Source organism: Myotis myotis, unplaced genomic scaffold, assembly GCF_014108235.1.
Source record: "Myotis myotis isolate mMyoMyo1 unplaced genomic scaffold, mMyoMyo1.p scaffold_m19_p_2, whole genome shotgun sequence".
Classification (NCBI taxonomy): domain Eukaryota; kingdom Metazoa; phylum Chordata; class Mammalia; order Chiroptera; family Vespertilionidae; genus Myotis; species Myotis myotis.
Genome location: NW_023416324.1, coordinates 198334379 through 198406467, shown reverse-complemented (window position 1 = coordinate 198406467; position 72089 = coordinate 198334379). Strand labels below are relative to the sequence as shown.

Sequence of the window (72089 nt, the reverse complement as noted above, 5' to 3'; positions counted from 1 at the left end):
GGTTAGCAGTAAGGAAGGACTAGAAATGGGAAAAGGGCGTAGTAGGCAGATGGTATCTTAGCTTAAGTGGTTGAATTCTTGTGACTATTGGAGGGATAATTTGCTTGATCCAATTGTGATTAATGACCTATCAAGGGATGACAGCATGTTTTAGACACTTATTTCATATATATATATATATATATATATATATATATATATATATATATATGGCGTCATTTCCTACCACTGAATCAGTTATCACATGAAGGATAGAGGAAATAGCTGTCTCCAGGTCTCTCTTCTTCTTCTCTGTAGTTAATCTTTCCTTTCTCCCATTTTGTCAAATCAGGTATAAAAAAATGTTCAGACTCCAATGCAGTTAAATCGTAGGCACTTGCACTGTCAGTCACCAGCCAGTCTCCCAAATGAAGAACAGCTGTTCAGAGCCTCTTGGGTAGGACATGATGAGCCATATTTCCAACTTCTTGTGGAGCTCAGTTTGAACTATTTTTAATTCTCTAGACCTTCAAGTAATCATCCACTCTTTATTAGGAGACAAACACTTAATATTACTTTCTTGAGTAATTTGGATGACCCTTTATTTATTACTTTCATCCTGGGAATAACTGGTTTATTCTGACTCTAAATATAGCATTCTTTCAATTATATGAACAAGTTTACTTAGTGCAGCTGTATTGTTAGAAATAGCACAAAAGTTGTTTCTTTCCTGGTAAAGTAAAGCCAAATAATTGTGTGATCTCTTTTTTAATTAAGAGTTTAGTAATCCCACTTTCAGTAGAAAGCTGTTTTCTAATGCATCTGGGGTGTGTGCAATGCAACATGTAAATGCATTTTATAACTAGGTGTCTTGTTCTCTGTCCTATCTTTTTTGATTTACCTATAGACAAATTCTCAAGATAAAATAATGTCTCTGGAGTTCAAGGGTTCCATTGTAGAAAATAAGACTTCTTTTACTCCTTTTTTAAAAAGCACAAAAAATAATTGTTTTTCAAGGTAAAGAATTTGGACTTAGAATGAAATATATATATATATATATATATATATATATATATATATATATGAAACAAGATACTACAGTTAAAAAGTTGGCATCTGCCCAGCCTGTGTGGGTCAGTGGTTGAGCATCAGCTTATGAACCAGGAGGTCATGGTTCGATTCCTGGTCAGGGCACATGCCTGGGTTGTGGGCTCAACCCCCAGTGAGGGGCAGAGCAAGGAGGCTGCCTATCAATGATTCTCTCTCATCATTGGTGTTTCTCTCTCCCTCTCCCTTCCTCTCTGAAATCAATAAAAATATATTAAAAAACAAAAACAAAACTTGGCATCTCTTTTAAATTAAGAAGTTTGAAATGTGACTAATTTCTGATGATTCATTTTGACTATACTGCCTGAATTCTTCACTTCTCATTGAGAAATAAATGTCAACACTTGAAATTTAGTGTCACTCAAAATCAGGTTCCATTTTATGAATATTAATGAATGACTTTCAAACTAAATTTAATTTTAGAATGTTACGTTTTAGGAGTCTGGAGAGCAACTAAGTATGTCACAGTTCAATGCCAGTTGAACTGTTTAAGATGCTTTTATTTCTCTTAATAAAATATACATCTGAGAAAGTAATAGAAACCCAGAAAATCTGGAATTCCAGTGAAATGGCATATTCTGCATCCAATTTATAATTATAAGCCATAATAATGCATAATTAAATGTCATATATTAATATATAGTATAATATAAATAACATATTAAAATCCTATATAATAAAAGCCTAATATGCTAAGTGTCTGGTTGTCCATTCAACCAATCAAAGCGTAATATGCTAATGATATGCGAAGGCCCCTCAACTGCTTGCTGATGAGCACTGACCACCAGGGGGCAGATGCTCTGGCTGGTAGGTTAGCTTGCTGCTGGAGTCCGGCTGATAGGGACTGAGTGAGATGGGCTGGACATGACCTGGAGCCCTCCTGCGGTCTCTCCCCGACTGGCCAACCTCCCATGTTCCTCCCTGTCCACAATCATGCACTGGTGGGGTCCCTTGGCCAGGGCTGCACCCTCTCACAATCCGGGACCCCTCAGGGGATGTCAGAGAGCTGGTTTTGGCCCAATTCCGCAGGCCAGGCTGAGGAACCCCACTGGTGCACGAATTCGAGCACCAGACCTTTAGTTAAATTATAAAGCCTTACAAATAAGAATAAGTCATTTAGTTTATACTGTTCAAATTTAGGTGGTGATTTACATAAAGACAATAAGCTTCAATGAAATATTACAGTTTTTTTATGGACAGATAAAATTTTGATCATTACTAACAACACAATTTAAGCCAGTAGAGCTATAGTGGTTCTCATTAATAATTTACATAAACTCTGAAAGAGTCTAATCTTTTATGGCCTGAGCATTACAAAACTCATTATATCTCCATGGAAAAATGTTTCCTTTTTGATAGAGTACTAAAAAAATAATTTTGCATTCTATTAGAGGGTATAGTTTAAAAGATTTTGATTGTTCCAATATGTATAGTCTAGCTACGTGAATGTTTGTAATTGAATTAAATCACTCATCAGTATAGGTATATCAGGGTGGGGCAAAAGTAGTTCATAGTTGTTCATATGGAAAATGATACAAGAGTAAATAATACAAGAATAAACTCTGTTTCTCAAACTCACAACTATAAACCTACTTTCGCCACACCCTGTATTTTTTAAAGGAGTTGCATAAGTGTGTGTTCATTCCTCCTGACATATATAATCCTCAGTTTTGTATTGGTTAAAAAGTTATTTTATATGTCATTTAAATTCTGGGTGACTCTCTGAGCTGCCCTTTCTAATATCTAGCTGGTCTTCTATGAGATTTCTCATTTACAGACACCTTTAACTGTCGATTGCAATGATCAATTTCAGCGGTTTATTTAGCAGGTAGTATGTGCCAGATACTTTACATACAACCTCATATAAGCCTCAGAATAATCCTACATGTGGATAACATGTTTTCTTTTACAAACCCAGGGAAGTTAAGTAATTTATGGGGTGTCCACCTGAAAAGACACTGAACTGGTTTCCTGTGGCTGCTCTCTGTCTTCAAAGACTGTATTCTTACTCTGAGGTGCCTTCTATGTTACTGCTGAAAAGCCAAGTAATTTTAAATATTTGTCTACAAAGAATACAACTGTAATTCAAGTTATTACTGTTGCAGAAAAAATAAGTTATATTACATTCTAATACCAAATGGTATGTTGTGATTATGATACTTTTGATTTTCGCTTTTTATTCTGCTAATTAGGGTATTTAATCTTTTTTTTTTTTTTTTTTTGCTTTTCATTACGTGAACATTTTAATAATTGTTTAAAAAATTCTAATCTAATGTTTGTACAATTCCCCCCCCCCCCTTATTTGCAGTTTTGTTTTCCATGGTTTGTTACCCACACTCAACCTTGGTCTGAAAAATTCCAGAAATAAAAAAATTCATAAGATTTAAATTGCATGCAGTTCTGAGTAGTGTGATGAAATCTCATGCTGTCCTGCCCTGCCTGTTCCACCCAAGATGTGAATCTTCTCTTTGCCCAGCATATCCACACGGTATACATTCCCCACTTGTTAGTCACTCAGTAGCTGCCTTGATTATTAGATTGACTGTATTTCAGTGCTCAAGTTCAAGTAACCCTTATTTTACTTAATAATGGCCAGACGGGCAAGAATAGTGATGCCGGGAATTTGGATATGCCATGGAGAAGCCATAAAGTGCTTCCTTGAAGTGAAGAGGTGAGTACCATATAAGACATTTTGAGATAGAAACCACATTCACATAACTTTAATGCAGTATCCTATATAATAAAGAGCTAATATGCGAATTTGTCGGGATGCTGTCACAGTAATGACCCATCAGCAGGAGGCTGTGTGTGCAGCAGGCATGCGCGGGTGGGCAGGGCTGCACATGGCAAGGGGCAGGGCTGCGTGTGTGGCTGGTCACCAAGAGATGCATGGAGCATCTCTAGGCCCCCACCCCCACCCCCACCCTGCTCCTTGAAGTGACACGCTCCCTCCTGGCTCCCGTGGAAGTGGAGCGGCTTGCTCCTGCCTCTCACGGAAGTGACACAGCTCCCTTTTGCTGGCTCCCTCCCGCCGGCTCCCATGGAAGCAGCACGGCTCCTGCAGGCTCCTGTGGAATTGGCAGGTGGCCTACTGTGCACGATATCACACTCTGGGCCGCTAGTATTGTTATAATTGTTCTATTTTATTATTATTTGTTGTTAATCCCATACTGTGCCTGATTCTAAATTAAACTTCATCATAGGGATGTCTTATAAGAAAAAACAGTATATATGGGATCCTGTACTAGCCAGGGTTTCAGGTGTCCATGGGGGAGGTTGGAGGGGGGGGGTCTTGGATAAGAGGGGATGGCTTAATTCATTAGAGGCAACCAAGTGCTGTCTTTGAATCTCTGCCCTGGATATAGTCACTGACACATCTTCATAATATTATTGTCTAGTTTTTTTATTGTAAGAGTAATAAATGCTCAGCATAAAAATAATTCAAACATTAATTTATAAAGTAAATAGATTTTTTTAAAGTCTAATTTCTCAAATGAAATTGTGATGTTACAATTAACCTTTTCATAGTAGTTTGCTCCACAGTTTTCTCCTCAAAACTTTCTATGGATAAAGTGCTTTGTTTTGTTTACTTATAAAACCCAATGTGAGCACAGAGTGACATGGAGAAGGAACAAGAACGATGATGTCTGGTGAAGCTGCTTCTATTTTCTGGTTGATTCCTCCATTCTGTTCACCTCCATTTAAAACCCAAACTTGTCATATAGTACCGCAATGAATGAGGCCTTTTGTAAAGCCCTGCCACCATTTTTTAGTATAGCTGAAAGAATGATGAATCAATGAGCTTCCTTATAAATTCATTTATAAATAGTGTATTTAACAGTAATTCTAACATAGATTTTGAAGCAAAAAAAAAAAAAAGTCTCTTCTGTCCAGGAAGGCCTTTCTCTAATTTTTTTCCCCAAGAAGCTTTTTCACACACTCAAGTGATCATGGTTCAAAGTGTGGCTGGAATATTTCCCCAGAAGATATGTCTGCTTTGCAACAATCTCCTAGGCTCATGTGGCTGTGAAGGAGAGAAAGGGGAACGCCATCTATTAAACATTTTTCAGCAAATTACATTTGTTTCCTCACCCTCTGACACACTGATCCCATATGCTTTTATTCTTGATTCCTCCATTAGCTTGCTAGCCGGTCGGTTGGTGTCACCATCCTCACTGAGGGAAAATCACGTTTGTCCCAGGCTCACTTAGGCAAGATGCCCCTATTCTGGCTCTTTGTTTAAAGTTGCTTCGCTGCTTACTGACTTTCTTTTGCATTTATTAGTAGGACTTTCCATTCCTTCACAACATTTCCCCCATATGATTAATGGAGTCACCATTAGTTTGCAACAATTATTTCAGTGCAACGGAAGTGTCCAGTTGTAAATACTGCAAGCATACACTTTTTCTTAAATTGGACTTTTGGGTTCCTAACTCTCATTAACAGAAGTGCTAATTTAGCTGAAGTCAAAAGACAAAAGTCTTGTTTGTTTTTTTTTAATTAAATATCTTTGGTATTTAATAAAGGTTTTAAATGTGACTGAGACTTTTTATTTTATTGAAGGAAGCTTTTCATTTATTCTTCTGTTGATTCAAACTGTAAAGTGCAGTGCTTTAATTAGAGCCAGTTATGTTTTAGGTTTAAAGAGAAAGAGGAAATAACTTATAAAATATTAATCCTAAGAATTCAACCCATTCAAGCATTTCACATTTTAAAATAATTGGCGTCAACGTCAGGTAATTTTGAAAGATTGTGGTGCATAAAGATTGTGGTGTGAAAGAATGTTCAACATAACCTGAAATAAGACAATGAGATGCATAGTGCAGTCCTGAATACTGGGAAGTGAAATTAAACATATTTTCTTAGTCTTCGCATGAGAAAACTGTTTTTAATAGCTTTACATTCAAGTCTGAAAAATATAGGCATACCTAACAGGAATTGTGGGGTCTTGTTTTTGAAATTGAATATACACAAGAAAATCTTACTTTAAAAATGATCTAAAATATGATTCCCCACTGAAGACTTGCAATACATCAATGTATCATGCAGAATTACTTACCAATAGTATTCACATTATGAAAGTTTGGGGAATGGTAACTTTCTTTTCTTTACAAACAGAGCATATTCAAGGTTAGCCATTCTTGGTCTCATTCCCCTTGCATTTTGAAGGAGTCTCTTGAGAATGAAAAAAAAAGAAAAAAGAATGGAATTGGAGTGAGCATGCCGGGGACTGTGCACGGAGCCCGTCTGCAGTGTGAGCGCCACCACTCGTGAGAGATTCTGCAGGGTCACAGTAAAAGTGGCTTTTTAGACTTGAGATGCCCTATTGTGCAGGAAACAAAGGGACGTGGAATAAGCTTTACACGGGGAAAATAAATGCTTACCTTTTCCTTTTGATCCATTTTAGTTACCAAAAATAGGCCTGAACCATCTCCATTTGGCTTCAGATAAATAGAAATGAACCTTGAATAAAACAAAAGGCTCCAATTTTTATGTACTGCTTAGGTGAAAATCAGCAAAATCCCAGCAGGCTGAAAACGATTTCTCCATGTGCTTCAGCATCTTGCTAAGGGTAACAGGCAATATTAGCTTTAGCTCTGAATTCTTTCCTCTCAAATACATTTTAGAATTTGAATATTTGGAGAGAATTGGATTGCAGAAATACAAAAGTAAAAGTTATCTTGAGAAAAACAAAACAAAACCACGCACACAAAGAAATGGGGCTTTTTCTTGGTGTGGCCGCAAGTACCGCATCTGAATAAGATTTCTGGAGAATGAAATGTGTGGGAAGGAGTTATAACAGTATAGTGCCAGTACTTGTTGCTTTCTTTTGTGAGGAATGAAATGTAATTCCAGACTAATTTAGGGAATTGGGAGCATCTTCTTGAGGTGTTTTACTGCTGCCGTCTTTATTAGGTTCTCCTCCTATTGTCTCTCAAATGCTCAGATAGAGTAAGCGCCCAGGGGCCCAGCTCGCCCCTCTGCCTCCACAGGGAGTGCCTCAGCAGATATTTATCTGATCTGAGGACACAAACCAACCCTAACAACCGATAGGAGGGCTTCAGAAAAGCAGCACACATTACTTAATTACAGAAGATGATTTATTCAAAGGCATTAGGAATATGAAATAAATTCAATTTATGAAGATTGGTTTCTTTCTCTGCGCTGTTATATGCAATAAGATATAAGGTTAAGTGGCTTATCCCCAGTGACTTGACCTTTCTCTTTATGTTCATTATATTAACGATCTGATTTCATTAAAGAAACATTAAACAAGGCGTTTTATGGTGAATGGCTCAGGCCTGGCACCTTTGAATTCATCTCTTTGACTGTTAGTTGCAAACAGATTCAACTATATACATCAATAATTCCTACAGCATTTAAAATTTTCATGCAAAGATTCTTAAAGCTTTGCTTCATGTCAAAGTCACTTGTGCTTTACAAATTATGGAGTTTTATCAATAATTTGTTTTTATAGTGGCAGAGGATAATGTGTTTAGGAAAAGCTGATTTATTATCTATATCTTATATTAATCACTACAAGCAAGAAAATGCAAAACAGATGATCCCTGTCCTTTAATGCTACAGCACAAATGATCTATTAGGAGAGCAGGTGGTACTGTACAGTCTGTTTTTATTGTGAAATGATTTCCTACCAAATTGCTTGTTTGAGCATAGCTCCTAAACAAATTTGCTTAATCCCAGATGAACCCTATCCTAAAGTCTGCAATACCTACTTTGATTCATTGTTTTCCAAATATTTCCACATTTTTGTTATTTTAAACATTAAAATAATACATCTTGTTGGAATATAGTACTAAAATATAGAGCCCTTAACATTCTATTGGTTACTTGTTCTACTATATTCAACATCTGCATTGATAGAGACATAACTTCGGTGACCAATCCATCTGCAAATTGGCAGATGATAGAGCAAGAAAAATAGTTGATTTAGGGCTTATAAAGCAGGGATGTGAAATTAAAAAAACCCCACAGTATTTATAAAACTAACCTAAATTTTCCCAATGAATTACTGTCCTTGGTATTACCATTTATGTATTACTTCTTCAAGTTTTATTAATTTTGAAGTCATTGCTTTTTAAATTCGCATTTAAAAAATCATTTAACTCCAAACTTTTTGTTTTGGTTTTTGGCTCTTGGCCATTTCTTCACTGACAATTTGCAAATGAACTCTCTTTTTTTAAAAACATCATATTCTCTATGTGATGTAGAGAAATAACTGTAGAGGATTCATGTATCCATACCATACTATTTTTCATTATTATAGGTAAGCTATGACTTGGATTCTGTTATATTTGATTTGGAAAGACCTCTTTTCACATGGATCTAGGTACCAAGAATTATGTTTTCTAAAAATGTTAATTTATTGGACTGACTTATAATTATGACAGAGTTCATATATTTAGATATCAATAATGTATGCCAGCTCCACAGAGAAGTAGTGAGAAATAAGTGATGTAATGGGTAGAATTTTGCCCCCTAAATTCATATGTTGAAGTCTAAAGACACAGTAACCTCAGAATGTTACTGTATTTGGAGATGAGATCTTTATAAAGGCAATAAAGTTAAAATGAGGCCATGAGGGAGGGCCTTCATGTAATTCGACTGAGGTCCTTATGAGTAAAGGACATTAGGACACAGACCGTCACAGAGGGAAGACCTTGTGAAGACACCGAGAGAAGATGGCCATCTGCAAGCCCAGGAGAGAGGCCTCAGGAGAAAGCAACACTTCCTTGATCTCAGACGGCCAGCTTCCAGAACTGTGAGAAAATTAATCTCTGCTGTTTAAGCCACCGGTAGGTGGTACTTTGTTATGGTAGTCTTACCACACTGATACAGGCATGTTTAGGACCACAAAACAAATGAGTCAAAGCTAGAATTGGAATTTTAAAGTTTCAATAACAATTTCTTGTTTGTTGGCTTCTACCTACATAACCATCCAATGTGAGAGAAAAAGAATTTGAAACTCAGATTTATGTAAGAAGCATTGAGGAGGAATGCGAATTTACTGACAATTCATAGTGTAACCCCGTCAAAACACAGGCATACACTGAAAGCCGAGGCTAATGTAATAATAGTAAAATCATCACTAACACATATAGTCTTTCTTGGGTGCCAGGCACTGCTTTTAATATTTTACATTTCTCAACTATTTTAACTTTCACAAGTCTCTGAGGAATAGGTATTATAATCTTTATTTTACAGAAGAGGAAACAGAAGCCAAAAAGGTTAAATGACTTGTTAAGGCCATACAAATATAAAGGGCAGGAAGGATTTGAACCCTAATCATCTAGTTCTAGGTTCTATGCTCTTAACCAGTATGAAATATTGCAACAATCTTGACTCACCTTCAGTGTCATCAGTTGCTGCCAGCTTATCTGGTAGTATTTTCTGGGAGCTGCAATAATGCTATGACACAGACAAGGGCCCTAACTTCAAAGGAGGGCATCTAAACTGTGGGCGTCAGAGACTTAGCAAGCCTGTGTCTCCAAGGAATGGTGTGAGGGAGGGGTGGAGCAAGTAACAGCACCCTATGGTACTGAGGAACTTGGGAAAGATTTCATTTAGAGATAACATAGTCGTATTTACTTCTCAGTGTAGTAGATGAGGTAGAAAGTTGTTAAAGTGGTCTGAACTAGTGACAGTCACCAAAATTAGAAGCAATGGCAGTGAGCGCTGTGGAAGATGGCTTTCAAGAAGACCACTGATTTAATCCTTTCTAGTTCCACCACAGAATGCTTAAAACCAGGAGTGAACCCCAATGTAAACTATGGACTTTCAATGATAATGATGGGTCAATGTAGGTTTATTGGTTGTGGGAAATGTACCACTTTGGGCCAGATGTTGATTGTGGGCGGGGGGGAGGGTGGCGCGGAGCGGGGAGGTCTGTGCATACGTTGGGGCAGGGGGTGTATGGGAAATCTCTGTACCTTCTTCAGTTTTGCTGTGAACTTAAAGCTGCTTTAAAAATATAAAAGTGTGTGTATATATATTTTGTTTGTTTGTTGTTTCCTTATTGATTCAGTCAATAGTTCCACAAACATTCAGGTACTGTTTTAAAGCTTTGGGATACAGCAATGAATAAAAGTCATTAAATTCCTGCTTTCATGGAGATTACGGGGAAGAGAGACAACCACATTTACATATAAAATCTCAGGTAGTGGTAAGTACTATGAAGAAAAATTAAGCATTCTAAAGGGATCGAGAATGATGTGGGTGGCAAGGAGTCATTTAGATAGGTTTTCAGACTTCTTTTTTGTTTGTTTGTTAATCCTCATCCAAGGATATTTTTTTCATTGATTTTAGAGAGAGAGGAAGGGAGGGGGAGAGACAGAGAGAGAAACATCGATGTGAGAGAGACATATCGATTGGTTGCCTCCCAGGACCCTTCAGTGGGCAGGCCAATGCTCTATCCACTGAGCCAAACCAGCTCAGCCAGATTGCTGTTCTTTTAGACATCTTTAGATAGGTTTTCAGGGACGGCTTCTCTGAAGAGGTGACTTCGACGGACACTGAAGAGAAGTATGAGAAGTTGAGCCATGCAGAGGTGTAGGGTTAGAGAAATTCAGGCAGAAGGAACAGCAAGGGAAAAGGCCCTGAGATCAGACTTGATACCCGAGAGGAACAGCAGAGCATTTGTAAGCTTGGGCTCAGTGAGTCTTGGGAAAGAAGTCCATGAGTCACCCAGGAACCAGAAACCAGATCCCCTGGAGCCTGGTTAGCCGGAGTGAAGACTGGTTTTACTTTGATTGTGATGGAAAGCCAATTTAGAGTTAGGTTTAGACCAAGAGTAAAAGCAGAATAGCAGTTGGATCCTGATGGCTTGGAATACATTGTGGTTGATGGGGAGTGAGCTATCCCAAAATAGCCTTTTAAGGTATAGTCAAAGGGCTTTGCTGATGAATCGAATGTGGGTTGAGATTGAGAAGCAAGGATGATACTGAGGTTTGGTTCAGAAAGTTAGGTGAATTGGGAGATGGGGAACCCTTAGGGAAGATCAAAATTAAGGGTGAAAAAAATTAAGATTTGCTTTTGGTTAGGGTCAAGATACTTATTATTCAAGTGGAGATGCTGGGGAGGCAGCTGGATTATGGCAGTGGTTCTCAACCTTCCTAATGCCGCGACCCTTTAATACAGTTCCTCATGTTGTGGTGACCCCCAATTTCATTGTTACAAATTGAACATAATTAAAGCATAGTGATTAATCACAAAAACAATATGTAATTATATATGTGTTTTCCAACGGTCTTAGGCGACCCCTGTGAAAGGGTCGTTCGACCCCCAAAGGGGTCGCAACCCACAGATTGAGAACTGCTGGGTTATGGAGTTCAAGAAAGAGGTCAGGCCTGGAGAGAGATAGTTGAGAGTCATATTTGTGTAGTTCACCCAGACAGTGTATGTGTAGAGCTGAGAACTCTGTGTTTCTCCAACAGTTAGAGGAGAAAGGTCCAACACAATAGACTGAAATGGAGGTCTGGGTTAGTGATTGAGTTACCAAAATTAGGTAGGTGGGAACCATATAGATCTCTGTGATACGACAAGTCGCCTACTAAAAACAGTTCAAGTTACAAACGTAACAGCAGAACCACTGACATTATTAAAACAAGAGACTGGGATATTTTAGGTCTTGGTATATCCATGAATTAATTTATACCTAAAAAGATGCCCCCAAATCTCCCTTTCTCCTCTGCTCCATTCCAGGGCATAATTAAGCTGCCATTTTGTTTCATCCATCAGCAGACTAGCAAAATGTGAACTGTTTAGACGTTTAACCGTGGATGAGAAATAGAACACAAAACACTCATGAATATGTAAATATGCCAAGTTATAAATAAGTGAATGTATAAAAGTGAAAAATTTTTAAACTTAATGTGAGAGGCTTATTGTTCTTTCCCTCCTCTCCCTCAACCTCCGCCCCCCCTCAATACTAAAACTATTGTTAATTGTCACGCATCCGCATAACCTAGGGAGCTTCAGCAAAATACCAATGACTGGGCTCTATCCCAGACCAATTAAATCAGAATTTCTGAGGCATCAACATTTTTTACATTTCTAACAATACTCCCCAGGGAGTTTCTAATATGCAAGCAGGATTGAGAATTGCTTGTCTTCATTTATGTATCACTGTACGTAGCTGTAATTATTATAGCAAGTGCAATGATTTTTATCCTTTTCACTTAATATTATATCAGAAATATTTCTTTTTTGCATAATCTTTATAATTTAAGACTTTCCTAATACAATGTTGCTATACTATCATACACTTATCCATTGTCCTATAGTTAAGATTTAGGTTGCATTGAACAGTTCGAAGCCATATATAACACTGCAATTAACAATTATTCCCCTGTCACACTGTATTCTGAGGCAGAATTTCAGGACATTATATGTGGTTCATAATACTCATTGCTTTCCAAACCTTTAAATGATTTGCAATCCCCTGGTGTATTTTGGAAATCAGATTCATGGCAATCTCACTCAGGTTGAGTGTAAGGATTTTTTTCTTTAAATTGATAGAGTAATGGGTTATATTAATAATGGTGCTTTCCCTTGCAAGCAGTAGAGAACTCAAAGCCTCTTAAAACAAAAAACACACAAACAAAAAAAGAGAGCGAATTCTTTTCTTGTATGACTAAAAAGTTCAGAGGGTATTTGAATTTGGGCTGTGATGGATCGGGCCTCATATAATGGTACCGGATTCAATTTCTCTCTCTCCTGTGGTCAGCATGGCATTCTTCTTGATGGGCTTTACTCTTGGGCAGGGTGATATATATATCCTGTTACTTTACATGCTTTCATAACTCTAGTCTATGACTGGGTTTCATTCTGATTGGCTTAATCTGAATGAATCACTGTGGCTATTCCTATTAGGACTTAGAATTCTCTCGTGCCTCTCCTGGATCCAGGTGTGCGGTTTACCTTACAGAAGGACATGGGTTCATAACTGAAGGGGAGCAGTGCTCTAGAGAAATGCTGGGCATGCAAAACACACGTCTGCCACATACATGTAATATGATGATTAACTTTTAACATGCATTCATTTTTTAAATGATTTTTTTAAAATTTTAAGTATTTATTGATGTTAGAGTGAGAGAAACATTGCTTTGTTGTTTAACTTATTTATGTGTTCATTGGTTGATTCTTGTATGTGCCCTGACTGGGAACCGAACCTGCAGCCTTGGCACATCTGGACGACGCTGCAACCAACTGAGTCACCTGGCCAAGGCAACATGCATTCATCTTAATGTTCTCACATTGTTTTAATACAATGTTTAGGATGTTGATATAGCAACACACATCACATTATTTTAAAATTACATCTATGTAAACAGAGTCCTATGAATATTTATGAAGAGAAAAATAAGAGACTTTAAGAATAAAAACTTGGCTTTTTAAAATATCGATAGGTTAGGGTTTGGCTCACATGCTTATTTGTGAAATTAGAAATGGAGAATATCCTATTGCACATATGGTGTTCTAGGTGATAGTCATTCTGAACATACTGAACTCCCATGAGTCATGTTGTGGGGGGGATATTCATCAACTCCCAGGAATGTCCTTTTTTAATCTATTGGTGGTTTATTACAAAGATAAAACATAATTTTAACCACTATAATTTTAAAGTCTGCAAACCAAACCAGCAGTTATATGTAACTATAGTTATTTTTAATATGTTGAATAAAATATCAATAATCTATTCAAGATGATGGAACACAAAACTCAGGCTTTAAATATTTTCATCTGAAGGGAGGGTGAGAAAGTAATATAATAATTTCTCCCCAGAACCAGCTAATCATTTCTATGGTACAAGAGCAAAAGGATAGTGTGCATATTCACTTCTGAAAACAGCACTGATGTATTAGAATCTAGATGTGATCGGATGAATATTACATCAAATTTACCTATGATAATCCTGAAACATTTCATTACATGCAAAAAAATATTGTATACTAAATGCTATATTGCTTCCTTCTTTTTGTTTTCATGTATTAAAATCAATGTGATCTCCAATAGCAACATGTCACATTCCTATATAAGGTGCATTTTAATGTGCTATATTAACAAGAAAACTGCCTAGAAGAGTTTGTTTGTTTTTAATGCTGACAAATTGAGGTTATGTGGCAGGAAAAACAGTGGAAACATAGCAAAGTAGAAAATACTTATAATTATGACAATCTACACTAATAAAAGAGAAACATGGTAATTGGCATACGACTGCTACCCTTCCCATTGGCTAATCAGGGCAATATGCAAATTAACTGTCAGCCAAGATGGTGGCCGGCAGCCAGGCAGCTTGAAACTAACATGAGGCTTGCTTGCTTCAGTGATGGAGGACTCCAACGTTCCCCTCAGGCCGCTGTAGGCCTCTGAGCCTGCAGTTTAAGAAACATTGTAACAAATATAGAAGCTAAACAAAACCCCAGAAATCAGCTTTCAGCCGGCTGGGATCTCAGAGCTGGAGTTGATACAGAGTTTCGATTATAGAACCGAAACAAACCAGACACCTGCTTTCAGGAGCGGAGGCCTAAGAGCTGGAGCCTCAGAGCTAAAGCTGGCTCAGAATAAAAAAGAAAAAAGAAAAAAAGGAGCAGTTGGGAGCTTCAGTCCCAGCCTGAAAACAGCCTTCAGCCCCTCACCCAGACTGGCCAGGCAACCCAGTGGGGACCCCCACCCTGAAGGGTGTGTGACCAGCTGCAAACAGCCATCATCCCCTCATCCAGGCTGGCCAGGCACCCCAGTGGGGACCCCCACCCTGATCCAGGACACCCTTCAGGGCAAACCAGCCAGCCCCTACCCATGCACCAGGCCTCTATTCTATATAGTAAAAGGGTAATATGCCTCCCAGCACCGGGACCAGCAGAACCGCGAGGCCTCCAGGCACCAGGATCAGCGTGACAGGGGGCAGCACCCAAACCCCTTGATTGCCCTGCGGTTCTGTGTGTGACAGGGGGCGGGGCCACAACCTCCCTATCCGCCCTGCTCTGTTCGTGACAGGGGAAGGTGCCCCAACCCCCTGATGGGCCCTGCTCTGTAGGTGATAGAGGGCGGCGCCCCAACCACCCTCCCCCCTCCCCGCCACCCGCACGGGCCCTGCTCTGTGTGTGACGGGGTAGAGCCATAACCTCCCCATTGGCCCTGCCCTGAGTGTGACAGTGGCGGCGCCCCAACCCCCTGATCGGCCCTGCTCTGTGGGTGATAGAGGGTGGCGCCCTAACCCCCTGATCCGCCTTGCTCTGTGCGTGATAGGGGGTGGTGTGCCAACTCCCCTATAGGCCCTACTCTGTGAGTGATGGGGGAGCTCCTCAACCCCCTGATGGGCCCTGCTCTGTGCATGACAGGGGGGAGCTCCCCAACTCCTGATGGGCCCTGCTCTGTGAGTGACAGGGGGGAGCTCCCCAACCCGCTGATGGGCCCTGCTCTGTGCGTGACGGGGGGAGCTCCTCAACACCCTCATGGGCCCTGCTCTGTGCGTGACAGGGGGTGGCGCCACAACCTCCCCATCGACTCTGCCTTGAGTATGACAGGGGTCGGTGCCCCAACCCCCCAATCTGCCCTAACCTGAGCTTGACTGAGGGTGGCATCGCAGCCTCCCAATCCGCCCTGCTCTGTGCATGACAGGGGGCAGCGCCCCAACTCCCCAATTGGCCCTGCTCTGAGCCCAACCAGGGGCTGCACCTAGGGATTGGGCCTGCCCTCTGCCACCCGGGAGCAGGCCTAAGCCAACAGGTCGTTATCTCCCAAGGGGTCCCAGACTGCGAGAGGGCACAGGCCGGGCTGAGGGACCCCCCCCCCCGCCGAGTGCACAAATTTTTGTGCACTGGGCATCTAGTATATAATATTTTGAGATGATTAATCTGTATTAATTTTTATATAGGCTGAAAATAACTGACAAAATGTACCTGCTACAGATAAATATCCAAAATAATAAAATGCTAGATTGATGTCCTTAAAAAATGACACTCATAGTGATTTGCCATTTAACTTTGTTTTAATTCATGAAGTTTATTTGTAATCCTATCTAATAAAAGAGAAACATGCAAATTGACCATAACCCCAACACCCTTCCCATTGGCTAATCAGCAGGATATGCAAATTAACTGCCAACCAAGATGGCGGCCGGCAGCCATGTAGCTGAAGCGAACAGGAGACTTGCTTGCTCCAGTGATGGAGGAAGCCAACGTTCTGGGCCTGCCGCTGCCAACCTCTGAGCTGGACTCTAAGCAACTATGTTGCAATTATAGAAGCTAAACAAGTGCCAGAGACCTGCTTTCAGCCAGCTTCGGCCTCAGAGCTTAGAGCTGCTGTGATGGTAACAGAGTTTCAATTATAGAAGCCAAACAGACCCAGAAACCTGCTTTCAGCCCTCAGAGCTGGAGCCAACTCTCAGCTCCAGTGACAGCTATAGAAGGTAAATAAATCCCAGAATAAAAAAAAAAAGAAAAAAAGGAGAGGCTGGGAGCTTAAGTTGCTCTCCAGACTGAAAACGGCTTTCAGGCCCTCACCCAGACTGGCCAGGCACCTCAGTGGGGACCCCCACCCTGAAGGGGGTGTGACCAGCTGCAAACAGCCTTCAGCCCATCATCCAGGCTGGCCAGGCACCCACTCGGGACCCCCACCCTGATCTGGGACACTTTCAGATCAGCCGGCCCCCGCCAGTGCACCAGGCCTCTATCCTATACTACAGGCAGGGCGGGACAGCGCGAGCTGCCATCTGGGCCCCATGTGCAGCCCTGGGCAGCGAGGCATAAGTCCCGCCCCCAGCCGGGACCCCTGTGTGCCACCTGAGCCCCCAGCCGGGCCCCCTGTGCCACCTAAGCCCCGCACTGCTAAGCCCCGCCCCCAGCCAGGACCCTATGACTATTGGAGAGCAGAAAAGTGTCGCTGGGCCCTGGGTCGCTGTGGTGATCCGGCCATCGGTAAGTAGAAAAGTGCAGTCTGTAGGCAGCCCCTAGCTGCACCTGATCCGGGAGCAGGAAAGCAAGTCTGGCCTGTGGGCAGCCCCCAGCTGGGCCTGATCTGGGAGCAGGAAAGCAAGTCTGGCCTGCGGACAGCCCCAAGCTGGGCCTGATATGGGAGCAGGAAAGCCTGGCCTGTGGGCAGCCGCCAGCTAGGCCTGTTCCCTGGTCGCCATGGGGATCTGGGAGCAGGAGAGCAAGCCCAGCCTGTGGGCAGCTCCAAGCTGGACCTGCTCCCGGGTCGCCATGGCGATCCGGGAGCAGGAAAGCCCCGCTTTCAAGCAGCACCCCCATCCTGGCCATAGCTCAAGAGAGAGTACAACATGCAGTGGAGGCCAGGAGCCTGAGAGATCAACCCAGAGGGGCTCCTGCTCCAAGCCTCCATGGTGTGGCTGGGAGCAGGCCCCCAGCAGACACACACACACACACACACACACACACACACACACACAGAGTGCCTGCTCTGAGCCTCCAATGTGGCTTGGGGCAGACCCCTAGTGGGGACAAACACACATGGCAACTGCTTCAAGCCTATGTGGCGCGGCTGGGGGTAGGCCATAGCAGACAGACAGACGCGTGCGCGCGCGCGCGCACACACACACACACACACACACACGATGCCTGCTCCGAGCCTCTGCTGCCAGACTGTGGCCATCAGTAGGACATCCACTGAGGGCTCCCGGACTGTGAGAGGGGCAGGCTTGGCTGAGGGAACCCCACCCCCCAGTGCACGAATTTCGTGCACCGGGCCTCTAGTCCATCTATAATAATAAAAGTATAATATGCTAATTTGACTGGACGTCCTTCTGGGATGAAGTTAGGGCTGCAGCCACCATGGCTGCAAGTGAGGGATCCAGGCAGCTGCTGCTGTGAAGGCCTACTCTTGCATGAATTTCATGCATCAGGCCTCTAGTTATATATAAAAGTGTTCCAGAGACTAAAACGTATAAAATAATGTTGGTATTCATTTACCTAAGACTGAAAACATTCTTCACAGTTAGAATTTTTAAAATGCTTTTGTAACTATTAACTGGATATAGGTAAACTTCTCATTATATGTTCATCTCTAGATCTTCTGTTCTGTCAAATCATTAGCCGCTATCACACATTTTGTCCTTGTAAATGTCTCAATAATGAACATCATATTCATAGATGACCTCTACACTTCTATGATCTTAATCTGTGTTCATTCTTTTTTTAAAAAAATTAAATCTTTATTGTTCAGATTATTACATTTGTTCCTCTTTTTTCCCCCCATAACTCCCCTCCTCCCAGTTCCCACCCCACCCTCCGCCCTCACTCCCCACCCACTGTCCTCATCCATAGGTGCACAATTTTTGTCCAGTCTCTTCCCGCATCCCCCACTCCCCTTCCCCCCCCAAGAATAGTCAGTCCATTCCCTTTCTAAGTCCCTGATTCTATTATAATCACCAGTTCGTTCTGTTCATCAGATTATTTATTCACTTGATTTTTAGATTCACTTGTTGGTAGATGTGTATTTGTTGTTCATAATTTGTATCTTTACCTTTTTCTTCTTCTTCCTCTTCTTAAAAGGATACCTTTCAGCATTTCATATGATACTGGTTTGGTGGTGATGAACTCCTTTAGCTTTTACTTATCTGTGAAGCTCTTTATCTGACCTTCAATTCTGAATGATAGCTTTACTGGATAAAGTAATCTTGGTTGTAGGTTCTTGGTATTCATCACTTTGAATATTTCTTGCCACTCACTTCTGGCCTGCAAAGTTTCTGTTGAGAAATCAGCTGACAGTCATATGGGTATTCCCTTGTAGGTAACTGAGTTTCTTTCTCTTGCTGCTTTTAAGATTCTCTCTTTGTCTTTTGCTCTTGGCATTTTAATTATGATGTGTCTTGGTGTGGTCCTCTTTGGATTCCTTTTGTTTGGGGTTCTCTGTGCTTCCTGGACTTGTAAGTCTATTTCTTTGACCAGGTAGGGGAAGTTTTCTGTCATGATTTCTTCAAAGAGGTTTTCAATATCTTGCTCTCTCTCTTCTTCTGGCACCCCTATAATTCGGATGTTGGTATGCTTGAAGCTGTCCCAGAGGCTCCTTACACTATCTTCGTATTTTTGGATTCTTTTTCCATTTTGCTTTTCCAGTCAGGTGTTTTTTGCTTCTTCACATTTCAAATCTTTGACTTGATTCTTGTGATCCTTTGGTCTGCTGTAGGGAGTCTGTATAATATTCTTTATTTCAGTCAGTGTATGCTTAATTTCCAGTTGGTCCTTTATCACAACATTGAGGGTCTCACTAGATTTCTTGAGGATCTCACTACATTTATCAGCAGTTTCTAGAAAGTTCTTGAAAAACCTTAAAAGTGTGGTTTTGAACTCTATATCCAGTAGTTTGCTTTCCTCCATTTCTGTCATTTGTGTCCTGTTTCTTTGTCTCGGCATTTTTTATGCTTCACTGTGTCAATAGAGTGGCTTTCTGTGCTAAGTGTCCTATAGGGCCCGGTGGCTCAGTCTCCCCAATTACCTGAGGTGGACACTCTTGGCGCACCCCCTTGTGGGCTTTGTGCACAGTCTTGTTGTAGCTAAGCCTTGATTGTTGTAGGTAACTGGGAGGATTTGACCTCCAGGCCAATTGGCTGTGAGAATCAGCTGTGTCTGCAGTGGGATAACTTCTGTGCTGGAGACACCCCTCCGGGGCAAGACTTGATTCAGTGGGGCTTTGGTGCTCACTGAGTCTGCCCTGAGTGTGTCCCTTATGGATCTGCAGAGTTATAATTGGATGGTTCCACTCTGACCACTGGGTACACTGGCTCTTGGATCTAAGGAGGTGCTAATCTTGCCTCTACCTGAGGCTACCCTACAGAAGCCAGCTGTAAAGCAATGCAAGTTGCCCTGGGGCCTTGGGCAGCTTCAGTTTGTTAAGTAATTTTCAGATTACAAAGGGCCGGGCCTTTCATATGCAAAAGCCTCCATGCAGGGCTTGGGCGGGGTGGAGCCCCAGGGGATCAACTGGGCAGGCAGAGCGAGTAGTATGGCTGCTCTCAGTCCTGTCCTCAGAGGCCCTGGTAATCGCTGTGTGTGCCTCCGAGAGAAAGCTGCCCTTGAATTCCGAACGATGCCAGACAGTCCCATTTCTCCCGTATGAGTCTGGGTCCCCAGAGACTCACCCGGAACTGGAGCTCAGAGCCTGAGACTCTCTCCTGATTGAAAAAGACAATCATGTCCTCAGCCGCCAGCCCTCTCTGCATGCACCTCCGCACCTTTGTATTTTACTTCCGCACCGCACCTCCTGTGAGTCTCGGTATGCTTTTCTCTTTCCTTCTAGTTGTACAATTTCCACTCAGCCAGCCTTCCTGTGGTTCTGGATGATGTCCGTTCCGTCTTTTAGTTGTATTTTTGAAGTGGTTGTGTGAGGCAGCAATCTCTGGTGTTTACCTATGCCACCATCTTGGTCAATCTGTGTTCATTCTTGCAAGTTAAGTTTTCCTTATTTTATTTTTAAACTAAGAGCTAATAATTATTGATTGTTTCTATATACCACTATTCTTGTAAACACCGGGATGTTGGTACTATTTTACAAATGAGGAAACGGAGTCAAGAAAAGTTACGCATCTGCCTACACACACGGCTAGTAAATGAAGGCATTCTGGTTTGGGTGTGTAACACCGCATGACCTCTTATGAAGCCAGAGGACAGACCTTCTCTTCTTTGAAAGAGCTAAAGTGTCACCTACAGTGAGAACACTGAGGGCCTGAAGAGTGATAGAGGGAGCTGAAGCTTATTTCCTGGGACACCAATCAATGAACTTTGGAGAATATGCTAGGACCAGTTAAATTTTGGCTAAATGTTCCCATACAACATGACATACCTTAGAAATTTGTTGACGACAAGAAGTTAATATTAAAATTTAATTTTAGTGATTTTTTTAAAATTACCTCAATGGAACCTAGTCATAGAATTTTATAAAAGGCTTCAAAAATTTTCTCTAGCATGGTTCTTAATTGTGCTGAAGAATCATGCAGATGATTGAGTTTCTCTCTCTCTCTTTCTTCCTTCATTTGGAAAATTCTAATGACCATAATAGTCAAATATCCCTTGGAACTTTTTTTATTATAGCAGGTCATTTTCAGAATTAAGGCTAAAAAGCCCATCTAACTACCAATACTAATTGCCACTATGCTGTATACTAATATAAAATAATATTGCATGTCAACTGTAATTAACAAATTTAAAAAAGTTTTAAAAGTAAAAAAGATAAATGATACATATTTTACAGTTATTGTGAGGACTCAATTATATTCAGCTTATAAATTACAATGCTTAATGCCTGGCAGGAAGTTGATACTTAATAAAAAACCATTCTCCTTTCTTCAGTTTATCCTAAAAACAAAATAAAACCCCAACAACTAATAAACAAATACAACAGTTATGAATATGTACCTTAGTTCAGATTAATTTCACTTTGCCTTGGCCTGGTTTTGATTCAGGGTTAGTTTCCTTTTGAGGTTTTACTATATATTTTGGTATTGGCTTTCAGGGATTTGAAGTTAGGGTCCAGGTAATAATGATCCATGTTGTTCTTCTGATAGGGAAAAACCAGATGGAGTGTTCTAGAAAGAGGAAATGAGATCAAAAGGTTAAGAAGCTCCATAACTATTCAGGACTTAACATAGCATTTGACATATAGCCAGCTCTTAGAAAGGACCAGTTGAGCATTGAATGTATTTTGTCTCTGCTGTTCATTGCACGAGCATCTCTGGGCATGCTCACAAGCAGGTAGAAGCCTCTTTGCAGAATCTGGATGAGTAGTAGGTATTTGTAAAATTAACATATTTTCTCTGATTGCCGAAATTATAAATATTGTATAGGAAACTCAAGTGAAAGCAAACAAGAATTTCAAAATAATCCACAGTCATAGTTCTCAGCATTTTAACAAAAACATATTTTTTACAAAAACAAAACCTAAAAGTTAATGTCATATTCCTACCTGACTACTGTTAGGTTAGGTGGCTCAGGAGGCGGCGCAAGAAATAGAGTCCAGTGAATCAGAAAAGAAAGGAAAGGAAAAGGTTTATTCTGCGTCCCCGGGAGACCCACGTACCCCAAGGACAGGGCACGTGGATTCACGCCAACAGGGAGGGGGGCGCTTTTTTTTATACTGCGGTTGGGTGAGGGGCGGGGACATGAGCTGAGGAATTCTCTGCTGCAGGGAATGGGCAGAATATTCAGGACGAAGTTCTTATCTGTGTGGGGGTATGTGAATTCAGGGAGAAGAAGCTGGTATCTGTGTCTGGCACCTTGATCTGTGAGAAATTCCAGGGGAAGTCCATTATCTTGTCATGTCTGCATGTATCCGATCCTGGGCTCTCACCGACCTAACATCCCGGCCTTTTGGTGATAGGGGACGGCGACTTGTTCTGGCTGCTTCCAGCTGACCACGGGCGGCGAAGGGGGGGGGGGGGCAGTTAAAGGCCAGGGTTTGGCAGAGGCAGGTCGGAGGGGAGCCGAGTGTAGGGATGGAGCAGGAGCTGATTCACATTGGTACATGGGTCTCCCGGGGACGCAGAATAAACCTTTTCCTTTCCTTTCTTTTCTGATTCACTGGACTCTATTTCTTGCACCGCCTCCTGAGCCACCTAACCTAACAATTACTTTTAGGATAAATATTTAAAAGCTGGATACATTAAATCCATACTTTGAAAATCAGGTTTCAGCATTAAATGAGGCAAAATGAAGTTTAATAGAAAATTCAGAATAAATTTTGGACAATTTGAAGGCATGTATAGTTCCTCAGAATTCTAAGTTTTTAAAGCATTGAATACTTACTTATAAATAGTAATTTGTAGTAATATCTTATTTACAATTTCTTCAAATCAATACTAACACTAATTGCTGGCCTGTTTTTGAATGAATTACTAAGTTGTCTTGAGACTTGATCCCATTTATGTAGAGAACTGGATTCATTTTTTAATCATTTCTAAGCTTATATTTAATTTCCTACTTCATAGAAAGGAAACAGAAGGTAATGGAAGGGGACAGCAAGTCTTCACTTGTTTGACTCTCAGCTTTTAGCACAAAACTGCAGTCTAAGCAAGTAGTGTCAACCCCGCCTTCCACCTGCTTGAAAATGTGAAGACAGGCAGGGCCATGATGGTGCATCTGGTTACTGATTTCAGGTATCTCACTTCAAAGGTGATGGAGATCTGCCAATTGTTCCAGGGATGTGTGAAAACTTTGGCCGATCATAGGCTGACTTTGAGAAGATTGCTTTGAACGTTTATGAAGAATTTCCAGGGCAATAAGAGTATGAGCTGTGAACCTAGTCCCCTCAACTAGCATGTGTAACCCTTCCTTAAATTCTACTGTCAAATTTTAATTATCACATACAGTTTTCTTAACAACAGTAAATTATGGGGCGGAAAAATCTTGCTTTTGATGTCTAAACAACAATTAAATATTCACCTCTAAAATTCTACATTTGTATCTACAGTGGTTTTGGTCTGCTTGGCTGAATCAGCCAAAAAACATGCGCTTCTCCATATACTGACTTCCAGAACAGCTTGAGTGCTTTCTGGTATTAAAATAAACACAAAAGACTCGAGGAGAGGTAAAAGCCTAATTAGCCATTATTGCACCAATTGTGCAATTTAAAATGTGCTTGGAGGGTATCTAAAAGTTTTCATGCAACTAGTAGCTCAGCCCATTTAAAGAACAACAGGTCATAACTCAGTGCACTAGGCTTAACATGAAATTTTCATTGCTTTCTGATGCCAAGACTTAGCTTTATAATTAAATCCAGTTTTCACTTTCCCAAACCAGGCAATCAAACTAATCAACTTTACCCTTCTCTTTCCTTCCCTTTGAAAGAGTATGTGGTGACTCCTCAGTTGACTCATCCATTTCCAAATGCCACAATCCACTCCTCAACCTGCCCCTATTTCATGAGAATGTGTACAAAAATGAGCGATGGCAAAAAGAACTGAGGCTTATAATCACAGAGTATTAACCCTTGTCACAGCTATTTTTTATCTTACTTTCATTTTTTATTTTTTGGTGCTGTATTTTTTAAATGATTGTTCATTAGTTTTCTTTTACAATTAAAGATTAAGATATAGAATGAAGATTTTGGCCTTGTTTTCCAGCTCATCTACACACACACACACACACACACACACACACACACACACACACGAAGAGTAGCTCTGCAGGCATCCTGTTTGTAAAAACAACCTCCCAGAGGAACCCCAGACCATTATTGTTCTCCCCTGTTCCTGTCAGTAATTGGTTCAGGAAGCTTTCTTGAAGAATGGGGTTTTCTACTCTATTATCTCTACTGTTGAATGTTACACATGGATTGTCAAAAATTTGAATTCAATAAAATGAATAACAATACATCTATAATGGGTATGATTTAGTTCCTCAGGATGCAGAATGTGCCGTTGTGCAGGCCTCCATTATAAAGAGCAGTGATAATGATTTTGCAGCTATCAAAATACAGGAAATGGCCTGAAGCAGCCTCCATCCTGTAGTACCCTGGAAGTTGTTTGATAAAAGGAACCCGTTCTATCACTCATTTACTTGCCTCTTTTTCATATAGGCAAAGGCAGTGAGGGAGTAGGGGATGGGAGACAATGAGAGAAGGGTCGATGGGTATGGGGGAGACATAGTTCTTTATCTTCTGAAGTCTCACCGTATATAAGAAATAGTGACCCTAGCCAGCTTCCAGACGGATTCACCATAAATGTAACCAGAAGCAGGACACTGAGCCAGTCCTATGGTCTCAGTGATGGGACAATGCCAACTTGTCCTCTTCTTTCCTAGAGGGAAAGTCAAACAATAAGTGGAAGACTCTCAAGCTTAAGCTTAGTCACAGGTCAAGCCTTGATGGTCACATTGATCTCTCTCTTCACTTCCTTCCACCCACAGGGAGTCCTCGGGTCCCTTGGAGCTCTGTGCCCCTAGATTGTGAAAAGATAGACACACTTGCAGGGCTATCTTGCGGGGGCCTCATCATCCTGAACCGCCCCCCACACCCCAGCTTCCTCTCAGGTCTGCTGATTCTCCTCTTAGGAATGGGGTTGGCAGGGAGTCAGGGTGGCAAGGTTTTCCTCATCTGCATCCCCACAGGGAGAGAGAGTCCACTCAGCCTCTGGGTTAATTCCTCCCTGTTCTATTCAAATGTAATTAGAGTTTCTCCTCTATGTTCCCAGCATTGCCCCTTCTTTGAGCAGGTAAATCAGGTCATTCTCAGGAGCCCACAGCTCCCTGCAGAGCCCAGTCCCCCTGAAGGCTGCATTTCCTGTTGAATGCCCACGGAAAGGTGTTGCTCACAGCCAGTCCCCTCAATAAATCGCTCCTCCAGCTGAGACCATTTGTCTGAGGGATATTTCCATCAGTTACAACTGGATCCCGAAATATTTTTACCGTAGCATGCCGCCATCTCCTTGAGCACTAGAATTCTTTTCCTTTTCTTTTTCTTTTTTTTTTTTTTAAGCTCTGTAGTTTCACCAATAGGAGGAGGCCTCCCTGTGAATGAGCAGGACCTTGAGCTTTCCTAGCTGGTGTCTTATTGCTGCTTCTTGCCCAGCCTCCCTTCTGATTCTTCACCTGGCCTTCTGTTTTATGTCCACTTATTTCATTACTTGAGAAAAAACAGCAGGCCCTGGGAGCTCTAGTCATGTGCCTGGACACTGGGCCTGCCTGCGGTCTCTTTTGATCTAAATTTCAAATGTGGCAGCTGAGAAGCCTGGGGAATCTGAACTAAACCAAGGGATTGTATGAAGACGGGTTTGTGAGCCTGCGAAGCCAGATCTGCCTCCCCTATCACCGTCTGATCTCAGGCTGGCCACCGTTCAGATGTACAGCCTCCCTCCCCACACGGAGGTTTTATGGCCACACAGAAGTGTGAGTTCCTACATTTCATTACAACATATGCTGAGTTACAACATGCTCCGGAGCTGATTTAACACTTGTGAAGCAATCGCAAGGTCGTCCATTCTTAGAGATGGAATTGCCTGGCGGCCAGAGAAGAGGTCTGGTACAAGCTGGCGTCACAGCGAAAGGCCACTGCCCACATGCTCTGTTCAGGTTGGCCTGCTTCTCTCTGGCAGAGGCGTGAACTCCAGCCTGCCTTTGTAATCCCATGTGTGAGAGACTGCTCTTTCATCTGGATTGTTTTTTGTTTTCTCAGGTGGCTTTAAATATATATATATATTTTTTTAATTTGGGGTTTAAATTAGAAATTTGCCACACACTACCCAGACCAGGAGGGCATATATGGCATTCCATTACACACACGTACTATTTTATATGTTTCATATACATATTTTTTATTTGAATTTTTATGAGTGGCTAACATTTTCTTATATCTTTTTAATTAATAAATTTAATAAAAATAAAAAATTTCATTTAGTAAAAACGTTGGCACCTATCATATGCCAGACCCTAAGGGTTTTTATTTTTTTAAATATATTTGTATTGATTTCAGAGAGGAAAGGAGAGGGAGAGAGAGAAACATCAATGATGAGAGAGAATCATTGATCAGCTACTTCCAGCACGCCCCTTACTGGGGATCAAGCCTGCAACCTGAGCATGTGCCCTGACTGGGAATCCAATCATGGCACTGAGCCATGCTATCTGGGTGACACTAAGGGTTTTAAATTTCATATTTTGTCACTGTTTTTTCATATTGGGCATTTAAAATCGTATTTTGAGTTTGTGTTTATATAATATTTTCAAGCTGACCCACTTTAACTTCTTGAAGAACTTCAAGATATAACTTTCATCTTCATTTAGACTGTTCAGTGGAATCATAATGATTTTCAACCCACTTACAATACTAGGTTTTTAAGATAATTAATTTATTTTGCAGACTAATTTTATATGTTAATCAAAATGTCACTTTATACATACTTCAGAGCATTTTATTGCTATGGATTTATTCCTCACATCTACTTGGAAAAAAAATCAAGCTTAGAGTATTTATAGTCTGGATGAGACTCAATGCCTTTTCAGTTCTGATTCTGTTTCCTACTAAAAATCAGGAGATGTGTTTTAGAAGGGCATGATTGACCTTCATGATGTCAAGTTCAAAAATCTATCAAGCTAAATACCATTTCCTATGAGAGGAACAGGAGCTTCTTGAGATGGCTGGTTCCTGGGCAGGTACATGAGGAGCCTGAGATTTTCTTTTTTTTTTTTTAGGCCAGAAATAGTGAAGTGCTCAAAACATAATGAGAACATGTCAAAAATACACAGAAGCCAGTTTAAATGAGTTCTCACAGACCAAATCTAGGATGATTTGACCATGGGAAAGAGTGAGAAAAACAAAGAGAAACATACATTAATGGAATATAATTGAAACAAGAATTCATAAGTCCAAACTGACAATCTATCTATATATATATAAAAGGCTAAGTGGCCATCTGACCAGTAGCTATGATGTGCACTGACCACCAGGGGGCAGACGCTCAATGAGGAGCTGCCATGACATGCACTGGCCATTTAAAAATAAATGACACTGTGGACCAGGCACTGACAAACCAATACTCGCCTTCCCCCAAGTGGGACATAGGACCTGCCACCATTCTGGAGTGACACCCCACCAAATCACAGCCAACACTGCCAAGACCCCATGGCACAAAATGCGGCCCACAGCTCAGCCCAGCCTGGAAAAGGATCACTGAGGGTGCCGGGTAATGACGTCACATAGCAACACAAGGCTTCCTCTCCCTAGCGACTAGCCTCCTTGAAGTTTCTTCAGCCCAGGAACATGACTTGCTTTATAGCCAGGTGCATACATTTTTAAATTTAACCAAATAACTGTGAAGCATTTTCCCATGCCTCATCTCATTTGATCCTCAAAGAAGTCCTGGAGTAGGTAGATAGGAGACTCAGTAGAATCCTATTTTCTTTTCATTAGCTGGAAAATGGAGATTCAGAAAGTTTAGAAACTTGAACTGACTGAAAAGAAGTAAGAAATGGTGGACCTTGAAAATGACTTCAGGTTTACTCACTGTGCAGAATGTAGTCAAACAGTGCTACAGTTTACCCTTTGTTCTCCTTGTGTGATCTACAATAATAATCTGCTTCGTGTTGATATTTATTGCTGTATTGCTGACAATTACCTGAAAGAGAAGTTGGGGTGCTTCACTGGGCTGGAAAAAGTTTAGCTAAATGAGAAAGCAGGTCAAATTAAGCAAGTTTATCTATATATATAAAGCTTTCGCTGGTGCCAATCGCACGCGTGTGTTTCAATCTGTCATCGTCAATTGTGAATTTGGTTGACACTTCTATTATAGAGAAAGGCAAATCGTGATATTAAAATATTTCTTCTAATTCATTTCCTTTCAATGTGCACAAATCCATGCACCAGGACACTAGTAAATAAATAAGAAAGAAAGGAAAGCTGTTCCTTACTGCCTGTGGATAGAGAAGACTAATAGATAGGTAAAATGGAGTTAAAAAATTACTATTCTGAAACCATCCCAGTAAAATTGATTCAAGTTAGAATGATCAATAGACTAAATCTAGGGGAGGGAGTTTTGATGAGGAACAAGATATTTACATAGCCTCAAAAAATCTCTCCATAAATTACTTAATAATTATAAAAGGGGAAATAGTGCAGAGTGGAGAAATGGGATAACATCTTAACCCAGTGGATTAACATTCACATCACCAGTAAGAGGCAGAGTTATGTCTAGTGCTTCCAAATGTGAAACCATGAAAAAGACACATCACTCATGTAGCAATCCAACCAAAAATGGGTAATCTGAAGTTAATCACAAGGAAACCACAGAGAAACCCGAATTTTAATCAGTTTATTCAATGAAATAACTGGCCTGTGTTAATCATAAATGCCAGTGGCATGAGAGACAAAGGAAGGTTGAGGAAGTTCCAGATTAAATGAGAACAGAGATATGACAACTAAGCATGCTGTCATCCTAGACAATACCCTGAATAAAAAAAATCTATAAAGAATATTATTGGGGCAATTGATGGAATTGAAATGTGGACTTTAACGTGTGGTATTAATGTACGTGTCCTTAATTTGATAATTGTACTGTGATTATGTAAAGAAAAACCTTGTTCTTAGGAAATATAAACTCAAATATTAAGGAATAAAGGGGCATAATGTGTGCAATCTACTCTCATATGGGTCAGAAAGAATATGTGTATTTTTAAAATGTGTAATATGTAATATCGCTACAAGATGATGATAGATATAAATAGGTAAAGCAGAGAGATAAAGAAAATGTAAAATTAGGTAAATTTGGTAAAGAGTAATCAGGTGTTCTTTGTACTGTTTTTTTCAACTTTTCTATAAGTTTGCAATGTCTTTAAACACAAATTTAAAAGGAAAACAATAAGCCAACTCATTTTTTAAATAGAATGCTTACTATAGCCCCATTACTCTGAAAAGCAAAGAGGAACTAAGAGACAGTTAACTCCCCATTAGAATTTTTAAAATCTACTCGATAAGACTGTATTAGCATATAAAACAATTAAATGAGTGAATTGTATCTGATGAAAGAGTTACAACTGTATATAAGATATATAATTAACCTTTACAAGTTAGGACTGCACATTTATTTATAGCAATGGACATTCCCTAATCATATTAAACTAGAGAGTTCTAATATTTTTCCTGGAATCATGTAGATTCAATTTATTATCTGGACTTATCTATATATATAAAACCCTAATATGCAAATAGACCGAATGGCAGAACAACCAAACAACCGGTCACTATGACATATGCTGACCACCAGGGGGCGTGTGCGGAACATGGCGGGTGTCGGCAGCAGGTGGCAGAGCATGGAACATGGCAGGCATCAGCTGCAGAGGGATGGTAGAGCAGGTGAGCAGGGGCACCAGACCAAGGCAGGGAGCTGGCGCTGTCATCAGGGCGAGCCTCTGATGGTTACTGAAAATTCTTTGCTCTGGCACACTGAAGTCCCTCCCGGCACTCACACCTGCTGCTGGTGCCGGCTCTGCTCACACTCGCTGCCTGCGCTCGGTGCCAGCTCCGATCGCTCGGCGCCATCAGTGGGTGCGAGAGGCAGCTACTGGCACCTATCACCTCTCAGGGCTTCTCCACCTCCTCCTGCTCCTGAGGGGCGATCGGGGCTGGCAGCTGCCTCTCACACCCACTGACAGCTCCGGCCCTGCTCGCAGCCACAGCTGGTGCTGGAGCCGCCATCAAATCCACTGCTGGCTCCTGGCACCGGTCCTGATTACTTGGCAACATCAATGGGTGCAAGCGGCGGCTGCTGGCCCTGATTGCCCCTGAGGGCTTCTCCACCTCCCCCTTCTCCTGAGGGGTGATTGGGGCAGCAGCCGCTTCTCGCACCCGCTGTTGGCGCAGGCCCCATTCGCTCTGCACCTTCAGTGGGTGCGAGCAGGGCCAGCGCCTTCAGCATGTGGGAGTGATGGTGGTGGGAGCGGGGCTGCAGGCAGACAAGTAAAGTTTGCAAGTTTGCAATGTCTTTAAGTTTGCAATGTCTTTAAACACAAACTTATTAAATTTTAAACTTATTTACATTATAATAGTAAAAAATATTTTTATATTTTTTAAATATAAAAATGGAGTTAAAAATGGGGCCGTGATGGGAAGGGCTGGGCAGGATGGGCCAAGACCTGCCCTTGTGCTTACTGCAGCCTCACAGCCCACAGTTTCTTTCAAGGTGCACAAATTTGGGCCCTATAACTAGGGGCTCAGTGCACGAATTCATGCACGGGTGGGGTCCCTTGGCCTGGCTGGCGATCGGGGTCTATCAGGGCTGGTCGGCTGGCCAGCCAGAGGAGGGACTATGGGAGGTTGGCTGGCCATGGGACGTTGGCTGAGGGAACGCGCATCATAGCGACCAGTCGACCGGTCATTTGGTCGAACAGTCATAGTGGTCGCTTAGGCTTTTATATATATATAGATTATAGTAATTAGTATCATTACTATAATATAGCAATATATTATTATTAATAGGCTATTTATCTGTGTCACAGGAAAACATTGCCCTAGGATTTAAGACACTTAGTTTTTGGACCAATTCTGTCATTTAAGAGCTGTTTGACTTTATCAAGTCAGATAACTTTGTGTGGCCTAGTTACCTCGCCTATGAAATGATGAAGGTGAAGTCAAGGATTATGAAAGCCCTTTCCATTTTAAAAGGCTTGTGATTCCACAGGGGATGGAAACCAAGAGAACTGCATAGAGCAGAAAGCTGATAAAAGTTACTGGATATATTAAGTATGCTTTGTGGTTTACAGTTAGGATGGACAAGAAAATCGTCAAATTTCTACAGAAGCTTCATGCTTTGAAGATAAAAACACGTATTTCCCTAAGAATGCTTTTAACTTTTTTCAACATTTATGGCAAAGCTGCTGTTACATAAGGTACACATCATCCATCCAATTTTTAAGGAAACAAACAGGCTCTGAGAGATGGCTTTTATATCTGTAATTAGTATGAATACATTTTCTTGATCTATCAACTTCAGAAATTTGGATTCACAATCACATAGGATGAGAGAACTAATGCCACATATACCGTCCTCCACCTCTGCTCCATTAACATGTCCAAATTCTTATATTGTCATTGCTTCTATTACTTGGGTTGTTCTAAATGGTTGGTTATTCTACACTTTGGTTGAGTGGAAAAACATTTTTAAGTAAAAATATTTTTTACTATTATAATAATGTAAATACTATTACTTAAGGCACAAAGTAGCATGATTAGACCCATAAAGAAAGAGATATAACCTTGTGTTAATAAACCTGGACTAACTGAAGAAGAATATTCCAAGTGTCAAGGCCAAATCAATTCTTCTTTTTCAATGAATTAAATATCACACAATATTATAGTTTGTTTTATATTTAGACCATAATTTCTTTACATATGTTAATTATTTAAAATTTCTAATTAGTTTTATTTTTCTTGTGGACAGAATTTTAGTATTTTTTCATCTTGTCAAAGATCATTTCATTTATTAATATGAATGTTTCCTACAGGAATATTTCTACTTGAGCAATAACTCCTTACAGCCTTCTGATTGCCTGTTACTATTTGAACTGCTGATTTTCTAAGCTTTCATTTAAAAATCATTTTTCATAGATTTCTAAGTCAAGTTCACTTTTTTTCTTGGTTGCCATGACCATATTTTTCTTGGATTACTTTTTTTTTCTTTTGTGCTAATACATCCCTCACTATTTTTTCCCTGTAAGTATGCATGGGAGATAACATTTTCTAAGCTCTTGTATGTCTAAAAATATCTTTTAGACATTTGAAAAACAATTTAGATAGGTATACAATTTTAGTTTCAAAATAATTTCTCCTTAGAACTTTTAAAGCATTTTCCATTATCTTCTAGCAACTGATTGTGCCTGGGAGGAGACTGACACCAGTCTGATTCTCACTTCCTTATCAATAACCCACTTCTTCTCTCAAAAAGCTTCTTATCTCTTGCTATGGTAAAATTTCAGAAAAGGTGCCTAGGTGTGGATCCCTATTTCTTTCATGTATCATTTGGTGATCCCCTTAACTAATTATTCAATTTAGTCAAAAAAAATAGAGACTACCCATATGTACTAGGTTCTTACATAGAAACCTTAGCCCTTCAGAGGAAGGCTGTTCAACCTCTTTACAGAAAACTTCTTTGGTTTTGGTTTAATTAGGGTAAATATCACCCATGCATGTGGTTGTAGGATAAGAGAATGGGGTGAAGATGGACTTGCATAGTGTTTCTGTAGACATTAAACCAAGACTCTTGACCTCTGCCTCATTTCCCCCTAGGATTTTTGCCAATTCTAAGCTTTGAACTTCCAGCTTTCTTCTGTTGTAATTGCCTAGGTGTAAATTCTTTGCCTTCTGTTTATAACAGTGAACACTAACTTTTATTGAGTTGTGTTTGGGAAGTTTCCTAGGTGCTTCACATTGGCCCATTCACACAACCTTATGAGGTAGGTGTTATAATTATCTACATTTTATAAAGAGGACTTGCTCAAAGTATACAGCTCATGCTTGGCCTAGCTGACATTTGAATCCAGACAGACTACGATCCCATCATCCACACATCCTGGATACAGAAATCTTTCATTTCTTGATATTGGGATTTATTATGATTTTTTTCCTTCCACTTACATTTTTAAGCAGGTATTTCAGTGGTAAAGGCTGAGAAGGAAATGCATGTGTTCTGTCTGCAACCTTTAACTGAAATCTATCCATCCCTCCTGAATGCTAAATACACAAACACTGCTGGACAAATCTGGGTCTAGACAGTTGCTTCTGCTGTCAGGTTATGGGCACCAGAATGGCAGACAAGGAAGAGCTAGAGGCTTACTTCTAGAGGCAAGATTGCTGTGGTCACTCCTTCCCATCGCTTTAACCACCTCCTACTGCCCCAGCTGGAACAACCTCTTGGGGATTTAGAACTTAATGATGCAGATGAGTTTCCTCACTCTCTGTCATGCTCAGTTACCTGACTGGGCTATCTCCTGACTCCCAAGGGGAGCATTTGGAATGGAACTGCTCTTTCTTTGTGCATAGCCACCCTCCTTCCTTCTTTCTCAGTACATTCATAGGGGCACACGTGCACACACACACAAGCACGTGCATGCACACATGTGCAAAACAACTGTTTCAACCAATATTTACTAAGCAGTTATGTACTACGCCTTTGGTAGAGTTAAGTGACTGATAAACTCTCCTCCGTGAGTCAAATCATGCATCTGAAGCACACTGTGATGCAATTCTTTAAGGGGAGGGGGCGCGGTGTGGAATCTGTGCTCAGGCAGGTGGCTGCTGGGCTCAGGCCGGTGGCGGCCTCTAGATCAGGACTGCGAGGGCTGCCAAAGTGTCCTATGCAGAACAGCTCCTCATTGGTCCTTGGCCTGCATTTCTAACTCTGGAGATTGATTTCCTTGAGGTGAGACATTTACCAAGAACAAGTCACCTTGTTAGGGGTCCTTATCACCTTAGTATGAATCAAATGCACGTGGTTTCTCAAAACGTTTCACAAAACGACAATGGAGTGGACCACAAAATGGTCACAGATAGCTTATATGCCTGTATGCACGGTCCTTTTCAATGGGATTTTTGCCATGCCTCCCATCATGAAATGGTAGAGTTTATTTCTCTCTCCTTTGAGCCTGGGCCTGGCCAGCTAACTTCCTTTGGCCAATGAAACATTAGAAAATGTGCCGCAGGGGCTTGGAAAGTTTTCCTTCTCCTGCTGCTGCTGGAAACCCTTCTGCCACTGTGTGGACAGGCCTCCTCGAGGATGAGAGACCATGTGAAGAAAGGCCTTAAGCTTCCCTGCTGTCCTGGCTATAGCCCCAGGCATGGAAGGGAGGCTATTTTAGATCACTCAGCCCCAATGAGCTGGACTAATGCAGAAGAACTGGCCAGATCACTCACAGAATTGGGAGATATTATAAATGGTTGTTTTAAGTCAAGTTTTGAGGTGTTTTCTCATGGGCAATAGCTAAATGATAGAGAGAGAGAGAGAGAGAGAGAGAGAGAGAGAGAGAGAGAGAGAGAGAGATCTATTTGTGCCCCTTGAGGAATCCAAATGTTTGGGTAGCAGCAGGGGCACCCCTGAGGAGAGTGAAATACATTAAAGGAGGAAGGAATACATTTTAAAAACTTCACTCTTCCTCAGGACTAATTTTTTATAGCTCCAATAAGAAACGTTTAGAATGTGAGCACTGCTCTCCAGTGTCAGGGTTTTGCTGTAATTTGAACAATCCCAGTCATCTGACCCTCTAGTTTACTTTTTATTGAATAGTCCAGCAGAGATAAATAATTTCTCAATAGATTCATTGGGTTTCATCCTGACCCAGAACTCTAAGTTTAAACACAGACATTATCTGGAGCTGGGAAACATCAGAAGGGGAAGCCGACTCAATCTGTTCTCTGTCAAACTCTTGGTTTTAACATCCCACAGTGTCAAAGAACACCAACCAGCCCCTAATGTTCTGACTCACTGTCACACCCTGAGTTGGACAACATGCTTTCTCCCTCCTCTCCCCTCAAACATAATGCTTTCTAGCTCCTCTGCAATGTGAATAATCTACTTTGCAATCTGGTTATCTGAATGGATGTTTGTTGTCTTTAGAGACTTTAAGCTTTCTGAGGGCAGGGGTCTTGTTTTATTCATTCATTATTTTGTTAACTCGTTCATGCAGGGAACGAGAATTTTGTAATAACGGTTCATCCCTGCTTCCAAGGATCTTATTGTGTAAGTAAAAGAGAAACAACATAAATCAGTTTTTAAAGATCATGTTAATGTTAATACTGAGTATTTATAAAACGTGTGTGAGCACAGAGAGGAAGCACCTTGACTCATGTACCTGTATCCTCACTTGTCTTCCTGCTTCTGCACTTGACCCCTTAAAATCCAATGTGTATGCAACAGTCAGAGGGATTTATTCAAATAGATTGTATCAATTCTCTGCTCTAATATTTCAGTTGAAGCTTCTTACCGGTCTTACAAAGTCAGTGGGATCTGGCTGTTGCCTTTCTCACTGACTGCACCTCAGTCACGCTGGCTCCCTTCAGTGCTGGGAATCAAGCCTGCTCCCTAGCTCAGCACGTTTGAACTGGTGGTGCCTGGCTCTGCATGACTGGCTCCTTGCCATTCAGAGCTCAGTTCTGGTGGCTGGATCCCTGACACCTGAAGTGAGTAACCACCCAGTCACCCACTGTCATATGGCTCTGCATTAACCTAATCATGACATGGTAGTGTCTGCCTGTCTTCCTCCCTCTCTCCCTCCCTCCCTCCCTTCCTTGCTTTCTTCCTTCTCCTGTTCACTTACTTCTTTCCCTTCTTCCCTCTCTCCTCCACTCATTCTTTCTTTTTCTCTCTTAATGTTGTGTCTTTCTTTGCACTACAATGAAAGCTCCATCAGACCAGTGACCTTGTCTCTCCCCCTCCTCATTCCCTACACCCCCTGCCCCCCCCCCCCAGGGGCCCTTGGAGTGTATAAACAGACAAAATTCAGAATGCTTGAATGCTGGAGGAATTGCAGGTACTTGCTGGGTGAAATGGGGTGGGTGGTTTTTCTGAAAGAGAAAACAGCACCTTATTTAAAGACACAAAACAATGGACAAGTGCATTAGAAGTATTTTGGCAGTGGTTAGAACACAGGGTGTGAGTTGAGCTTAGAGATATCTGGAAAATAAAAGGAGATGAAAACTGAAAGGTTTTGTATATCTTTACCCCCTCCCACCCCTCCAAGAAATGTTTTTTTTCAACCTGAGCCCTAGTTCCTTCACTGACACACAGGAATGCAAAATTCAGCCACTTTCTGGGCACAAAGACAGGGAAGTGGTTTCCAGAAGATACTGACCAGCTTGCTGGGTTATAATAACTTATTTCAGAGTTTTGACTTTTTGGAGGGATTGTTTTTTTTGGTTTTGTTTTGTTTTACCATTTATTGGATGAATTAGAAATATATTACTGAGCTTGACCAAACCTGGGAAACATGTAGACCATTGTTTTGTGTCATTCATTCATTCATTCATTCATTCATTCATTCACAAGTCATTGCAAGGGGCAGTTTTATTAGATATATTTGTTGTTGTTTGAGCTTTGTTTTTAAGGTTTAAAAACAATATTTGGAGACACTGAAGAGGCTTTCATTTTCTCCTCATCTGGAACAATAATAATGCTTATCTCACAGGGTAGTTGTAAAACTTAAATGATTTAAAATGTACAAAGTGCTTCGTGTTTGGCATAATTGCTAGCCTTTATCACCATTATAATTACTTGCTTCTCTCATGAAGAGAAACTGTTGTAACTTTATTGAAGGAATTTCACACCGGGTTCCAAAATCTACTGTAAATGTGTTCACATTTTTGCCAGAGAGACACATTCTGCCATGTTGCTATCATGGACGCATCTATACTAATAATAGAGGAATATGCAAATTGTCCGGGATGCTGTCACATAACGACCAGTCGGGAGGCTGCGTCCCACCCCCTTTTCAGGCAGCTGCGGTAGGATAGGATATGATAGGAGGGGATAAGGAAGGAGAGGCAGAGGAAGGCAGGCCTGCATGCAGACAAGCCGAGAGGAGAAACAGAAATACAGAAAGGGAACAAGAAAAAGACGCAGGAATGGAAAAAGGAAGAAAATGCAGGGCTGCATTCGGGAGGGGGTGGCGACTGGGGGTGGGGGGTGGGGTGGGGGGTGGAGCAGCTGTGCCCGGTGAGGGGTGGGGCGCAGGCGGTGCAGAGCGGGGAGCCCCATCCAGATGCAGAAGGAGGGTGGTGGCCCCCGGCGCGGGCTCTTGGGACAGAGGGGTGGACGGTCCGAGGCCTTCTGGGTGGAGGTGCTCCTGCTTCATGGCAGCAGCGCCCGGGCCACGCAGGCCTTGGGCACCTTCGCCGGGCCAGGAGCCCTGCGCTGGGAGGGGAGGCACAGCTTAGCTGGGGTGGAGTCAGACAGTAAGGAGGGTACCACTTTCATCCCCGACGGCTGAACCTCAAAGACACTGGCCAGGATTAGGTTGGTGGCATGTTAAGTGTACTTTGTTGACTAGATGTTGGGGTGTCTCAGGCAGGGAATGGGGGAGGACGGCAGCAGGGAGGACGGGGAAGGGGGGATGGTGAAGGCCTGGCCAGGGCTGGGCCCTGTGCTGGGGTTAACGCCCCCGGAACGGAAGCTTTAATATCAAAGTGCGCTCAGGCCGGGCTGGAAGCAGGTCCCAGAGAGGAAAGGGGAAGGTTAAAAGAGAAACCGGTGAACGTGGCAGGGGGCCGGAGGGGAATGATAAGGAAGGAGGGAGGGAGGCAGGGTTCAGGCCTCACAAGGGAAAGGCGAATGGGGGGGGGGGGGGGGGAGTAAGAAGGAGACAGACACAGGGAATGAAGGGAGAGAAGGGAGGAGGGAGGGAGGGAGGGAGAGGGGCCATGGGAGGTTCAAAGGGAGGGAGGGAAAGAAAGCAGGAAAGAGAAGGATGCTAAAATGGGGTGAGGCCAAGAAAATAATTAAATAAAAAGAAGAAACAGAATGTGAGAGTGAAGGGAGTTTAAAAGGAGGAGTTAGTAAGAAAATTAAGTGCAGGGTGATTTTTTAAAAATGTAGTCGGACATCCCCTGAGGGCCTGCGAACTGTGAAAGGGCGCAGGCTTGGCTGAGGCGCCCACTCGCCTCCCCCCCCCCCGCCCCCCCCCTCCGCCATGCACAAATTTCATGCACCAGGCCTCTAGTTAATTGATAATGATGACTATTGTCATTTCCTGCATGCTTGTAAAACATGGTGCAAATGAGGGCCACTCAGTTGAATTGTGTCAAGCCCATTGTTTTCATGTTTAAAAACAATACAAAGACCAGAATAAACCAGGGAGATACTGGGTGAAGGTGCAAGAGGCAGCTCAACAGAAAAGCTATTCTCTAGGATGGACAAGCATGCTTTTCTAATACGTTTAGAGCGCTGACTTAGAGGCCCTATCTCTGTGGGCTCCAGCGCGCAGAGACTCGAGGCTGGTTGTGGCCTGTGGTTCTGTAGCTCAGCTGGTACCGAGGGCAGGAAGGAAGGGTGGGCCTGCTTGAGATTTCCTGTCTCGCTGTGAGTCACTGATACTGAGCACTTTTCTTGTACTTCGCTGCCTACTATACGGAAAGCAGGAATGTGGCCACAGAAGTCAAACCAGAACTGGAACCATCGCTCTGGTCAGGCTAACCACTCTCACTGATAAACAAGCGTGGTCCACGCCTCTGCAGGGGGCGCTCCCCTCCAGGTGGAAGTCAGAAATGGAAAGGAAGACTCTCCAGTACCCCTTGTGAGCAGGTAATGCAGCTTCTGAGAAAGAACATCCTTAGGTATCGCTTAGGTGCAGCGGAGACTGAAGGCAAAATTTCTAATTCTGACTCTGCCGGGAAAGACTGTCAGCCTGTCTCACGCCAACTTCCCTCCCATGCCCTGCCCGCCTGCATGGCAAACAAACTGAAGTTGAATATGGGATTTTGAAATTCCTGTAAGTAAATAAAAATTTGAAAGTAATTCTTGTTTGTGGAGTGTGAAAGGGCTCAGTCTTTATAGAAAAAGTCTGTTCAAAGGGAATGATAACAACTGTACTACCTACTTTCTAAGTCTGCTGGGAAAATCAATAATAATAATAATAATAATAATAATAATAATAATAGTTATTGAGTACTTGTTTTACACTTGGTATTATATTTTATATACATTATTCCTAATCCTCACAACAACCCCCACAACCCCTCCCTTCTACCAGCTGGCCTGATACGGGATGATATATGTGATAGTGCTCTGAAAATATTAGTCATTAAATAAAGGCATGTTTATATAAGGTTATAATTATAATTAACATTAGTCAAAATTCCAGGGATAATATTTTACTTTGTTTACAAAGAGCATGAGCTTTGAAGTTACACACAACTAGGTTCAGATACCACTCTTGCCCAGCTACATCTATGGGACAATTGCTAAATCTCTCTGGGCCTCAATTTTCTCCCCTGCAAACTGGGTGCAATAGCAGCACCCTCTTAGAATTACAGCATTCATAAGAAGCATGTGTGGAAATTCCACAACTGAGTTTTGCACATAGAAGGGTCATCACAAATATGGACTCCATTTGCTTTTCCATTTTTCTTAGAGATAATAGAATCAATGCAAAAATCTTTCAAATTGTTTATTAGGTATTTGATCATTTTTCAGAGTGCTTCCAGGAATACTGAGAAAAAGGAAGGACAGGTATAAGAATGAAGAATAACAGAATATTAGAGACGAAGGAATCTGCTGCCATAATAGTCTGGTTGTTCTCTTAAGGCATATTTAAAAGTAATTGTTTGCATTAGAGACTTGAAAAGAAATTGTGGTGGACAAGAAATAGATAAAAATGCATTTTAGTATTCATGGGGAGGGTGGATGGGAAGAGATCAACCGATGAACCTGTATGCATATATGCATAACCCTTGGACACAGACAATGGGTGGCGAGGGCCTGGGAGTGGGGAGGGGGCTGGAAGAGGTTAATGAGGGGAAAAGGAGGACCTATGTAATACTTTCAACAGTAAAGATTTAAAAAATGATAAATTTTAAAAATACAATAAGAAAAAATGTTTTTTAATATCCTTAACATTGTCTGATCATAACAACACAACTTGATTCTAAGGCCTTGGGAGGGAGGTTGCAATGAGTTCGGCTGTGATATGAATGAATTTAAATTGCTAGTGATGAAATGGCTGCCTCAGAAAACCAGAAACCTGGCCTCTCATGCTGTGTATTCACTGGGGGACAGAGATTAAGTTGTGTAGTGGTCACTGTGGTGCTTTAGAGAATTAGATATTTTCAATATTTCATTTTGTTCACACAATTCACCTTTTTCTTTTATCCATGAAAGCTGGGTCAGCCCTCAAAATGACAATTATTTTTTTAAGCAAACAGCTCTCTTTTCTCAATCTCTCCCTAACTTTACACTTCAGAATAAAGAATAATAGTGGTACCCTTTTTTTTTTCTTTTAAATCAATATAGGTTGCTTTTTAAAAATATTTTTTTAATTGATTTTTAGGGAGAGAGGAAGGGAGGGGAGGAGAAACATCAATGTGAGAGCAAAACATCGATTGGCTGCCTCCTGCATGCCCCCTACCAGGGTTCAAGCCTGAAACCCAGGCATGTGCCCGGACCAGGAATCGAACTGGCAACCTTTCAGTGCATAGAGCAATGCCCAACTAACTGAGCAACATGGGCCAGAGCAATATAGGTTACTTTCAATACACTTCATGGCAGTCTCTAATTTTCATGGGAAATTTTTTAATGTGGAGTCTGTTAGTGCATTTAAAAGACTCAGCAAGCCCTGGCTGGGGAGTTAAGTTCGATCCCCAATCCTATTGGGGCACATGTGGGAGGCAACCAACCAACAAGTCTCTCTCACATGGATGTTTCTCTCTCTCTCTCTCTCCCTCCCTTTCTCTCTTTTCCCTTTCTCCCCCTCAGGCCTCTTTCCCTTCCTTTCCCTTCCACTCTCTCTAAAAAATAAATCAATGGGGAAAATATCCTCGGGTAAGGATTAACAAAAGAGAGACAGAGAGAGAGTGAGACAGAGAGAGATAGAAAGAGAGAAAGACTGTTGTGAAAATTAACTAAGATAACATATAAAAAAGTTTGGTAAAGTGGTGAAAAATAATAAGTATTCAATAAATATTACCTACAATTATAAAAAAAAGAATCAACCAATGAATGCATGAATAAGTGGACCAAATCACTCTTTCTCTCTCTCCCTGCCTCTCTCTCAAAAAAACCAAATTAAAATAAAAGACTCAGCAAACACATTGTTTTCTGTTCAAGCTAGTTTTTTACAGACTTGAGCACCTTGTTATTGTGTTAGGCCTAATGACTTAGTAAATAAGTAGCATTCTTTTCCACAATTTTGGAAGCTTAAAATACTGGGTTCTAATTATAGCTGCACAACTAAAAATAAACTATATTCTGCAAAGAAAGACACAAAGACTAGAATAGACATTCTTAAATAACAATGAACTATTTACTATAAGGTCTTCATTTTATTTCACAGTAACTGCTCACAAAATTCTTCCTCTACCTGTTCCTGCAACCTCTACTAGTGGAAAGACTCCAGTATGGGTGACAAATTGAATATATGACCCCAATAGTTATTATATAGGGGCTGAGACAGTTGTGTTTTCTGATGGTAGTTGGTATTTATTGAATTAAATATTTGATAAATTGCTTAAATGGTATTATCCAGAAATACGAGGCCACCTCTTTAGAAAAAATAAAAGGGGATAAAAGGAAAAGGGTGAAATGTAATCTCTCTCTCTTTTAGGAGCAGTTTATAAGATATTTGTATGAACCAAAATGTAATCTCTCTCTCTTTTAGGAGCAGTTTATAAGATATTTGTATGAACCAAATCAACTAATGACGACAGAGTTGCTTGTAGCTTTTATTGTTCATAGATGTCCTGAGGATATAACATAAAAGTATTTTAATGTGACTGTTATTGCTAAGCTTAACATGAGTTTAGTAGAATTCTAAACAAGTTCTACTTGCTTATGATAGAATCATTCTTAGACTAAAATATAAGCTGTGCTTCCCGCCCCCCACACATTTTGGGCATTTGATATCCCTGATCCACACACTGTAAAACCCACATCTAAGGAACAGCAAGCAATTTGCTGGTGAGTCACATGGAAAAGAAACTTGAGTGTTTTTCAGGGCAAAGGAATTTAGCAGTGACGATGTAAAATAGGAAAACTGAATCTTGCCTCATCTCCAAGAAATATTCGTTTTCCTCCTTTCCCCTTAATCTTCCACGTTATGTAAACTAAATTTACAGAGGTTTGTCATTTTCAAAATAAGCATGTTTAACACAAGAAGCAACAAAGGGCAGTTCTGAAAAGGGAAATTGGTTTTCATTATACAACTAGAAATACTCCCTTTAAGTTCTCAAGTATGCAGAGTTGAAGCTTTTATTGAAGGAGTTAAGATGGCAGTAAGGCCTAGGCCAGTGATGGCGAACCTATGACACGCGTGTCAGAGGTGACATGCGAACTCATTTTTTTGGTTGATTTTTCTTTGTTAAATGGCATTTAAATATATAAAATAAATATAAAAAATACAAATCTTTGTTTTACTATGGTTGCAAATATCAAAACATTTCTATATATGACACGGCACCAGAGTTAAGTTAGGGTTTTTCAAAATGCTGACACGCCGAGCTCAAAAGGTTCGCCATCACTGGCCTAGGCCATTACAGATCTTGTGGTCCTTAGAGAATTGTAGTTCCCACTTCGATTAGAAAGTCGGGATCTCCCCTCTACTAATGCCTCCCATTCCTACTCCTAATATCTGAGGATACAGTAGGATACGCCCAGCTGTATCCTCAGATGCTAGAATGGTGCTTGGAACAAGATGGGTGCTCAGAACTTGGCTTGAATTGCTTGGCAAAGGCCTGACAGAGGTCCTTTACTGTTGGGGAATCTATATTATCTACACAGCATGTAGGAGGGACCCTAACGGGAAATGGCGTGTACAGAAGTGTTTCACTGCACACAGAGCCTATATTATTTTCACTGGTTCTGCCTCATCAACTTGTCAACAACCACCATTTTCTAGGTCATCTAATTTCTGATTGTTTTTAGAAAAACAGTATTCTGTTACCTTGATTATTAATTAGTCCCCAAATGTTTGTCACCCTCTTTTTATATAGTAAATGTCCACAGCCTTTCTACTTGCTGAAAGCGTTGTCTAATTTATTGCTTAAGAGATTGTTTAAGCTGACCCATGAGCTCCTGAGAGAGCTGCTCTCCATCACCAATGACCTCCTCCCCCATAAAAAACTCTGCCAAAGCTCTGTAAGATTTTATATTGGAGTCAACATGGCTCTCACACAACCATGAATAAAATTAATTCATAAAAATCTACCATTTGTGTAGTAGTACCAAGCTGATTTTTACTTCCAGTCAGTCATTCACTTTTAACAGAGGAAAAGCAGGTGACAGCATTGTGGTCAGTCCTTGCAAGAAAACAATAGACAAAGCTCAGAAGGGACTTAAGACTCTCATAGCTCTGAAATGGCGAACAGCAATCACTTCCCTGGAGTTCGGTTCCATTTGATACTTCTCTTTCAACCTTCATTTCTCAGTTTATTACTCGTTACTGATAATGCTATGTTTGATGCTGGTTGGGCAAGAGTTTTAAACGGTTGGGCAAGAGTTTTAAATGGCCAGCCATGCATTGCTTTTTCTTTTTTTCTTTTTTTAAAGTTGCTCCAGGCTTAAAAGAGTCTGAAGATCACTGTTCTTTGACAGGAGAACTTTTCAGATGTACATTCCAATAGCTATGGAATTCCTTTCCTTTATGATCCACAGCTGCTTTATGTAAGCTGGCCTTCTCTGATCCTTAAAGAGACAACCATCAACTTTTATCTTTTGTACATTTGTACTGCAGGTTATGGTTTTTGTTTCCCCAGGAATATTCCCACTGTTGTTCTCTTGAGTATTAAAAACAAGTGTAATGTACACAAGACAGCCCTTGGTTAAGGGTCACTGCCACCACCAACATCATCATCATCTTCACCTGTCATCTCATAGTGTTCCATCTAGTTCTTGTCTATATACCTTCCAACAGGATTTCCGGGTTCTAGAAGGTAGGGATCCTGTTATGCATCTTCTGCATTCTTTCTAGTGTCTAATGGAGAACTGAGAATATGGATAGTTAATACACAACTGTTGAGACATGTTAAACTAAATTAAAACATTTCATATTCCTATTGCTAATCAAAAAAAGAAACTGGACCGACCCCTGCTCTCTATAGTTGAAAACTATCATCAAAAATAAGATAAATGAAGATTCCTGGGAAGGAAAAAATAAAGGGAAATGCAAAATAGTACAGAGAAGAGTGAGAAGAAAAATAATCCCCCCTTATCCTAGTCCTGTCTCTGCTGCAGGAAGGGGATGTTTGGTAAATGTTTGGTAAACGTTACAACACACATGGAGTGTTGTGGTTGTCACATGTACCGGCAGCTACAGCAAAACAGCTTTAAAAGTTTTTAAGCCTGAAGTTCTAATGAAAAAGCTGTTTATTTCCTATTATTTCTTTGATTTCTTGATTAGTAAGCTTGTGTATAAATAATGAAAAGTACTTCTCCAAGTCCGTGACTAATTCCTAAATATGAACCCAGTGCTCAGACACTGGTTTTGACTGCATTCTCTTCCCCAGGGTAAACCTTGTGAGTGTCATGTGCAGGAAGTAAGGCAGGGAACAGAGGTCATCTGTTAACTTTAGTGCCATCACATGGGCTTCCCGGAGTAAGGACTGTGTGCTTGGGCTCCACATGCTGCCACCGTGACCTCATCTTTCTGTATAAGATGCCTTGGCTTGCCTCTGGCTTTTAAAATCTACTTTTGATCTCTCTTCTTTTTTTATAGTTATATTATAAATAATTCACTTCATATATCTTTTCCATACTTCCCTATGTCTAGTAGAATAATGAGCATCTTAATAAATAATTATTGAATCATGTTGAATTGAAAAATACGATTCTTTGTTTCCACGATGAAAGTTTTACATAGTATATCTATGGAATAATACTATAATTGAATAATTATTATAGAATTATAAAATATTACAAAAACAGTAAAGTAAAATTGCAGTTTAACTCAAACTGGACAATTGCATACAATCACATTAACCACATTAAAAAAGTATTGGGAATTTTTTGTTGTATAAAATGCTTAGGTAGGACAATATAGGATCCTTTTTTCCCCCTGTTATTTTGGCTTTTGAAAAGTGAATTCAATTCTTCAAATAAGTTTGTGGAAATTACATGGTATGTACTATATGTTGGCCAAAAGATAACCTTATCTATAGACTTGGGTCCAATAACATATTAATGTCTTGGTACCATACCACCTCCATGTAAAGGGATACTCTCTAATCAATAATAATAAAAGCATAATATGCTAATTAGACTGGGTGACCTTCCAGCTTTGTCAGGACAAAGCCGGGGCTATAAGGGAAGCTGGGGTCCTGAGTGCTAGAGGGAAGCTGGTGCCAGCATCCGGGGGAAGGAAGGCCTTCTCTTGCACGAATTTCCTGCGTCGGGCCTCTAGTAATAAATATTCATCCTTTGTGGTCCAGATCTTTTTCTCATGCAAATGATATTTTGAATGAATATAAGTGTGTACAAAATATCAACAGTAAATAAAATTACACCCATATGAAAGGTGCTTTTATCCAAATTACAAAAATTGGATTACAAAGATGGTAGTTTTAGTTTTCTAAGGCTAAGTTCTCCCTCTTATAATTCCATTGGCTTTGGTTCAAAAAGATGAAAATTGAATGTCTTCATTGTTTTATTATATGGACATAAATATATCTACAATCCACTTAGTAGGCCACCATTGTTAGACAGTCCATTGTGACTAGAAGTTTCGGGATTGCTTAGCAAAACTGACCAGGGAGCAGGCACGCTTTGCTGTGTTCACAGATCTGATTAGCTGCCATTTTTCAAATATAGAACCTAAAGCAGTTTCTTAAAGCCATGTCTGAAAATCATATGGGAAGCTTATAAATTATGCAGATTTCCAGGCCCCACATGGACCGGCACAAGCAAAAACTCTGGGTACAAGCTTAGACATCTACATCTAAACAAGTACCCCAACTGATCACTACACTCACTAAATTTGAAAGCCACTTACTATAAGCTAGCACTTAACAATTTAAAAATATATACTGGTCTTTTGGTATAAAAAGATGAATTCATAAAACTTCTCTTGGTTTTATATTTTAATATGCCTCCCCACTCAGTATGTATCATTTCCTAATCCCTTTCTCTTCTCTTTCTTCTGCTAAGTCGCATACCATGTAAGTCTTTCCTATTGTGTCTTGAATTAAAAATAGATTGACTTGGTCTTTGATAGTCTTGTATTTATTTAGAGACTTTTGGCTAAGAAACTCCAAATGCTTTATAGATAATAACATTTATATTTTTATTATTGTTTTTATTTATTCATTAAAGAGAGAGAGAGAGAGAGATCAATTTGTTGTTCGACTTAAATATGCATTCATTGGTTGATTCTTGTATGTACCCTTACCAGGGATCACTGAAACCTTGGTATATCTGGATGACTCTCTCACCAACTGAGCGACCTGGCTAGGGCACCAGTAACATTTATCTTAGGCATGACTACTCTGTGTCAAAACTGAACTAAGTAATACTTTGATTTTATGAGTGAATTATTTATTGCCTTATTAAGATTATTTTTTCTTGATTCTTCTGGTTTTCTGTCTGTAAAAGTAAGTTTTTTCTGAGGAAATGAACCATTATCTATCTTTGTATCACCAGGACCTGGCCAAGTTCATATACTCATATACCTCATTAGCATGCTATAAATATTTCTGCAATAGCTAAAAAAAAAATTCTCTAAGACATGTATATATAGTAGTTCTTTTAAGCATGAAAAACTAGAAATAAATTTTCAGACTGGTTCTATATAAATTTTATCAATAAATACATTTTAGTTTAAGTCCTATGAACAAATCTGCACCTTCTCACCTCCCCACCTTCCAGACATAATTTAAAGTCAGTGATAAATTCCAATTCATAATACTAATCTCTAGTGTTACATCCTGTCTGCCTCATTCACTAGCTTTCCAACAATAATCTGAAGTTGTCAGCCTGTAGTAATCAGGAAACCTTTACTGGCATGCTTCCAAGCCCTAGTCATCTTTTATGAGCCTTAACATTGTTAAGTCACATTGATTTAGGCTCAACCACATGAATGAAAATTCCATGATTGACAAAGAGGCTGTATTTTCCAGTCTGTTTTCACACAGTGTCTGCAATTTGGAGAACATTTTCACAAATTCCCAAATTAGCCCACCAAATCCTTTTGTAAACTTGATTTAAAAGGAACTGAATCATAATGCTAATAGCTTTATTCAAAGTTATGAATTCTGGGGTGTGGACGTCTAGTGCAAAAAACTGGGGAGTAGTGATGGGATCATCAGAGAAGAAGGAATGAACACCCCTGAGTGCCTCAACAGACAGTGTAGCAAAGCCTCCAGTCTGCAAATCCTGTACAGCACATACGGGACTCAGCCATGACATTGCTTCTGTGTCACATATACCTTTGCTGGCCCTATGGTAGGGTGAAGGGAGAGTATTGCTTTACCTATTTCTAGACTTACAGCTTTTTTTGGACATTCCTGCCAACTTTTTCTGAAAAGGGTGAGTCAATATTATAGGATTTTCTGATGGCCATGCTGTCTCTGTCATGAGTATTCAAATCTGCTTTTATAGTGTAGAAGCAGCCATTGGTGATATGTAAACAAATGAGTATGGTTGTGTTACAATAAAGTTTTGTTAACAAATACTGAAATTTGAATTATATATAATTTTCATATGTCACAAGTATTATTATTTTTATTCCCCCTCCCAACCATTTAAAAAATAAAGGAACAGCCCAGCCAACATGGCTCAGTGGTTGAGCATCGATCTATGAACCAGGAGGTTACAGTTCAGTTCCTGGTCAGGGCAGACTTGATCCCCAGCGTGGGTTGTCCAGGAGGCAGCTGATCAATGAGTCTCTCTCAACATTGATGTTTCTATCTCTCTTTCCCTTTCCCTTCTCCTCTGAAACCAATATATATATATATGGAACATTCATAGCTATTCTGTACAATAAACAGACAGAAGGCTGGACTTCTGGACTTGGCCCATGGGCCATAGCACAATTACTGTTTAACTTCAAATTTGCTAAAATCTCTTTCTGCTTCCCATTCCATCTTCCTCATGTGCCTTGTACTCCTATGTGCCTGTAAATTCCCTTTACAGCCTCCCAGGAAGGACAGCCCAACACCAAAGTGTCCCAGGATCAAAAGGGCAGGGGATTTAACAGACTTCTTCAAACAAGACAAAGATATGGCCAATGGACGTCCAAACCAGTAGAGAATTATATGAGTTTATTTGAGCCAAACACAGGATATGCCTAGAAGCAAGATCTCAATAGACTGTTTCTTTTATGTATTTGGAATTAAGGAGGGGATGTAAGGAAGATTACATGGAGGTAGGAGAAAGCAAGGCAGGAGTTGGACTGGTTAACAAGATTATGTCTTTTGAGGGTGGTAATTTCAAAGGTGTGTTAACCTAGATGCATAAAAACAATGGAAAGGGCTTACTTAAGATAAAGACAAACATTTTGTCACAAAGTTCTATGCCTAGAGAGAGAGTACTCACCAAGAACTGCCCAATTAGGAATTTATGATCAGACCACCCTGATTACTTTCCATAGGACCCCTTTTTTCATCAGCAGTACAATGGAATATCACTCAGCTAAGAGATAATGAAAATCTTGCCGTTTGTGACAACATGGATAAAACTAGAAGTTACTGTACTACGTGAAATAAGCCAGACAAAGACAAATATCATATGATTTCACTTACATGTAGAATCTAAAAACAAAAACAAAAGAACAAATACAATAAAACAGGAATAGGTTTATAGATACAGAAAACTGAGGTTGGCAGAGGGAAGGTGGGTAGGGAGATGGGTGAGAAAGGGTGAAGGTGAATAAGTACAAACCTCCAGAATGTTAAAAAACAACAATGTGATGGCGGTACAATGTACAGCATAGGGAAAATAGTCTATTATCATAATAACTTTGTATGGTAATAGATGGTTATTAAACTATGATGTTCACATTGTAAGAAATATAAATGTCAAATCACTATGCTGTACAACTGAAACTAATATAATATTGTATATCAACTATACTTTGATAAAAAAAATTCTCTGATTTCTGCTTGGAAACTTCTCAACCCATTAGACACATTTATCTGATATTCAATGAAAAAATAAAAGTGAGGCTAAAAACCACAGAAGGAAATCTCATTAGATATTTTAAAACAATTATACACTTTTGAATAATAACATTAATTTATATAAGTAGTTTTTTGATTAGCAAATTCATTTCACTTTGGTTATTATTCTGATTTTGACAGAAATCCTTAAATTTAAGTAGAGATTTTATTATAGAAGGATTATAGCAAATTTCCAAATCTGATTTTATTTCAATTTACCAAACAGGGCTTTGTGGACTCATTTCATCTTTTCATTGCAGGGTTACAAATTAATTTTAATTGTGTTTAAAACTGGTGTTCATAATATGGAAATTATGATGCCTTTAAGAAGCAAAACAACCATATAACAACCGGAAGTGGTCCTTGCTTTGGTGAAACAACCCCATTTCTTTGTATTATTTATACTTTAGTTTATTTGGATATAACTTCTGTATTATTCAGCTCTCAATAAATGTTGGCTGAATATTAACAGAGGAAAGAGACCAAGAGTTTTAAGATGCTGGGGAGGAAAAGCAGAGAGTGAATGTAGGTGGTTGCCACTGGACTAAAAGTAAAAGACTCAGTGACTGCCAACATACAAAAAATTTTATTTGGGGAGAAAGGCTGATTCAATAGCACAGGGAAGAAGCATTAAGTTCAGAAAGAACCCTGTTGAACGCATATTTCTTGAGGCCCCTTCAGATATCTGCATGGATTTATTAGTCAGGTTACTTTGATGTCCCAACCTGAGAGAGTGTAGAGAGGATAAAGAAAAGGAGAGCAGGACACTAGCTTAGGGGGATAAATAGCAGGAAGAGCAAAATATGAGGAAGAAAAATTGCTGCAAATAATTCCCCATTGGGTAAATTTGCTTGAGATAAAAACATTCTAAACTCCAGGATCTTTGAAACTTGGAAACAACACCTTCCTTTTCATTTATATTTTTTTCAGTGAAAATGAATTAATAATAATTGCCCTGAAAACACTTCTTGTGGTATGAGATACCTTTGAAAACGTTGGAGGTGGGGTCGGTGGTGGGGTGGAGATCCTGAAACACATTTTGATTAGTTTAACTTTAGCGTGTCAGTTTAACTTTAGATTCTGCCTTGGGCCTCCTTTGAGTTGACTTCTCAGAAGCAAAAATCTAGTTTGTGTCCTGTTGGGTTACAAACTATTCTAACACATACTATTTTAAAAGAATCCAGAGCCTGAGTGAAATGAGACTGTAATGGGATCTAGGGCACTATCAGGAACATTTGAATAACTTTTCTTCAGCAGACAAGCCACATAGTTTAAATAAATTCCTGCAGGAGGAACGGCACAATCTTTCTCGTTAAGGACACTACATTCAGTTCAGTATTTATGCTGATATATATTTTTTAAAAAAATAAATAAATAAATAGAAGCAGCGAGGGCAGATTCCAGCAGTGACCGACATGGCCCAATTTTGAATTTCTGGCAACTGAAGATTGTGTGATAAGCATCTTCAGGCCCAAGTTACAAACTCAAAGGTTTTTTTCAATGAGGGTAGAAAACAGGCACACGGGTTTATCTTCTATCAGATGGCTCAGCTGCTATCTTCAGGGCCAGTGGAGTCAATGGAGATTAAGAGAAAGGCAGGTATTTAGATAAAGAAGTTTATCAGAACAGGAGTCTTACCATTGGACATTCAATCTAGCTTTTAAAAATCCAAAAAGAACCAGTTAAATCTGCCTTTCCCAGGATTACTAACTGGTCTGTTGAGAGTGCTGTTGCAACATGCTGTAGGTCAAGATCACAAGGAAAACTTTGAAATTAATTAAGACAATAAAATTTTATTTGGTCAATATCTCCTTTGTTCCCTCTTGAAATAAATTCTTATTCCTGGTTTTTATTTATTACAGTGGCTGTTTCTCTTGTGATATAAATAAGGCCTTGAAAAGTGACACTCATTTTCAGTTATATATTTTTTAAAGGGAATATATACGGAGTATTATTAAAAAACTGTAGATCCCATATGTCTAAAAACATAGATGATTTAATATACTTCCTGGCCCTTTCTTTTCCCTTACCAATGAACCTATATAATTTTGACATGATAATTGATGTAGTTATGTCAGCTTTATTTTATTTTTATCACATTACTTCATACATCTAAATAATGTTCATATTTTAATCTTTAAGTTACCTTGTAATCCAGAAAAATAATATAATATAGTTTAAAAACATGTTTGTCATTGTGGGTTCAGTTTTTACAAAAATTAATGAGTAGAACTAACAATAAGGAAGATTCTGTATCTTATATTTATTAAGGAGCCTGTATAACCTGACACTATCATAGGAAATATTATTTTTTCCTTTGTAAGGAAGTAACTCAGAAGCACAAGATATGGTGCAATTATGCTACTGTTGTTTTGATTAACATTCTTGCCTCTGTGGTAATTAATTCAGATTGTAAGTTTTAAGAGTATACCAGAAAACGTAGGAAGGTATAACTCATCACAGATCTTTAATTTGTTAACAACTATAAGTAGGCCACTGCAGAGAAATTATAATGGGCCTTCACCTCATCATTTTTTAAAAAATTGTGTTTGGCAGGCTGCTCTGACCCTATACCCGTTGTCAACTGCTTGTTCTTAATGACCAGCTACTTATTCTGCGACAGTGTTTGCTCATGCTACAACCGAGTCAGGTGCCTGGCAACTCACTATCACTATGAGGTCATACATATTTATTAGGTTAATAAAGGATTGTCTCATGTAAAAACTAATTATTTACATTTGTTGCATGGAAGGAAGGAATATAGAGACATTTCATGGCAACTAATAGACTGAGCTTTCTGAAGTCTTCAGTTTTAAATCTCCTCTGACTATCCAGTAGTAATGATTCCTCTAGGGACTCGCGTGTGCATTCCTGTGCGTACAGAATAGCAAATAGTGAAACAGCAAGTTCTACAGGCAAAGTGCTGTTCTAGGCACTTTATTTAAATTAATTATTTAATCCTTCCAACAACACGAAGGCAAGTGTTCTATTAATAGTGAGGAAAATTGCCGAAACCGGTTTGGCTCAGTGGATAGAGCGTCGGCCTGGGGACTGAAGGGTCCCGGGTTCGATTCCGGTCAAGGGCATGTACCTGGGTTGTGGGCATATCCCCAGTGGGGGATGTGCAGGAGGCAGCTGATCGATGTTTCTCTCTCATCGATGTTTCTAACTCTCTATCTCTCTCCCTTCCTCTCTGTAAAAAATCAATAAAATATATTTAAAAAAAAAAAAAATAGTGAGGAAAATTAGGTAGAGAGAGGTCAAGTAACTTGCTCAAGGTTACTGCTAACAATGGTGGGGCCAGGATTCCCACTCTTGCTCTGGAGCCCATGTTCTCTCCCTCATGCTTCTCCCCACATGTCCAGCATCTTACAGGCCAGGCCAGGAAATGGCAATATACAACACATTATGCTGCCTTTGAGTATGAAGTAAGGGAGAGAATGTTACTAAAAGATTAACACCATCTTGAAGTGGAAAAGTGGACATAAATTCATCCGAGGTGTGCTGGGGTCCAACCCCAGCGGGTCCAGAGGTCCCCAAAGGTGTGGACGGAGTCAGCAAAGAAGGAATGACACGGAGGCAGCGTTCAGTTGATCAGCAGCCTAGCCAGGATTTCCAGCCAAGATCTCCAGCCAAGTTCTGGTCTGGATCTCCAGAGAGGTTCTGGTTAGGATCTCCAGCCAGGTTCTGTGTCCATGTTCTCTTGCTAGGTTCTCCAGCCAGGTTCTCTAGGTTCTGTCTCTAGGTTCTGTTGCCAGTTTCTGTCCAGGATCTTTTGCCATGTTCTCTCCAGCAAAGTTCTTCTGTCTCTAGGTTCTGTGTAGGTTCTGTCTTCTGGTTCTGTCTTCAGAGTTCTGTCTTCTAAGTTCTGTGTTGTTACATCTGTATTTATACCAGTTGATTCCAATCCTATCAATCTCTATTCCAAAGGTTAGGGCGTTTCTTATCTCCATTCCAGGGAGTAAAGATTATGTAGCTTAAGCATGATTGTTCATAGTTAAAGTGATTAATTACCCGCCTGGCACTTGGTTAAGAGGTTTTATTCCCTCCCTAACTTCAGGGGAAAATCCCTACCTGGGGAAACAACCTTTCTCAGAGACCTTGGTTAAAACACATAGTGCCAAGAAGGTGAGCAAACATATTAAGAACAGTATGCCATATATGCCAGGTCCCTTGAAACAGCAAGCATGGACCGGCTCCCGGCAGAGGTGGTCAGTACTTGTGCTTTTCTCTTGCATTACAGCTTATATCGACACCACATGGAATCTCATTATATCACCTTCAAAAAATTTCTCTGAAAAATAAGTCTTCATGAGAAATATTGTGATAACCTTATACTTGAGAGCTTGCATACTTATGATACCATATAGTTTTGCAATTCCTTAAACCATGTTCAAAATTCCTTTGAGAAGGAGGATCATTGGTTTTAAGGTCACTTCAAAAGCAGCCTTATGTCAACTCTGGATATGATAGGATATAAGTCAGTTATCTACAGCAGGAGAGGGAAGACGAGGAGAGAGAGAGGAATATGGAGCTAGAGGCCTCAATGGGGCTAATGGGGGCTGGAAAGAAGTGCTGTGTAACCAGTAGATTAGGACACAGGAGCATACAATGTTGTGAAGTGAAAAGATCATGAAATTCAGAGCCAGGAGTCCTGGATGTGAGCGCTGGAGCTGCAAATGCTAACTAGTGTGAGTTATTTAACCTCTCAAATTTCTGGATTTCTTTAAGGCTCTTAGGATTAATTAAGAAAATTTAAATGTAAATATGCTCTCTGAACTATGACCTGTTAAATACATTTGAGTTCATTTCAAAAAATGGACAGTGGGCACCAAATTAGACAAACAAGCTGAGTCAGAATCTCTGATGTGGCATAACAGGCAATGTCCTAGCCAGCGGTCAAATGGCATGACAAGTAATCCAGATCTGAAGAAGAGTTGCAATCTTAGATCTCAAAGACACCTGTAAGTACCTATCAGAACTCTAGCCACCTGGCTGGAGTTAGGCAGAAAGCCCTAGTTTTAAAAGTATTAAGAGAACAGGCAAAACTTTGGTTATTTAAATAGGGAGAAACAAGACAAGTACTCAGATTCTGGGCCATAATATTATCTGAGAGAACAGTAGGGAGTCCTTGAGTCTGTGTCCCAATATTTGGGCTAACATGCCTTCAATCCTTTTGCCTATTAGGTAGAGTTGGGTCTGCAGATAGGGCTCTGACCATGGGATACAAGGGCTGCCAAGTCTGGGAACCTGAGAATAGTCTCCCAAACTAATGGGCCACACATGATTCTTGGGTTACAGAAACGGAGACAGCTTCAAGGGGGTGGAAAATGAGGACTCAAAGGTGACTTTGTGGTTTTCAGCCAGAGTGGCTGGAGCCACAGATATCTCATTTACAAAGGTTGCAAGGTGGGACCAAAGGTGAGAAAGAAGGGAGATGGAAGAAGAGTAACATTCTGGAAAGGCAGGATCATGGTTGGACAGTCATGAGATCATGTTGATATTGTAGACCTAGAACTCAGGAGGATAATTAGGACCAGAGGTGTGAGTTTGAGAAACTGCTCACAGATAGCTGCTTCCAAGCTTTTGGAAAGTATTTAGTTTCCTGGGGCTGCCACGACAAAGTACCACAAACTGGGTGGCTCAAACAACAGGAATTTATTGTCTCACAGTTATGGAGGCTAGACGTCTGAAACCAAGGTCTCAGCATTATGGGCTCCTTCTGAGGAGCTTACAGGGAGAATCTGTCACATTCCTCTTTCCTGGCTTTTGGTAACCTCAGGTGTTCTTTGTAGATAGCATTAATTGCCGGGAGCCGGTCCATGCTTGCTGTTTCAAGGGACCTGGCATATATGGCATACTGTTCTTAATATGTTTGCTCACCTTCTTGGCACTATGTGTTTTAACCAAGGTCTCTGAGAAAGGGTGTTTCCCCAGGTAGGGATTTTCCCCTGAAGTTAGGGATGGAATAAAACCTCTTAACTAAGTGCCAGGCGGGTAATTAATCACTTTAACTACGAACAATCATACTTAAGCTACACAGAACGTTCTCTAGAGACAGAAGAACTTCACTGGAGAGAACATGGCAAAAGATCCTGGACAGAAACTGGCCTCAGAACCTAGAGACAGAACCTAGCGAGAGAACATGGCAAAAGATCCTGGACTGAACCTGACTATAGAAACTGGCAAGAGAACCTGACTAGAACTTAGTGACTGAACCTGGCTGGAGAACCTAGCAAGAGAACATGGACACAGAACCTGGCTGGAGATCCTAAGCAGAACCTCTCTGGAGATCCAGACCAGAACTTGGCTGGAGATCCTGGCTAGGCTGCTGATCAACTGAACGCTGTCTCCGTGTCCTTCCTTCTTCGCCGACTCCGTCCACACCTTTGGGGACCCCTGGACCAGCTGGGGTTGGACCCCGGCAATTAATGTCTGTATTTGTGTCCAAATTTCTCCCCTTTATAGTCATATTGGATTAAGATCTGCTGAAATGACCTCATCTCAACTTGATCATTTGTAAAGACCCTATTTTCAAACAGGGTCTTTTTACCTGCACAGCTACTGGAAAGAAAGATATAACAACAGAGAAGAAAGATGTTTCCCGGAGAGAGAATAAACAAAGAGGGATGTTGAAGAAGACCTTTGAAGCTGTAAGCATGAAGACAGGCACAGAAGCCCGGCTGGTGTTGCTCAGTGGTTGAGCATCGACTTATGACCCAGGAGGTCAGGGTTTGATTCCCAGTCAGGGCACATGCCCAGGTTGTGGGCTTGATCCCTAGTGAGGGGTGTGTAGGAAGCAGCCAGTCAATGGTTCTCTCTCATCGTTGATGTTTCTATCTCTCTCTCCCTCTCCCTTCCTGTCTGAAATCATTTTTAAAAAGAAAGGCATAGAAGACTGAGGAAGGAGATATATCTCCCTCAAAGAAGTAGAAGAAGAACCAAGAAAAGTGTAGTCGCCAAAGGAAGGAGAGTTTCACAGAGAAAAGGTCATTATTTGAAATGATAGAGAAAAAGTTAGGCAGTAGAATGAGGGGGGAGAAAGATAACTGAGTTTGGTGATGAGGAGGCTACTGATCTCCATTACAAGAGGTGTCTATGACATGGCATTTCTGCAACAAACCCATGGGCTGTGTATTTGTCTGTTCAGGCTGCTATAACACAGTGCCATAGAATAAGTGGCTTATAAACAACAGATTTATTTCTCAAGTTGTGGAGGCTGAAAGTTTGAGATCAGCCTGATCAATTGGGTAAGAGTTTTCTTTACAGACTGCTGAATCCTCATTATATTCTTACCTGGAGGAGAGAGGAAGGGAGATGCAAGCTCTCTCATAATTCTTATAAGGGCATCAATCCCACTCATAATAGCTCCACCCTCATTATCTCATCTAACCTAATCACCTCCCAAAGGCCCTTTTGATACCAGTACATTGACGAGCAGTTTCAACATATGTTTTTAGAGGGGACATAAACATTCAGTCCATAACAGACTCAAATCTAAGCTCAGTCATTACCACAGTATGTTGATACATTACTAAACCCTCTATGTCTCAGTATTCTTATCTGTAAATGGGGATAATAATAACAGCACCAACCTTGTAGAGTTGTTATGAATATTAAATAAGTTGTGCTTAAAATAGTACTATGCCACTTTGTGTATAAAAAGACACTATTAACAGAGTGAAAAGGCAACCTATGGGATGGAAGAAAATATTTGTAAATCATATATCTGATACAGGACTAATATACAGAATATAAAGAACTCCTACAACTCACTGAATTAATTAAATGACTTGATTAAATGACTCAATTAAGAAATAGACAAAGAACTTGATTAGACAATTTTCAAAGAACACATGAATGGCCAATAAGCACATGGAAAGATACTCAACATCACTAAGTCAAAACTACAGTGAGATACCACTTCACACCCATTAAGGTGGCTATTATTGAAAAGAAAAAAATAAACAAGTGTTGATGAGGATGTGGAGAAGTTGGAATCCTTGAACATTGCTAATGGGAATGTAACATGAGCAGCTGCCATAGAAAGTGGAATGATGAATACTCAAAAAATTAAAAATAGAATTACTCTATGATCTATCAATTCCACTTCTGGTTATTTACCCAAAAGTAAAAACAATAACTTGAATATATATTTTTACACCCATGTTCATAGCAGCATTGTTTATAATAGACAAAAAGTAGAAGTGTCCATCAATAAACAAAATGTGGTATGTGCATACAAAGAAATATTATTCAGTCTTAAAAAAGAAGGAAATTATGACACATGATGTAACATGGATAAACCTTGAAATCATTTTGCTAAATGAAATAAGCCAGATAGAAAAGGACAAATATTGTATGATTCCTCTTATGTAAGGTGCCTAGATTAGTCAAATTCATAGAGACAGAAAGTAGATTAATGGTTGCCAGGGGCTGGGTTTGGTGGTGGGAGAATGGGGGAGACGGGGAATTATCACTTATTGGGTATAGAGTTTCAGTTGGAGAGATGAAAAAGTTATGGAGATGGATGTGGTGATGGTTGCATAGCAATATTAATGTATTTAATGTCACAGAACTGTACACTTTAAAGTGATTAAAATGATTTATTTCATGTTATGTATATTTTACCACAATAAAAAATATTCTGAACTAAAAAGCAGGACAGTCATGTAAATGTTACTATTATCTCCTGTAAGGTAGATTACAGAGGGTATAAGGAATAAATGGAAGATAGGGAAATGAAAAAACTGAGTGACATATACCACTCAGCAAAGTGTTTTGGGAAGGAATCCTATATAATAATAGACAAACATGGTAATTAACCGTAGCTCCGACACGCTTCCCATTGGCTAATCAGGGCGATATGCAAATTAACTGCAAACCAAGATGGCAGCCAGCAGCCAGGCAGCTGAAGTGAACAGGAGGCTTGCTTGCTCCAGTAATGGAGGAAGCCAAGGTTCCCTGCCTGCCACTGCTGGCCTCTGAGCTGCACTCTAAGAAACAATGTTGCAATTATAGAAGTTAAACAAAACCTAGAAACCTGTTTTCGGCCAGCCGGGCTTCAGCCAGCAGGATCGCAACAGTGTTTCAATTATAGAATCCAAACAAACCCAGATCCCTGCTTTCAGCAGCTGAGGTCTCAGAGCTGCAGCCGGGCCTCAGAGCTAAAGCCGGCTCTCAGCTCCAGTGACAGTCATAGAAGGTAAATAAATCCCAGAACAAAAAGAAAAAAGGAGAAGTTGGGAGCTTTAGTTGCCCGCCAGCCTGAAAACGGCCCTCAGCCCCTCACCCAGACTGGCCAGGCACCCCAATGGGGACCCCCACCCTGAAGGGGGTGTGACCAGCTGCAAACAGCCATCATCCCCTCATCCAGGCTGGCCAGGCACCCCAGTGGGGACCCCCACCCTGAAGCAACAAGATGGTGGCTAATTTGCATACTGAAGGAGGGCGGCAGCGGACCAGATCTGTGACCCTGCCGGGTGGGGGGCAGTGCTTGAGGCTGTCCGCTGTCCCGGGACCCGGATCTGTGACTCTGCCGGGTGGGGGCAGTGCTTGAGGCTGTCTGTGGTCTGGGACCGGGATCCATGACCTGGCGGGCAGGGGGCAGCGCTTGATGCTGTCCACGGTCTGGGGCCCGGATCCATGACCTGGCGGACGGGGGGCAGTGCTTGAGGCTGTCCGTGGTCTGGGACCTGGATCCGTGACCTGGCGGGTGAGGGACAGCGTTTGAGGCTGTCCACGGTCCCAGGACCTGGATCCGTGACCCTGCCAGGCGGGGGGCAGTGCTTGAAGCTGTCCGCAGTTCCGGGACCCGGATCTGTGACCCTGCCGGGCAGGGGGCAGTGCTTGAGGCTGTCCGCGGTCCCAGGACCCGGATCTGTGACCCTTTCCAGCAGGGCAGCAGCTCGCACAGGGGCAGATCGGCCGGGGTTGGGCAGGGCAGGATGCCTGGCTTCCACCCAGCCCCAGTCACTCTGGGCAGGTGAGCAGCACAGAGAGCCTCTGGACAGGGGAGGCAGGCCGGCGGAGGGCAGCCTGTACTCCCCACCTGGCAGTGGTGACAGCTGTGAGCGTGCCAAGTGGAGCCTGCAGGCTGAGCTGAAGTAGCGCCTGCAGGCCATAAGCGCCCAGGAGTGGCTGCACAAGATCCGCCTCCTGGCCCAGAAGGTGCAGGATCGCAGGGACAGCCACCGTGGCAGGTCAGACTGATGTCCTCCTGGCCGCACCACGGGGGTTTGCGGATCTGCAAAGCCAGAGGCCTCCTGTGTGCACATTACCCCCTGGCATGCAAACATCCCCCAGCACACTGTCACCCTCCCGCACCTGCAACAGTTACAAACCAAGGCATGTACAAGTTCTCTCCGCCTCTCCACCGCACTTCCATCAACCCAGCATGCCTAACACCCCCACAGGATGTGCACACATCCCCTCTGATGCGCTCACATCCTTTGGAGAGTGTCTGGGTGTTCTGGGTGCTGAGGGTGGGAGCCTGTGAGATGACAGTGAGAGGGTGGAGTGATGATGCCCTGTTCCCATGGAGGCCAGTGCAGCTACAAGATCAACTCTAGGGGGTTAATGCAGGTGTTGAGGTGGGAGCAGGTGCAGACAGACACACCTGGTGGGCGCGGGCGGCCCTTGCTGAGGTGCCTTCGGTCAGCGTTCAAGATCAAGAACCCAGAGGTGGAGAGGAATTCCGTCCTCTCACTGAAACAGTGGGATAGTCAGGGCGACTGTAGAGAAGGAATGTGCACTTTGGGTGCCAGCAGCCATGAGCAAAGGCTGCCCTGACTGAGCCTCGCCTGCTTGGGGCCTAGCACACTCCTGCCAGGCAGTGGGTGACAGGACGTGCTTTTCCAAATTAATGAGAGAAAACGTTGATTCTCCTGCTGCCCACGAAGGTGGAAAGTGAAGTGGGGAAACATGTGGGGAGTGAGCGAGGTTCCCTTTCTGGGGGGTTCCAAATATGCTGTTGGTTTCTTTCACCACTGACTAGAGATATACAGGGTGTCCCCCCAAAATGTATACACACTTTGAATACCTACTAATTCCAATGGTTTTAAGCATAAGAAAGAAACAACAATGGAGCTGTTATCTGTTAGAAGTGTGGGCACAAACAGGTAGTTGGACATTCCCTGAGGGGTCTCAAATTGGAGAGGGTGAAGGCCAGACTGAGGGGCCCTTTCCGCCCCCCCACCCCCAGTGCACGAATTTCGTGCACCGGGCTACTAGTATAGGATAATACTAGTAAGTGTGAAAAGGCAGGGGGGATGAAGAACCTCTGTTCTTTTTTTTTTAATATATTTTTTTATTGGTTTCATAACGGAAGGGAGAAGGAGAGAGAGATAAATATCAATGATGACAGGGGAATTGAGCCTGCAACCTGGGCATGTGCCCTTGACTGGAATTGAACCTGGGACCCTTTAGTCTGCAGGCTGACACTCTATCCACTGAGCCAAACAGGCTAGGGCTAATTATAGATAGGAAACGGTTTGTTCACAGATTGCTTTCTGAAACTTCCAATTCTTGTCCCTTTCATGGGGAGCAAATATTAAAATACACTTAAAACAAAACAAAAAAACCCAAACCTTATTTAACCCATCTGTCCTTTTCTGAAAGAGAGAAGACATAAACTTAGTTTCACTCTGAGACTATATTGGACCAAGGGATTTTTTTTTTTCCTTCTGTTAGGTGGCATTCTCACGGTCTTAACTGCAATAAATTTGGATATGACTTGCCCAATTTGGAGAATAATTCTATTGATTTATTTAAGGTTCAGCAGGTGGCTTCCTTAATACTGGCTTTGGGAATAACTGGAGTAGATTTTACTGATTAATTGATGAATAGCATTAAAGGTTCTAATATTCCAAGATCAAATATATTCCATATCATATGCAAATTCATGCTTAGATTTAGAAATACTCCTGGCCAAAACCAGAAATGTAACTACTCCCCAAAGTTGAGCCTTTGACAGGGTTATTCTGAAACTAAATCTGAAAAATTAAGTTAACCAAATGGGGAAAAGAAAGGAAAGCTCCCGGGCTTTAATTGTTTGTGTACTATCATCACTTTCCTGAGAGAGCTTTAATTGAAGAGTTAAGATAGCTTCACCTTCTTAGTCAACTCAAGCAAAATAAGTACAGTGCTGCCTTTCAGTAGCTTCACAGTGTTATGTTTACTGAACTGTGCAGTCAAGGTTAAATTCTCCAATTAATTTTCAGAACCCTTCACAGTGGTTGAGAAATGGTAAAACAGTGTTAAAGCTCTCTATGTTTAGATAAGGGGTCATTATGTGTCCAAATGTTAATTCGGGTAAAACAAATTTTCTTGATAAATTCACAATTAAAAAAATCTCTTTACATTGATGTGTTGAAAAGTTAATTTCCACAAAATGTATCATGCCACGCTTCTTTCATTTAGTAGGGTGACAGATTCTTTATTCTCACTCTACATTCCTAGGATTAAGATCCTGGATGCTGCTGCCAGACTTAAAGTCTGAGGTAGGTATGAAAAGAAACTCAGATTTTCAGATAAGATTAGTAATTAGACTTATATTTTCTTTATATAATATCTTTATGTAATATTGTAATAATTTATATAAAAGATCCTAAAAGGTATTAGATCAGAATCGCTGGAACTTTTCCTTTATCTTATTTGGAAAAAGGTCTTTGTAAGTGTAATTCCGTTAACATTTTTGAGATGGGGAAATTACCCTGGATTACCTGTTTGATCCGTAAATGCCATCACATATCTTTACAGAAGACATGCAGATGGCAAATACACAGAGGAGAAGGACATATGAAAACAGAGGCAGATTGGAGTGAAGGGGCCACAAGCCAAAGAATGCCTGCAACCACCAGAAACTGGTAGAAGCAAGAATTTCCCTCCTGGAGCCTCCAGAGGGAATGCTGCCCCGCTGACACCTGGTTTTAGCCCAGTGATGCTGGTTTTGGACTTCTGCCCTCCACAACTCTAAGAAAATAAATTTATGTTGTCTTAAGCCACCTAGTTGTGGTAATTTGTTGTAGCGGGCACAGGAATCTAAAACAAATCTACACTGACAAGTTATCACACAATCACTTTAATGTTGAAAGTCTGATGCTTTCACAAAAATCCTGGAAAGGAATAGTCAGTGAGTTGGCCTCCAAGAATTCCACAGTTAAGGAGTTATAAGAAACTAGTGAAAGAATGTTGCTTACTTGATGAATGAATAGAAATGGTTTCAATTGCATAAAACACTTCACTAGGCCGTAGAATGTTTTTGTAAGGCTAAAATGAAATTTCATAAATGTCAGAGAAATAAACATCCATTGAGTATTTTAATCTTTTTTCCCATTAATTACTTTAAAAATTATTTTCCAAATTATAAAAACAGCATAGTCACATTAAATAACCTTTGCAAAATAAAAGGAGCAAAGAAACCCCTTTATAACATCCCCAGCACAACTACTGGCCTCACTTTATCATCACTGACATTCACTTTCTGTTTAAAATGGTAGTAATCATTCAGCACCTACTCTTCTTTTTTTTTTAATTTTTTAAGAATATATTTTATTGATTTTTCACAGAGAAGAAGAGAGAGGGATAGAGAGTTAGAAACATCGATGAGAGAGAAACATCGATCAGCTGCCTCTTGCACACTTCCTACTGGGCGGGGGGTGGGGGGGTGGGGGGGGTGGATGTGCCTAAAACCAAGGTACATGCCTTTGGCTGGAATCGAACCTGGGACCTTTCAGTCCGCAGGCCGACGCTCTATCCACTGAGCCAAACCGGTCAGGGCAGCACCTACACTTCTGTATATTGATTTTTTACTTAATACATATATAAAATTTGCTATTGTTACTTAGTCTTCATAACTATTATTTTAAAAGATAGCTTAAATTGCTGTTGAGTAGGTATACTATAACTCAAGAATTATCTTGTCAGAAATATTCAGACTGCCTTCTATTTTTTAAGGAATTTTAGATGTCATATTATAAAAATTCCCTTATTTAACATTAAAGAAATTGAGACCTGTAGACTAGACTTTCTTAATCTCAGTATTATTGTCATTTTGGGCTGAATGATTCTTTGTTTTGGGGTGCTGTCTTGTGCACTGCAGAATGTTTAGCAGTATCTCTTGGTTTCTACCCCACCTGACGCCAGTAGCTTCCCTTTCACAACCAAAAATGTTTCCAGATATTGCCAAACGTCACCTGGCAGGCAAAACAGCCCCTTGTAATAAGCACTGGCATAACAAACTAAGTTCAAATTCAATCATGGGAGGGAAAATCCAGTATTAAAATCCATACTTGGCCATTTTTATCCCACCTTTGATGGTCTTACTTCTCCATTCCCATGGAAAATTTTGAACCCATGGTGGTAAGTTAGTTGCTTCCCATCCTGCTATTACATTTACATTCCTGGTAGGAAGAAGGGAAAGTATCAAATAATGAGTCAAGAGCTCTCCTCCTAAAGAGGGTGTCATTTTATTGTGGAGGGATGCCCTTCCCAGTGACTCTTCTTACATATTATTGGTCAAAAGTGTGTCACACGGCCAGCTCTAGGCATGAAAAAAAAAAAAAAAAAAAAAAAAAAAGCTAGGAGTTCAAATTCTTAGCTTTGACATCCTTGATAATAGAGTCAGGAAGAAGGACTTTGTGAATGGTTTCTAGCCTAATCAAAGTATTTGCTAGATTCTTGGGATATATTCCTAGAAGTGGGATCACTGGGTTCATAGCAGCACAATTCACCATAGCTAAGATTTGGAAACAGCCTAAGTGCCCATCAGCAGATGAGTGGGTTAAAAAACTGTGGTACATCTACACAATGGAATACTACACTGTGGTAAAAAAGAAGGAATTCTTACCATTTGCAACAGCATGGATGGAATTGGAGAGCATTATGCTAAGCGAAACAAGCCAGTCAGAGAAAAATAAATATCACATGATCTCACTCATTTGTGGAATATAATGAACAATATAAACTGATGAACAAAAACAGATCCAGAGACAGAGAAGCACCGGTCAAACCTCAGAGGGAAGGTAGGGGAGGGTGGGGGGAAGGGGGGGAGATCAACCTAAGGACTTGTATGCATGCATATAAGCCTAACCAATGGACACAGACACCAGGGGGGTGAGGGCATGAGTGGGGAGGTGGGGGGCAATGGGGAGGAAGGACACATATGTAATACCTTAATCAATAAAGAAAAAAAATTAAAAAAAAAACTTAAAAAAAGAAATGTAACTGTCATCCATAAAGCGTTGATTTCAAATGAAAAATAAAACTATTTGCTAGATTCCCATGCTAGTGCAGCCACTTCCCTGTGGCAGATGGGATTTTGGAATTTGGAAGCTGCTAAAAATGTTTAGTCATATATATGTGAAGTCTTAGAGTGTGCAGTGATTTATTATCCAGAAAGTGCTTCATGAAATCCTTTTCATCTGATTGATTTCGTGACTTCTCTATTCTGTTTCTTTGAATCAGGAAAGTGTATTCATGTACAAGTAACGCCATTGAAAAGATCCAATTAATTTCAGCTGGAAAGGTCACTGCTTCAAACCAGCAGTGCTTTTAGTTAAAATAGATATGCCTATCAGGTCCTACCATCTGCAGGCCAATATTTAGAAGTCTCATATTGGTTTCATTTCCCATCCAATAGTCAGCAGTGACCCAAAGTGCTAGGTGCCAGCTGCATCTGAAGATGAAGAGGACATGGACACATCAGACATACAATAGGGACACAATACAAGCCGCAGCACAATTCACTAACTAATACATTGAACAGCTTGTTTCCTTATCTGCCAAGTAACAGAAATTTTGTTTAATTATGTAGTTTTCCATTTCCATTCAAAGAGACATGCTCCTACTCAAGTATTTGGGTTGGATTATATCTCCCCAAAAGATACATTGACGTCCCAGCCCTGGGGACCTGTGACCTTATTTTAAAATACTGTGATGTCGTCCAGCCAGTGTGGCTCTGTGGTTGAGTGTTGACCTATGAACCAAGATGGTTTTATTCCTGGTCAGGGCACATGCCCGGGTTGCAGACTAAGTCCCCAGTAAGAGGCATGCAGGAGACAGCCCATTAATGATTCTCTCTCATCATCGATGTCTCTATCTCTTTCTTCCTCTTACTCCCTCTCTGAAATCAATAAGAATATATTTAAAATAAAATTAAATTAAATACTGTAGTATCTTGGCCGTTGTAATCAAGTGAAGATGAGGTCATTAGTGTGGACTCTAAGCCATTATGGCTAGTGTCCTTATAAGAGCAGAAAAGTCAGAGGGACATCCAAGGAGAACACCATGTGACTACCCAGGCAGGGACTGGCCTGAAAACAAGCCAAGAAACACTAAGGATTATCAGCAGCACCAGAAGCTAAGAGAACAGCATGGAATAGATTCTTCGCCAGAGCCTTCAGAGAGAGCATGGCGTTGCCAATACCTTGATTTCAGGCTTCTAACCTCCCGAACTTTATCTGTTGTTTAGAGCTACCCAGTTTGTGGTACTTTATTATGCAGCCCTAGGCATCTAATACATTAAGCATGGAAAAATAGTAACTACTTGCTGATTGAAAAATCAGAAATACCTTCTATTAGGCTCTTCAAAAGATAACTTTAGCCTTAGTTGGTTTGGCTCCGTGGATAGAGCGTTGGCCTGAGGACTGAAGGGTCCCAAGTTCGATTTGGGTCAAGGGCACATGCCTGGGTTGTGGGCTCGATCCCCAGTTGGGGGAGGGGGGTGTGCAGGAGGCAGCTGATCAATGATTCTTTGTCATCATTGATGTTTCTCTCTCTACCTCTCCCTTCCTCTCTGAAATCAATAAAAATATATTTTTTTAAAAAGACAACTTTAGACAAGTCCTCTATTCCTTTTTTTGAAGTCCTCTATTCTTCATATGCATTCTCTTTCCATCTGAGCGGCCAGTTTGCCAGTGTTAATTTCCTTTCCTTTGCTTTTATCAAATGACAAGATCCTTCCCAAATTGAACCCTTCAGGAGGAAGGACAGATGGGGTTCTGTGCTCAAATACAAGGTAAAGGTGGCCCTAAGAGACAGAGAACCTTTATGTGATTTGGAGCATTGGGATGCCTATGAGAGAAGGATATCACCTAAAAGTTAAACCTTAGAATGGACTGTGTCATAGTTGGGTATCTGTGTTAGTTGGGGTCTTCTGAGAAGAAGACATCAAGCTAAGATTATATGTGCAAGAAATGTATCAGGGGAAATGCTGGAGAAGGATAAAGAGAAGTCTCTGCAGAAGGCAAGGGACGCATGCAGACTACTGTGTTGATTTGACTCCCGTGAAGAAAACAGTGAAGGACAGCGATTTGGAAAGGAAGAGTCTCAGGCTTCAGCATGGTTCCAAGGAATGTTCAGCCAGGTCAGTGGGAAACCTTGCACCAAAATTGTCCAGCAGAAGAGTCCCACATCCCAGGAATGGGCTTGTGTGCTGGGGTCCAACCCCAGCGGGTCCAGGGGTCCCCAAAGGTGTGGACGGAGTCGGCAAAGAAGGAATGGCATGGAGACAGTGTTCAGTTGATCAGCAGCCTAGCCAGGATCTCTAGCCAGGATCTCCAGCCAAGTTCTGGTCTGGATTTCCAGAGAGGTTCTGCTTTGGATCTCCTGCCAGGTTCGGTAGCCAGTTGTCTTGCTAGGTTCTCCAGCCAGGTTCAGTCACTAGGTTCTAGTCAGGTTCTCTTGCCATGTTCTATAGTCAGGTTCAGTCCAGGATCTTTTGCCATGTTCTCTCCAGCGAAGTTCTTCTGTCTCTAGAGAACGTTCTGTGTAGGTTATGTGCCTAAGTTCCGTCTCTCTTGGTTCTGTCTTCTTACATCTGTATTTATACCAGTTGATTCCAATCCTATCAATCTCTATTCCAAAGGTTAGGGCGTTTCTTATCTCCATTCCAGGGAGTAAAGATTATGTAGCTTAAGCATGATTGTTCATAGTTAAAGTGATTAATTACCCACCTGGCACTTAGTTAAGAGGTTTTATTCCCTCCCTAACTTCAGGGGAAAATCCCTACCTGGGGAAACAACCTTTCTCAGAGACCTAGGTTAAAACACATAGTGCCAAGAAGGTGAGCAAACATATTAAGAACAGTATGCCATATATGCCAGGTCCCTTGAAACAGCAAGCATCGACCGGCTCCCGGCACTTGTGCTAACAAATACCCTCACCACGCTCAATCATTGGCCAGGAGCACTCACAGGAAGTGTAGCCTGAGACCCAATGTGGTGATGGATCTAGAACAGTGGTTCTCAACCTTGGCTGCACATTAGAATCACCTGGGAATCTTTTTAAAATCCTGATTTCTGGGCCTCATCCTCCGGAAATTCTGTTTCTTTTTTATGGGGTGAGGCCACAACATTAGTAACAAAGAAACAGAATTTCCGGAGGATGAGGACCAGAAATCAGGATTTTAAAAAGATTCCCAGGTGATTCTAATGTGCAGCCAAGGTTGAGAACCACTGAGCTAGAAGGATGGCACATGGGCCACCAGTCAACTATGCTTCCAGAAAAAGGACATCTGAGCAATGTATTTTCATGGCCATGATTATTCAAAACCAGAACAAATTCTGGGTGCTGCCTGGAGTCTGTAAGGGGTCTCAAATATTTGAGTAATAGGACAACTTTAGCCTAATTCATTTGCTGGTCCCCAAAATGATGTTTCTTTGGCAATGGCTAGTCAGTGGCATTGTTCCTGTTTGTTTGCCTGGTGGTTCTAGGTTCCTGACCATGGCTCCCAGCTGACCTTCCGGTAGCAGTTCTTGCCCTCAGCATCTCCCATTGACAAGGACTCTTTGTGGTGTCAGGTCTTTGCTGAGCCCCCGCGCTGCACCACAGAATGCCTATGCGTGGCAGTCCCTGACTGCAGTAGCTCCAGCTGTAGTCTTCTAGCTTCAGGAGTGGTTTGACCCTGGTTCCTGGTTCCCACCACCATTCCTTTGCTCTCATGGTTCCTCTGCCTGGGACGGTTCCTTCTCTGCTCATTCAAATGCTGCCCTAACTTCAAAATCAAGCTTAATTCTACTGAGTACTCCTTTTCTATAATTAAAAAACACATTGTATAACCTTTTCATCATTCAACCAATTAGTTTCTTATTTACTAACTTTTCATGTGGAGCCTATCTTATTTCTATAATAATGGACATAATAAAATCTTAAATGTATGAGCCATTAAAAGGAAATTTCTATAGGGGTCAGAAAATTTTAGAAAAACACCAACACTGTTGATATTAGTCAGTAATGTCCAATGAATACCTGCAATGACAATGGATCCAATCACCCAGTAACAATTTCTGGCTCCCTAGCAGCTGATCCATGTTTCCAGAAACTGATGATTCACTGTGAGTTGATATTTCAGTGTTCTGGAGGCTAAAAAGGATTCCAAATTATTTTGCAGTCAAAAAAATTTTGTGGATACTAGATTAAAAATTGTACATTTTTTTTCTCTGAAATATATTTCAGAGCCTTCATTTAATAAGTTCTTTGGCATTGTGAATTGTAAGACGTTAAAGACTAGAGCATTTAGCAAATTTCTTTGATTACAGAGCTTTTTTTTTTCATGAAACATGTTGAGGGACTGGAAATAGATATTTTGGAAATGCTGAATTAAATATATAATGTTACAAGGGCTGATTTTTATTTTGATGGGAAATTCTAGAAGACCAAAAAGACTTTATACCCTGAAAGACTGACACTCTCACGGTGGAATTTCAGGCATTGAGAAAGTCAGGAAAGTTATGAAGAGGAGGAGAAACTATTCTGGCATGGTCTGATGTACGCAGCCTGATAACACTGACCCGTCCAGTGACCTCATGGAAGTTCACAGGAAAAGCTCTCATCTTGCAGCATGCTGCTGTGAGGTGGATTCTAGCTGAATTGTTCTATTATTCACAGTCTTCATGTTATCACTTGTTCCTCCTCTCCTCTGCTTCAGAGCTGAGCTCCTTTCTGTGAAACTTCTTACTGAGCCACGAAGAGCAGTCTGAGAAATTTCATGACTCTCCCATTCTCAGGAATGATATCCTTAGTTTCTAGCCAAAAGTCAGGCCATACCAAGGTTATCAAATCGACAAATATCCATTGAGCAATCAAAGTGTGCAAAGTCCTATGCTTTATGTTTGTCTAAGGCCGTAGTTTTCCCTGTTCCTCTAGGGCAGTCTAGATTAATGGAGCAGACCTAAACGTGGTCGTCCAATTATTTAATGTTTAACCAAATGTCATGGTCTTATTTTGAATGCAAATAGAAAGCGAAGTAAGACCTTTGTTAAGGTCTTCACTAGAAATATTTTCTTTTAAAGTTATACATTTAACTGTGTCATGATCTGTCCCCATAGCTTTCTGCTTTAGAAGATGGTTGTGTAGTCCATTAATAAAAACTCCCTTCAAGGTATGGGACACGCTTGTGTAACATACACCCTGAATTATTAGGCTGTGATCATTTTTTTTTTTATAGATTACCCCCAGTTATTAAATGTTAGCAAATGTGGCTGATATATTTGTTTTAAATAATCAATATTAAATAAATTTCATGGACGCTGTTCTGGTAAGAATATGTTATTCCCATTCCAACTTCTCTTTTGAAGAGAATTTTATTATTACTATTAATGTAATCACCTTTTCCCAGGGCACAATAATGCTGTATAATGAAGCATTTCACCAATATTTCTTTGTTGTAATTTTTTCCAGATGCAGGGCAGATGCATTATCAATATTTAATGACAAAGAGAAGGGAAATAATCAAAATTTCTTTCTATACGTTCATAATAGCCAAACTTATTAATTGGCTATGGTAAAGAAAAGGTTATCCTCTGTTTTTGTGTTTTTGTTTTTCCTTATTGGGGTAGTATGTTGATTACTGGCTGCAACTGGGCTTATCACCCTGTTGTATCTTACTTTTAAATTTACTTTGGGCATCTTGGCCTGGGCGTGTCTTGGTGCAGGAGGACCTGAGAAGTGGAAGTTGATGTAGGCAGCTGGAGCGAGGCCAGTGGACGATGGAGAGGACAATCTGGTGTCTGCTCCCCACCCAGCCCTGGGGACTAAATCTGAGGCCTGTGAAGAAAAAGAAGCCAAAGGAACTATTTTAGCCCAAGGACTGGTGAGGAACCAGGAAGCAGGTCCCTTGCTTGAGAGGCCTGGATGGAAAAGGAACCATATGTATGTTGATTGTAGGTTCCAGTTTGCCTTGGATAGGCCAAGTTTAGTCTTCTGTCTTGGGTAACTACTAATTAATTTAGTTTTCGGTATTGGGACCCTGTTTACTTTCAAAGCTGTTCAAGTTAAGAAAATAAATTATATAGTCACCCTCCACGTAGAGTGAGGCAGAAGACAGATTCGCTCCCCAATGAACAAGTAAAACATTGTGCATCTCTGAGGTCAGAAGGTGCAGATAAAGCAGAGACATTCTGGAACCCAACAGAGGGCCTAGCCAGGGGTGGGCAAACTTTTTGACTCGAGGGCCACAATGGGTTCTTAAACTGGACCGGAGGGCCGGAACAAAAGCATGGATGGAGTGTTTGTGTGAACTAATATAAATTCAAAGTAAACATCATTACATAAAAGGGTACGGTCTTTTTTTTTTTTAGTTTTATTCATTTCAAATGGGCTGGATCCAGCCCGCGGGCCGTAGTTTGCCCACTGCTGGCCTAGGCAGTAGTGACCAGTGTCCTCCAAAGGGCTTCACAAGTGGTGGTCCTCGCTGAGGGGCTGCAGTGCTAAAGAGCTGAATTGATTTGTTTGGGACACATGGGGAGTTGCCCTGAGGACTCCCTGAAATAGTGGGGAGAGAGACTTCTGTTAGGAGGAAATTTAAAAATATGTATTTTTATTGATTTCAGAGAGAAAGGGAGAGGGAGAGAGATATAGATACATTAGTTATGAGAGAGAATCATTGATTGCTTGCCTCCTGCACACTCACCCTGGAGATCGAGCTCACAACCCAGGCATGTGCCCTGACCGGGAATTGAATCATGATCTCCTGGTTCATAGGTCGATGCTCAACCACTGAGCCATGCTGGCCAGGCCTAGGAGGGAATTTTTGTGTGACCTCACTTGATCTCCAGGCAGGTGGGGCAGGAGGAACTTAATACACCGACTGGCAGTAATTATATGTAGAAAATGAGACCACTTATTCAGAGAAGTTATTAGTTTAATGGTTTCAGTAACTTTTTGGAATGGGTGAGATTCAAGCACAGTGAATCTTAAGCAGTTTTTCCAAGTTAAATGGATCTAAACAATGCCAAACCCTCTATCAAATAGTAGGGTTCAGCAATTTATCAGTCTGAATCTTGGTCTTTTGAAACCCCATGGCTCTTGTGTTAGGCAGTCACTCAAAACTTCTCACAGTGATGACAAGATGAGGATGATGACTAAGTTTGCTTCCAGGTGCGGAGCCAGTTTGAAAATAACTAGAGCGCATTTTTGACTGATTAGCTCATGCTCTTACTTTAATATGGTCATGTCTGTCTGATTTATTTTTATTAGGTTATATAACCCCAAACTTTCCCAACACAGGAAGAAAAATGGAGAACTGCTATAGTAGTTATGCAGTAGTGGTTCTCAGGATGGCTTCATATTTTGCTGGTTCTCAGAGAACTGCTTTAAATTGATTTATGCTTTATCATAAAAAGGGTTAAAGACAAATTATTATCCTTATTGTCGGTTTTGGTGATTTAAACTTTAGGTTTAAAAGGGCCTTTGAATTAGTAGCCTGAATG

General features: G+C 41.0%; 1 long non-coding RNA gene across 1 annotated transcript; it reads left to right on the top strand.

The window, feature by feature from the left end:
- The first annotated feature begins 38589 nt into the window (after positions 1 to 38589).
- On the top strand, positions 38590 to 62380 carry LOC118677268. The gene is made up of 2 exons (XR_004974358.1): positions 38590 to 38824; positions 62140 to 62380. It is a non-coding gene; the product is annotated as an uncharacterized LOC118677268 (long non-coding RNA).
- The last annotated feature ends 9709 nt before the right edge of the window (positions 62381 to 72089 follow it).